The following is a 72,089-nucleotide window of genomic DNA, read 5'->3' on the forward strand; positions in this document are numbered from 1 at the left end:
TTTTTAAATACTGCACAAGGAGAGATGAAAAATTTACAACGGGAACTTACCATTATTTTTAATGGTACACGATATACAAGGGAGATTGCAATAATGGAGATCACAATGATGGAGAATAACATCAATTTAGGGATTGAAATATGTGGTATTGGGTCCGTGTTGGAGGCATAAATTGGGGTGACTTGAGCCACTGATATGGGAACATGAGCTGGCTGAATCTTTACAGCATCGTCATAATTTCTTTGTATCTTGGTTTTAAGTCAATTTTAGTAAATATGCTACATCTAGGGGTGCACATCGGTCGATCCGACATAGTGTCGGTTTTCAAAAATCGAAACCGACCGATCGAATAGACAATGCCATCACCGATCGAGTTTCTGTCGATTCGGTCGGTCGATTTCGACAAACCGATCATTTTTTTCCCAATAAATGACAAGAACTGTGGAGGTGGGACACTGGGTTATGATGGCATGGGTAGCGACTGGTCGGCGTGTTGAGTAGTGAATGACTGGATCGCGACGATAATCAAACGGTGGGGGTTGGGTGCAGCGAAAATCGATGGTGGAGGGTTGGGTGTTGCGAGATGGTGCTCGACAACGAGTGGCTAGCGGCGAGATTGGGCTCGATGACGACATGACTGGCAACGGAAAGACAGAGGAGAGAAGGAGTGGGAGGGTAGGGGAGATGAGAGTGAGAAGATGGGGGAAATGAAACCCTAATCTAAAAGTTGAAGGGAGGGAGAAAATCACGTGAATCAATGAGGCATTAAAGAAAAAAAAATGAAAAAAAGAGAGAAAGGAGAGAGAACGGCACGTAAATCAAAGTGTAATTATAGAAAGAAATGAAAGGGTAGTAAGTGAGGAGAGAGACATGATGAGTAATTAATTACAAAAATTCAAAAAAAGAGGGAGCAATCTGGAAATTTTTTTTTTTTTTTTTTTTACATATATTGATAGGTTAGTCGGTTTGGACAGATTTACAATAACCAACCGATCGATTGGTTTTGTATTGATAGGTTAGTCGGTTTGGACAGATTTACAATAACCAACCGACTGATCGGTTTTGTTTTGTATATACAAAACCAATCGATCGTTAAATATGAGTAAAACTGACTGAACCATGTCGGTTCGGTCGACTTCAGTCGATCGGACCGGTTTGTGGACTACATATGTACACCTCTAGCTACATCCATACATTTTTTTTTTTATATCATTCCTACAATTTATAAAGCATATTATCTAACCTACAACTATATTTTGCTTGATTGTAATCTTATTTATAGTCCTACAATCACATAAATTCTTCATGAACCATCCTTTAAAATAAGGATACCGCAAGAACTAACTTTATGTAACATAACCTTTGGACAAGAAATTCATCTACTTTGCATTTGGATCTCCTTGGTGATTATAGACTTGTCCTTGAATATCTGGGTTGGTGTTGGATATTGATGCTCCCAAGATGAAATTTATCTTGTGCTCCTTGATGATGGTAGCTCTTTGGCAACGTTTTAAGAAAGAGACATCTTTGAATTCTTGTTAAAAAGTCTCAAAAGCAATAAAAAGAAATAAGAGTTAGTTTCCTAAAAAATAACTACAAGTATGCCCTTGAAAATAATTCTTTTCTAACCTCAAGAGATTGTCTAGCACAAGCTACTCTTTTGCTTTTCTCAACTCTCTTTCTTTTTCAAATTCTCTTTTTTCTTTAAATTCTTCTTTTTACTTATTTTCGTGGCCTCTACTCTTATTTCTTCAACTTCATTTGATCAAAACACGTACATCTTTAATGTATAGGAGAAGAAGTGTAATTTTCTAACAAGATGCGTAAAAATGTAATGGGGAAGAAAACCATTGAACGTCCTATCAAATTATCATGGTCTCTCAAGTAGGATGTCTCTGATATGCATTGGTACTACATCACATACTATCTCATCTTTGAACCTTTCTATAATAAAATGATGGTTTGGAGAGAAATCAAGGAATGCCATGTGGACCTAGGTCACCGACTTGCGTAGCTCGACTACCCAAACTTAACCAAGTAGCAAGAAGGCCCGCAACTCGGTAAGCCCGAGCTCCGGGCCAGAGCATTAAAGGGAGTTAATAACCGTCCGGGTCACGCCGCGATCCCGCCGTGCAATGGGAACCATCATTCAAATCTCTGTAAACACATCCTCATTTCACTCAAGCAAGTATGCAAATTCTGTTTGAAACCGACCTAGAGATTCGAACTTAAATCCAATTTGAGCATCAGAGCTCCTTTTCTTTGCTTGCAAATCTCCTTGCTAAGCACGCCTCTGTCAGTTAATTCAACTTAGCTTGCTCGATCTCACTTCACAATTTTCAGCTCAATTTTCTCAAACAAGAACTAAGACAGACTTGTTTCCCTTGAGTTCTCAGCAATCATCAAGTCATATTGCCGTTCGTAAGATTGTAAATGGAACGTCGTGTTAAGTTCAACCACAAGACCTATGAACTAGCAATCACCAAGTCATATTGCCGTTCGTAAGATTGTAAATGGAACGTCGTGTTAAGTTCAACCACAAGACCTATGAACTAGCAATCACCAAGTCATATTGCCGTTCATAAGATTGTAAATGGAACGTCGTGTTAAGTTCAACCACAAGACCTATGAACTTACCACATTTGTACCGCTCTCACTATCCTATCTATCACAATATGATATGTTTTCTCGATTATCCTCCTCCTTTGCATACTAAGAGCTCTCCCAATGACCAAGAATAAACAGTAGTACACTTCCATTTAATTATATGAATTCATATATAATATTTACTTTTAAATTGAAATATTAATGGTAGTTTAAAGATTTACTAAAATTCATTTTTACACCAACGATAGTTTGTCCATTATCCGAAGTTTTATACTTACATATATGGTATAGACTAAAAGCAGATTTTCTTTAGTCTTCTTGAGAGATTTTTCAAATCAATCAAAAAATTCATTTTAGCCTTGCAGTCTGTGACGTTCACATGAGAAAATTATAAAGATTCTATGTTCTTTTTTATAAACAGTTCATCCATAAAACAGTAGGAAGAAAATCATCTTCCTCACTCTAAATCTTTCTAGTTTATCTTGTATATGCACGATTTGGGACTAGATCGTTAGAAACTCGGTTTATATTACACCAAGAGAATATGTATACCCTTTCTTTTTCTATATACTTGCCACTAGCATTGGGGATGTCACACTTGTTCCATGTTTACTGTGAAAATATGATATTCATACCAACTCGTCCTGGTCTTCGAGAGATCGTTTACGAGCTTTGAGGTTCAACTCGAGGCTCTGAGGCAAAGGGGGTGTCCTCCCTCTCCGAAACAGGACAGCAAGGGCCCTCATCTTCTTGCAGAGATCGAACACCTGAACCAATATAGATACACATGAGAAACGGAGTTAGCATCGAGTAAAATGAAAGAATACACAAGTGCATCAATAAATATTAGATAATACATATATAGAGTTGGTAGACAAATAAATTTGGTGAAAAGGATTGCATGTTAGATGAATTCAAGAGTGATCAACGCTTACCGATGAGGCTTCAATCTCGAATACACCTTCACAACCTCGGCCTCCACCTTGCAATAAGTCGCAATATCTCGCAGCTTCGTTTTCATCTTCAAACACCTGTAAAAAGAATAAATAGTCTTGTTGACTAAAACATCGCTATTTAACAATACTGGCTAAAGTTTACGATTTGGGACATCATATTACTGAATGTTGTTACCAAAAACCATTCAGCTGACAACTAAAATCAATATAATGGGAACAAGCAGGCACTTACAAGTACTCCCTCCCTAATATCTTCCACAAGCATCTGAAATTTGATTCCTGTCTTTGACTGTTTTTTCTGATTCTCAGACCTCAATTTTCCACCTTTAGAAAACAATAATCCAAGCTCTCTTTCCACTTCACTGATGAGCAAACAAAACCATGAATTGAGTAATAAGTAATAATGTTTTAGAAGACCAGAAAAACAAAATCAATTCTATACCTCCTATTTCTCCGAGTTTTCATTGTGCATATTTGATTCTCATTGTGTGTAAGTACGTATACGGGTTTTGAACTTTCCCTCCACGGATTGGCTTCCAGAACTGAGTAAAATGATGGAAGGATAGGAAACTAAGGTTAAACTATAGAAGACTCTATACGAAGAACACAACAAAAATAATAAAGATTTGAACATATTACATATTATCAAATTATTAGCAGAGCAGTTTCCAAGTGAAGAGAACTGATAATTACTATCTAAGATGTACCCTTCATCGCAAAGTTCTCTTTCTTCAAGGAAAGAACTATACGCATTTGCAGTCCAGAAACAATTCTGTTGTTTTTTAATCCTCTACACAATGGATGATTTAGGAAAAATGTTACCTGGGTGCTACAAATACTATCAATATTATCCCCTTTTGTGGGTAAGAAAAAAGTTTACCATGCTCTGTTGTCAAATTATTTCTCGAGTAATATTTACATTCAATTGAAAACAATACATCCAGGGAAGCTATGCAATCTTTTCCAATGGCATAGATGTGCAGCCTAAATGTGTCAATCAATTTATAGAAGCCAAACTAAACAGTTTTGATGATCCTCAACAACTCATTAGTAAATATAATTGGTTAAATTACAAATTTAGTCCTGTACTTTGATATTTGTCTATTTAATCCCGAAAGTTTAAGAAGTTTCAATTACATTATTGAGCTTCCATTTTCCTTTTTAGAACGTCCTGAACATTGACGAGGCATGTTGATTGGACTAATGAGTGAATTTACTGTGACTTAGTACAAGAGAGTATGCTAGTTTATCTAAGGCAACTACCCTACTTTTTTGTGTTCCGTCGTGTCAAATCATTACTTGTTAAGTTAGTCCAATCAACATGCTACATCAAATTCAAGGACTTGTTAGAACAAAAATTGAAAACTCGAGAACGAAACTAGAACTGTTTAGACATCAAGACTAAATAGACATTGATCATCACTAAGTTTGTAATTTTGCATACCTCCAGCAGAGACCATCCGGTTGGATTCTGAATGATCTTACGTCAAATTGAAATAGTATACAGTAAAGAAACAGCAAAAATCGATAACATGTTTTCAGATCTCGATTTAAGAAGAAAGCTAAAAGCCGCTTTTCACGAATCCATACCAATTACTTGTTCATCTAGAATCAAATCTTCTCCAAACTAAAATAGAAAACAGAGCAAAATGCTGGATTCAAATAAAAAATGAACAGGAAAGGCGCATGCAAAATCAAATCAACAAGGACACCAATCGAATGCAACTAATTTGAATTTGTATAAATACCATCATAACTGCTGCTATCAAACGTCTGGTGGAGATGCCTCCTCATATCATAAGCACGGGACGAGACCCGCTTCAGGAACTCATTAGAAGTAACAGGAATAGTTCCATCTAAGCTAAGCGCCCTCTCCATATCCACATCCTCGCTTCCTTCTTCGCCATCGCCGTCTCCTCTCGCTGTACAGGAAATTTCTCGCAGCCTTCTTGACGGAGGACCGAACAAGGTGGGCGCAGGAGGGAGAGGGTAGCGGAGGCGCCCAAACGAGAGAGCGATGCGGCGGCGCCGTGAGCAGGAGCGGAGGGGGTTTCTGGAAGGAAGAACTAAGGAAGGCGAGACGGATGAGAGGGAATCCATGGAAGGGCCGGATTTGAAGCTCGAGTTGCGAGTGTTGATTTCTTCAGAATTGGGTGAAATTTTGGAATATGAATCGAAGAATGGGTAGCGTGATTGAAGGGAAATTTGGGATGAATTTTGTGTGTGCGTGGAAGGGTGTCCAACTGAACCAGAGAAGTTGGGGGGAAGCGGAAGAAGAGAAGGAGAAGTTGGTTTCGTGAAGAGAATGAGGAAGATATTTTTTCAAAACGAAGCCTATGGTGGGACCTGCTGGATGTGAATTGTGAATTGTGAATTTAATGGTTTTTTCACATTTTTAAGAAATATTATTGTTTTAATGAATTTTTTTTTTTAGATATTGTTTTAATGAAATTGTTGGCATATATTGTAACTTGAGAATTTCTTTTTGTAAGATATAGTGGTTTAGACTAAAAGGAGTGTTCATCCAAGCATGAATGAGTAGATAAAGTACTCATTTTTAGATGAATTGTATCAATATCCAAATCATATTACATATGTAAATGATAAAAAAAAAAAAAAAAAGTAAGTCTGGTTCGAAAAGACTCATATACAAAACGTCTCGAAATAATACCAAGAGTGGAGATTCAATTAATCGAGATTCAGAAGCTAAAATTTCACCTTGGTCATCAATAGGTTTAGTCAAGGTGTCGCTTGCTGCATACTCTGACCCACTATTGCCAATAGCATTTCTTGCTGCGGTTTGAGTGTCAAATGATGTCTCTGTTCTTGCACCTTTGAATCCACAAGTATCGATGGAGCAACAAGAATCTAATAATTATTCTATGTTTCATAAATTTTAACTCTCGAAATAATACTAGGAGTCGGAGATTCAATTAACCAAGATTCAAAACTCTGAAAAAAAATTTCTGTATTTTGAACCCATTTTCATAAAAGAACTCAAAAAAATGAAAAAGTTGAAAAAAAAAGCTTTATATAATTCAAAAGTTGAACTAAAAACGAAAAATTAGATAAAAATGAATTTAGTTTACCTCAACTTTTGAATATATTTCAATTAATGCCTTTAAACCTACAAAAGTTTTGTTTTTATCCTTAACCTTTAAAATTGTAAATAACCATTTTGGCAACTTTTCTATTACTAGGCAATAAGTTGTAAAAAGTGAGGTATGTGTCCATGTAAGTGGCAAGTTCTAATTATCCCCTCAACTTTTATGTAGGTTTCATTTATGCCCTTTCGTTTCACAATTTCATTTTCGATCTTAACTTTTGAAATTATTTCAAGACAACTATTTTGTTAGCTCCTGCATTACAATGCAGATGAGAATGTGACATGGTGGTGGTGAGTTGTAAATAACAATCGAAAGTCTTAGTATAATTCGAAATAACGTTATTTTATTTGATTTCACAATCTGTTGGAAAAATGAATGGAGCCAAAACAAATACTAATCAAAAAGAATGAATTGGGTCTAAATATACATTAAAGCCCAATTTACTTCACTTGTCTTTAGGTTTTGTTTTATAACAAAACTTTTTTTGTTGCTAGGCCGTTGGAATTGAAGGTTTTGTGTTGGTGCACAAACGTGGCAGTGGCGGCAAGTAGAGTTGGCGGAGAACAAACTTGATCTATAGTACATTGTCAGCAGCCCATTCTCGTGAGGTTAGTGAGGTTTTCATTCTATATTTCTAAATATCTATTGTCGTAGTGTTTAGAAGTTAGGTGACCATTGCTGTGGCATCTAGAGAGAGTTTTGTAGAGTGTTTGTGAGACTCGTTGTATTTATCCCAAAATCATAGTAGAACCCGTTGTTGCGGAAGATTGGATGTAGTCAATAGTTGGGGTGAACCAGTATAATATTATTGGTGAGTAATTTTTCCCAACACAATCAAAAGATGAATAGACAGAATTAAGGACATGAACGAAGAAGAGAGATAATAGAAATTAAAGATGATGCGTGACTAGTATTAGATAAATGGACAAAAATCCAGGTCAGAACATGAACAAAGAAGACAAACAAACAAAGAAATGTAACACAATCAAATCTAAGAACCACTGTTGCTAACTATCTTCCTTCATAAGTCGATCTTTTAATTTATTGTTCCCCGAAGCTTCCATGAATCCACATTTTCCACCGACTCTAATCTTCCAACGTATTTTCCCATGGACGACCCCGCTCACGCCTTCGCTTTTACTTGTGTTTGCCTTTCAGTTATTTGATTTATTGTGCACGATTTTTTCTCATAATGTGTAGCTTTCCAACTAAATCTAACCCTCAAATATGCTTCCTTCTCCGATCGCCACATTTTCTGTTCGAATATGACTAAAAGTAAAACCACTCGGTTGATTTTCTTACCACTCATTTTCATATGTAACCTCCAATATTAGAAACAATTTTCAAAGTTACCACTAAAACAAAATTTACGAAACGATTGAAGCATAATTGAAATTTTTCTCAAAGTTTAGAGGCATGACTGAAATTTACCACACATGTACCACTATTATTACAACTCACCGTCATGACACATTTTCATCTTCATTTCAATGAAAAAGTTGACGAAGTAGTTGTCTTGAAACAATTTTGAAGTTTAAAAGGAAAAAAATGAAGTTGAATAGTATAATTTTAATATAATTTGACTATTTATTATTATTATTTCCAATAAAATTGAACAAGATTAGTCTCTCGATCGAAGGAATGATTTTAGGTTAAAACACCTTTTTGAAAGAGAGTTTTTCTTTAAATAAAAGTTGAAAGTGCACAAATAAACATCTTCCTCCACCAAATATGTAGTCAGTGCAAATGAACAAGTACCTTGAAGATGAAATCTGTACCAATTTCCAGAAGAATGGGAAAATGAGACAAGGTACAGAGTGGTCTAATTTCATTTAACTTTTAAGAATGAGCCTGAAACCGTCTTTCTCCAAACACACCTGACCACTAAAACTTGAAACTAAAGTGCTCTTAAATCACAACACAAAAGTTCATTAGGAATCATTCAATAGTCAAGCAAAATAACCATAAAAATAAGGCAGTCCCATACCAAGGCCAGCAAAGTGCAAAACAGCAGCAGCTCGCTCAAAGCGGGTCGATCAGACGCCAATAACCTTAGGCCATTATCTTTGCTGACCTAACATAGAGGCTATCCACAACCTTGCCAATGTTGGAGATGGTCTCCAGTGTGGCTGGATATATGGCGTCGGTCTTCGGGTCATCAAAAATGATAAGGCATCCAGCACCTTGGTCTAAAGTCCCTGCAAACTTCTTGTCCAGAATCATCTGAGACAACTTCTTTTCCACATGATCCACAGGCAGTTCGATCAGGTCGGCGATATGAGCAATCTCAACTCTTGAGAATGGTTCAATCAACCTGCAGAGATTTTGCTCCAACAAAGTGTCATAGAGAGAAGAGAGATGCCTGTGGACAATGGGGTCTTCTTCTAGTTGAGCCTTAAAATCTCTAAGTGCTGTCTCGAAAAGCTTTAACGAACGCTTGGAATGTGCATCAGCTACAGCTTTCATCGCATCCAGCTCGATTCCCACGTATTGCAGACCTGCTTTTGATGATATTATTCCTGCCACATCATCAGCCTGGTTAACCATTATTTTGCACAGCAACATATACTTTAGGCTAAATACAGCACGGGGATCTTCAAGAGCATTGAAAGCTTCAAAAGCTTCAAAGAAATAACTGTAAGCAGTTTTGTAATCCTTCTCTTCGGCATGGAGGATGCCACTCTGCAAGTCGATAGTGCCCTGTTGTGCTGGAGGCACGTATATGGCGTTAGCGGCTGTTCTTGCAGCAGTCAGTGCAGCTTTAGCTTTAGGGAGGTTCCTCAGAGAAAAATGGAGCTTGCTCTCCAACAGATCTATGTCTACAAGGAGAAGCTTATCATCCAGTCTTCTTACTTCCTTGATTAATCCAGTCAGGAGATTTAAGGCTTCAGGGTACTCCTTATTTTCCATCAAAAGAGCAGCAAGCCTGGCCTCAACCCGTTGCCGAAGGAAAGTTCGCTTCTCAGCACGTGTCCACTGCACCATTTCCTTGCATAGGGAAATCTGCAACTCAGATGTGTCTGGGATTTTAGCCACAGCATCAATGATTCCTCGGACAATTTTTGCTGTTTTTGCCTTTGGTATTAAGTTAAAGAAAGGCCTAAGTTGAGTCAAAAGGTTACGAAGATCCTCCGCACGATTCTCTTGTCTGAGAAGATCTGAGAGATTTGTTATTGCCTGTTCCTTTATCCGTAGAGCCTCAGGGAAAGATGAAGGGTTTTCCAGAATACGGTAGAGGATCGAGATAGACTCTGATGAATTCTTAGCTTCTAAAGCCTCAGCAATCGAATCAGTTGTGGCAGGAAGGTAAGATGTTGACATAGTTACAGAGTTGATACCAAGTTCTGCAAAAGTAGATCATTGAACAACGTGAAAATTTTATCTAAACAGAAAAAACAAGACAAATGAAAGTCCTCCCTTATCAAATAACTAAAGTCCTGCATCAGACTATCACATTCTACCCAGCTTATATCAATATTTCTTTCGAATGTGGAGAAAACAATTAGAAATCACACGAACACGGAGCTTCCAAGTCCCTCTCTAACAAGATCTTGGTTCCCTATCTCAATTCTGCACTTGCCACATTCTATCCACTTCCCACTTTACTCTCATAATATTTTGAAAGAGACCCAGCGGGGCCAAAGGCAGCGGTTTAATAGAGAAGAATTACAATTTGGGAATCTCACTTAGAAACTAGTAAAGTAAACTTCGTAACCTGAACGACAAGAGACTCGCAGATAAAAAAAAGAAAAAAAAGTAACAAAAATTAGAAAAATTAATTAGAGACTGGGCTACACTACAGATACAATAATGCTTCTACATCAGATTTTAACCCTAGAAAAAGGCTTTAAGAGCTCAGATAGCGTCAATTTCTAAAGCTCTATGCTCAAAAACAGGTTTTTCATCTTCGGGTACACTACTACGAATCGTCGGGACTCTAGTCGAAGTTCCAATGAGAAAAAAAATTACGTGTTAGACTTGGAGATTTCGAATCACAACTCGAAGTACCGAATATAGCTGGAAATTGGAGTTGAAAAACAAAATTAATAACTATGGTGGAACTAAGTATCGTAGTAGAGCGGATAGGAAATCGAAAACGATAAATGTGAAGAAGAAAACGGAAAGCGGAGAGGGAAGCATACCTTGAGTATGGTGGAAAGTAGAGGTGATGAAGCCCCAGAGATAATCGAAGACGCAGAACCGAGATCCGGGTGGGAAATTGCGAAACTGGTGAAAGGAAAGGGGAAGAAATAGGGTTCGTTTATGTTCTTTCTTGGGGATGGGGCAAAGTGTATTTGTTAATGCTGCTTGGAAACTTTTTTTTTTTCTTTTTTGCCTTTTTGCCTGTTTTCATTTTTAGTTCAATAAATTTGGAGATAAAAAGAAATTTTAGCCTCAAATGAAAAAATAGATGTCACTTGCTTCCTATGCTTAGAAATTTTTTATAGTAATTTGCACAAATCACCTGACATGTGTTTATTTTAGAGTAATTTGCACAAAATCACCTGACATATGTACAAACACACCATTTCTCGATCTAAGATAGGTCTCTAAACTAGTTGAGTTATATTCAAATTAGTCACTTTAAACCTTTAATCACTCAATATACCAATTTTCTATAATCAAATCCTTTGGTTAATTATGCTAATAGTTTCATCCGTGAAAAAAATCGTTATTTTTAATAAAAGAAAAAATAAAAATAATGATTTTTTTCCACTAATAAAGTTGTTAACATAATTAACTAAGCGCCCGTTTGTTTCGTGGGAATCCAAGATTCCCGTGACACGGGCATTTGCATTCTCATGTTTGTTTTGCGGTAATGTAGGATACTCGGGTATCTCGAGATGCCTATATGGAAGGCATCTGAGTCGATTTGGATGCCTTTTAAACCTAGGTTTCCATGATTCCTGTGTCGAGGACATCCTATATTGACATTTTTGCTCCATTATTTTTTTATATATTTTCTTTTATCAGATTTATTTAGTTTAATTTTCTAATTTAAATAAATTAATGTACTGTTGACTAATAAACAATTAAGTATATTTATGTATTACACGTACATATTAAAATAAACTTCAATTAAATTATATAATCTCTCCATTTACTTTTAATATTTTGAAAGACTTATATGAATAATATCTATTATCATAAGTACATAATTTTAAAACAACAATTTTTTAACGATAAGTCACCTTAGATATTCTTCTTCTTAAAAGAATATAACTTAATAATGTAATAAATGAATTTCACCAAATATAACATCAATTATATAATTTTATTTTTCTTTTAAATATTAAAGTTGGAAATGAAATTTAAATAGTAATTACTTTTAAAAAAGTCTTATATTAATATGAATTCTACTAATATACAAAAATTAATACGCAATTAATATAAAAATCTAAAATATTAAATTAATTTTAAGAAAACCTATTATATAAATGCAAATTATATTAGATTAATGTCATAAGGGCATTTTTGAAACATTATATAAATTTATAACATTCCTATGAATAAATCTTACAAAAAAAAAAGGTGACTATCCAAATATTCTCAAACATCCTTATATATTTTCCTAGGAAACAAACGTGATCATCTAAAGATGTCGGACATCTATAATTTCGGACATCTAAAATTCCAGGCATCTGAAGATGTCGGCATCTACATCTAAATTCCCAAAAAACAACGACTTTAAGTGTCGTTTGTTTTATGGAAATCCAAGATTCCTGTTATACTGACATCTTGATTTCCACGTTTGTTTTGCATGAATATAGAATACCCGAGAATATTGAGATGTCCAGGCATGTGATACCCATACGGGAGACATCTTACGAGTTTTGGATGCTCTTTTGAAACATGGGGCATCCACTTTTTACATTTTTGCCCTTCATTTTTTCTCCATATATTTTCTTTCATCAATTTTTTTTAATTTTTAAATTTATAATTTAAATAAATTAAAGTACTCATCTTCTAATAAAAAACTTTATGCAATTAAGTATATTTGTACATTAGATTTACATGTCAAATAAACTGCAATTAAATTAATATAATATGTAAATTTATTTTTAATATTTTGAAGAAATTATATTATTAATAATATTAATTATCATAAATATATAATTTTAAAACAACATTTTTTTACTACCAATATATTTGTGATATTTTTCTTCTTAAAAAAAATAGAATGTGATGAAAAGATAGATAAATTGATTGTCTTTCTTAAAAAAATAAATTAAAGCTAAAAATGAAATTTATATTAAATTAATATGAATTAATTTGTTATACAAAATACCATATAAAAAAATAAATATTAAATTAATTAAAAAATCTATTATATTAAATAAATTTATAAATTATATGTATATACGTAAGGGTATTTTTGGTATAAATTTAACACATTCCCAAAAATAAATACTGTAAAACAAACGTGGCTATCAAACAAATTCCAAATATTCTTATAAATTTTCCTACGAAACAAATGTGACTATCTGAAAATACTAGACATTTAAAATTTCGGGCATTTGAAATTCTAGGCATATGTAGATGTCAAGCATCTACATTCCCGAAAAACAAACGGCCCACGAGAGTTTGATATTTTAATGTGGTAGTTACAAAAATCATCATACTTCATGGTGGTTTGTGCAATATTGCTCTTTTTTAAAATTTCGATGATTTTTAAGGAAAAACAAATACCATGGGATTTTGTGACAATGAGGGCAGCTGGAGAGGGCACCCAGTACACGCAGGAACACTGAGTAACCACACGGAACGCCTTGAGGCTCCGGCCCTTGAAATCAGAAAGGCGGTCCCACAAGGTCGAGAGAAGGCCACTCGAAGTCAGATCAACCTGATCGTGTGGAGGACAAACTAGCAATGATGCGAGTGAAACTGGGACAGTGTAGGGTAGAATTGGAAACCGTAGTGCATCTGCTCGCAGAAATGGCAACACTGACCAAGTTGAGGCCCAACAACCTGCCGCCACCACCAAGAGAAGAAGGGTCAATGTTTCGGATCCAAAGCTGAAGGCTTGATAAGACTTGATTAAAGGCTAAAAATAGTAGTTTTACATGCTTAGTTGGGAGTTAATTATGATGAAAAATGTATGTTCAAGCATATAATTTAGGAAAAATGTGCAAAATTTGTGATTAGGGACTTTAGAATTCAGTTATAGGTAAATGAAGGCTAATTTGTGTAAATATGCTTATTTTGTAAGGAAAAGTGAAGATTGATGATCAAAATGCGTCAGGCATATTGCAGGACCAGAATTTCTAGCTTACTAGAGGAATGAGCCAGCCAAGTTGCTTTGAAAGTTCCAGTTTCACAATGCTTCAGCCACATTCGATGCCTAGATTGTCAAAACGGGAATAACAACTTTTGACCAAGTAATTGGTCCAAGATTTGTTATTAGTTCCTAAAATCTCTACAACCTCATTTGGTTCCAACCTCCCATGCATTTCTCAACATCTTGTTACCTCCATGGCCTATAAAAAGAGCTCTCAAGCATCACTTCAAGACATCTCATTTTCCATGCTTTTGTTTTCCTTTCTACTTTAGTTTTATAGTTTTTATTTAAGTTTTGTTTTCAATTATTTTTCTACAATTACTCCTGTTTATTTTATTGCAATTCAATTTGTTCCATTTTGTACTTTCTTTCCAATTCTAATTAAAATGCTTTCTTTTGTTATCTTCTCTTGTGTTTTAATTTCTTTCAATTCCATGAGTAGGTAAATTATTTCTTCAACCCTCCTACGAGTTTAGTTCATCTATTTAAATTACATCTATCAGTGAGCACGACGTATTACGCTCTCTTTTGCTTATCTTGATTGATCTAATTTATCCAATTGATTTTCTTGTTGGCCACTTGTTTAAATCACATTAGTTTGAATTTAATTCTGAAAAGGTTAGAGTCAAACGGATCTCATCAAGGTAAAACGAGAAGTTACTTAGAAATAAGAACTAAAACAAGATCCTAGACATAGGCTCTCTTACCCGTTAAACGTAAGTTGACACTTGATTTATTTAGGATTCTAGAGTTGCATAGACATATGTAAACACTAGCCTAAACTTCTAAACAAACCAAAAGCGATATGGAATAGGAGTTGAACCAGTTTGCATAAATTGAGTTTAATTACGGGCATATTTGATAGATGTAATTCATCTTTTAGAACTAAATCTTAGTAGGGTGGTTGGCCTTTTAATTTCCGTGTTTCTAATTCGTGTTCCTAACAATTCCACCAATTTTTATTCCCAAACTCGATTGCTCATTCAAGAAGTTTACAAAATCAATTTTAAAAGAAAACTAGTCCCTGTGGAGACGAACTTGGAATATTTCCAGATTATTATTTGTGACAGTGTGCACTTGCACTTATCCTCTAGCTATTAAGTACAGGTGCAACAAGGCTCCAAGGAAAATCCTCACGACTGAATAACAAATCCTTTGATTCAACGAGATCCAGCATAAGGGAAAGTACCAGCTTTCAATGACTGATCGCGGAAGGAGGTGGAGACTAGTATGCGACAGGATGGAATCCGATTAGGACCACTCAGCGAGCACCACAAACGAAGGGTCACGATTGATGATCTGCAAGTCTACTGCCAACGAGACTTGCACGACCACCTAAGTGCAGCAATGTCATTAGCCCAACAACCGGTTGTGGATCTACATCAAATGTTAGACGAATGGGTGCAATGGCGAAGTTGTTTCGTCGAATAGATTCTGATAACTCGGGTGGAGGAGGCATCGCCATTTCTCCCACGAATGCCCTACCACTACCTTCGACTTTGAATCGACCGGCAATGTTGGATCTGACAAAGTTCTCCTAGAAAAGCTATAAAGCGACTTCGAGAACTTTATGCACAATAGTAGACTGGGCGAATTAGCTACGAAAAAGGAGTACAAATGGGAGGATCCCTCATTCATGGCCGAAGTAATGGCACTCGAAATACCCAACAAGTTTAGAAAGCCAAACATGAAGTCCTACAATGGGACTAAAGGATCTCGTAAAGCACGTCGAGCTCAATGAAGGGCTGATGGAACTTTGTGGCAAGAATGATGAAACGAAATGTAGAGCCTTCTCCATTACTCTAGCGGGAAATACCCACACGTCAAATTCGATTTCTACCTGGATCCAACTAAGGCAGTTGTTCATTAGTCAATACTCTGCCCAACCTGATGCCAAAAAGTCAGAGATGTATTTGCTCACCCTTTATCAACGCACAGGGGAATCTCTATACAGCTACTTGAGCAAGTTCCTTGTGGAGAAAATCAAGGTGAATGATTGTATTGATGCATTTGAAAGGTCGACTTTCATTAGGGGTCTCGCTGACTCAGACCTAATGAAGGAATTTGGGCGATTTCTAGCCAAAACCTATAATAAAGCCCTCATACGGGCCAGACAATTCATAGATGGGGAAGATCTCATTAAAGCCAAGCAATTCCTCCGTGAATGTGGTTCCCAGCCTATGAGTGGCAGGAAGGGACCAGATGATAAGTCTCATTGGAGGCCACTAGAGGTCCATAAGAGAGATAATTGCCTTAAGTCGTGTAAGTTCTCCTAATATACACCAGTTAATGTCCCGCTATCAGAGCTATTATCCAACATAGAAGATAGTATTTAAGGAACCAGCTTGATCACCCAGAACGAATAAAGCGAGATGCGAAGAAGCATAATCTCAACAAATATTGTTGGTTCCACCAGCACCATTGTCATGACAATTCCGATTGTTATGACTTGAAGGACAGGGCACCAAAAAGAAGGAAGACTAAGAGGATCGGGATCAATCGCTCAATTTGAAGAAGAAAGACTACCCGATGGTGATCAACACAATCTACGGTTGGCGTAGTGGAAGCCAATCCAGAAACAAGCGTAAGGTATTGGTGTGGGATTCTAAGCATGAAGTCAACACCTCGAGCATGCGAAGTTCTCTACCTATCACCTTCACCGATCAAAACCTTAAGGGGGTTCATAAGCCAACGACGCAGTAGTCATAACTCCTTTAATTTACCACATTAAGGTCTATAAGGTTCTAGTCAACTCCTACTCCACCTATACAACTCTTGGGTGGGAGAAATCTTAGTTGAAACGCTGCTCCACACTGTTGATCGACTTTGTAGGGAAGAGCGTAACCCCAAAGGGTGCATTGAGCTACCACTCACAGTCGTGGAGGGGGATACGCAGGTGACCAAGATTGTCAAGTTCGTGGTGGTCGATGGGGCTTTTGTGTACAACGCCATTCTTGGTTGACCTCTATTACACATATTGCAGGCGATCCCATCGACATATACCACCAGATGATGATGTACCTGACTCTGTGAGGAGTAGGTCACGTATAGGGAGAGCATACCGCATCACAGGAATGATACGCGATGACACTCAAAGGTACTTCCATTTGTGCTGTGGAAGAGACACGACGACTGGAGCAATGGAAGAGGTAGCCCTGATTGGGGCCACTAAGGTCTCTGCAAATCCTCCAATTTTTGACAGTAGAACGTCAGTAAAAGAACTCGAGCTGATACCCCTACTTGGGCCAGACTAACATGTAAGCATCGGCACAAAGCTGGGGGTTGGAACTAGAACATCCATTATAGACTTCCTACGTGCAAAATCCGATGTGTTTGTGTGGTCTCACGAAGACATATCAAGTATTGACTTGAAGTTCATAGCTTATAGGCTGAATATTGATTTGTCATTTAAACGTGTAAAGTAGAAGCACCGACCTGTAGATATTATGCGTAATAATGTAATTATTGAGGAAGTTGACAAACTCCTCAGAGCTAAATTTATAAAGAAAGTTCACTCCCTGTAGTGACTATCTAATGTAGTCTTGGTGAGAAAAGACAACAGAAATTGGTGATTGTGTGTAGACTTCACCAACCTGAAAAAAACATGTCCAAAATATAGCAATCCACTCCCCAGAATAGATCAGCTGGTCGATGCCACTACGGGCCACGAGCTCTTAATGTTCATGGACTCCTACTCTGGATACAATCAGATCAGGATGTACACTCTCGATCAAGAACAAACTTCTTTCATAACTGACCTTTATTGTTACAAGGTAATGCCTTCAGTCTAAATAATGATGGAGCTACGTATTAATGGATGGTCAACGTGATGTTCTCAAAACAGATCGACATAAACATGGAATTCTATGTCGACGACATGTGTTAGGGTTGACTTTTTACTGCAGAAACACATGTCGGTAGCCCTGTTTACCATGTTTTGTGACCCATTTTCCATTATTATTTGCCAAAAAGGACCACATATTCTTAGAGTAGAACATACATAGATTATTTCCGCATAAAAGTCAAACTATGGTACTTTAGGAAAAATATGAGATAAATGCGGTCAAAGTTGGAAGAAAATAACAGAATTCTATTTTTTGCATAATTGCGCCCGGCGCATTTTTGGAGGGCAATTTGTCAAAACACACGTTTTGATTAATGAAGGGCAAGAAGGACATTTCCCACATGTTCAAAACCGTGAGTCCAAGTCTAAGTGAGGTGGTTAGGTGAATCTCAACCCTTTTCCACCTAAAATGGAGGGGAGTTTCAACCAACCTATGGTGCTATAAAAGGAAGCCATACATCCCTAAGCAAATCATCCCTCCCAAGCTTCATTTCATCTTCTTTAAGATGCTCTCTAGTTGTAGAACACGTTTTTAGGGTTTATGTTCATGTGCTAGTTCTTCATTTCTTCGTTTTTCACGCTTTTACCTTTCGTATTGCCTTTAATTCAAGTTCTTACTTAGTTCTTTGTTCATCATGTTATTTTAAAGTTCTTTAGCGAGTTTCAACTCCCCTAACTCTTGAGAGAGAAGATGGTCAAGCTAGAACTCCTTGTATGGCTTATTTATTAATTTAAATTCAATGAAAAATACTTTCTTTATGTTTTCGTGCATTTACTTTCATTTAACTATGTTCTAAATTAGTTATCAACCTCTTTGTGGAATGTCTTAGTCAAATGATTTGATTTTCAACACGCTCGGGATTTTGGCCAGATTGCGCCTTGCACTTTTTTGGGTTGGTTTCCAAAAACTTCTCTTTACATATTTTTTCCATTTGGCCAGTGGGAACTTGATTTATACACCAAAGCCCAACCTTGGGAAATGTGAGTTTGGTAAAATAATAGGAAACCAATATGGGATGTGACTTAGGAATAAGCGCACAAAACATGGTCTTAGGCATAGGCCTTCTAACCCATAATGCAAATGAGTTGGTAGATATTCTCTAGGATTGTAATCACACATAGGAATATGATTGTAGGTTACCCTAGCCTCTGCAGCAACCAAAAACGGTAGTGAAAGAGTAGAACTCAAATCCCAAGAAAAACTAAGAATTGCGCATGGTGCTTTTTCCCAACATAGTGTGTTTTCCATGTTTTGCATCAAAACCAAGGTAGGAGACAAGGAGGTTGGGTTTCATTAAATTGCTTGTTAGTTAAAACCCCAAACGACAACATTTCATCACATTTTTCTTCCTAAATCACAATTGCATATTTGAACCATTTTACTGCATTACTTGATTTTGAAAAGCAACAAGTCCCTGAGGATTCGACCTTGGATTACTTCCGAGTATTATTTGTGACCGTGTGCGCTTGCACGAGTTTCTAATCTTTATAAAGGTAAAGAAAGTCCCAACACGTTTTTGGCACCGTTGCCGGAGACTTAAGTTTTCAAATCATAATCTTTTCAAGTGAATTGTTTCATCGTGTGATTGTTGCATACCTCTGTTATTGGACTTAATTGTTATATCTAACATTTAAGGGAGTTGTGTATGAGCACGGGTCTGGTTGGTTGACCTTTGATCCAGAGATTGAAAGAACCCTTAAGAGAATAAGGCGTGAGTAGAGGTTGAGAAAAGAGAAAGAAAATAAAAAGAGAAAGAAGTATAATTCGAAGAAGAGACCATCGAGATGAATAGAAATCCACAAGATCCTCCACCGCCACAAAATCCACCTGTGAATGGAGATATGGCAGGTGAAGGAGCAGCAAACCGAGTAGGATAAATTCCTAATCTGATCCTTCTAGCAGATAATCGAGATGTAGCCATGTGGAATTATGTCACTCATGCATTCCACAACCTAAATTCAGGGATAAATAATCCTTTACCCCAAGCCGCACAGTTCGAGCTCAAGCCAGTCATGTTCCAGATGTTACAGACGATGGGCCAATTCGGAGGATTGACTAACGAAGATCCTTACTCCCATCTCAAATCTTTTATTGAAATAACTAATGCATTTCAACTTCCTGGTGTCTCTGATGATGCATTAAGATTAAAAATGTTTCCTTTTTCTCTCAGGGATGGTGCAAAGACTTGGCTAAATGCGTTAGAACCAAATTCTATCAACACATGGGCGGAAGTGACGGGAAAATTTTTGGCAAAGTACCACACTTTGACCAGGAATGCAGACCTTCGAGAGGACATTTTGTCTTTTAGACAGAAGAAAAATGAAGCAGTTCAAGAAGCTTGGGAGCGTTTTAAAGAATTACTAAGAAATGTCCGAGCCATGGATTGCCCGCATGTGTGTAGATTGAACAATTCTACAGAGGATTGGATCGTTCATCAAGGATGATGTTGAACACCACAGCCAATGGCTCTTTGTTAGAGAAGTTGGTAAATGAGATCGTTAATATCTTGAATAAGATGACGGACATTAATGACCAAGGCGAAATAGGAAGGTCATTACCAAAGAAGCAAGTATCAGCCGGAGTTTTTGAGTTAGACACAGTAGCTTCAATGCAAGCTCAAATGGCGGCCATGAACCAGACGTTAAAGCAGTTGACAATGAAGAAGGAAACAAAACCCGTCGTTTCGGCGATACCTAAACCCTCTCCTATTTTACAAATTTCGGATATAGCTTATGTCTATTGTGGTGATAACCAATTGTATGAGAACTGTCCAGCTAATCCAGCGTCTATTTTCTATGTAGGTCAAGGTGCCCAAAATGAAATTTAAATCCGTATTCAAATACTTACAACCCTGGATGGAGGCACCATCCAAACTTTTCCTAGAGTAACCAAGGAGTAGCTAGTAGCAGTGTGCAAGCACCCGCTCAACAATACAAGCAAAACTACACTCCTCCTGGTTTTTCAACTCAACCAGCGTCGCAGCCTCAACAATACAATCAGCAAAGAGGTCAAAATACTACTCAGCAAAGTGGTAGCAACGCAAGTTTGGAGGCCATGATGAAAGAGTTCATGACAAGAACTGATGCTGCGATAAGAGGCTTGGAGATGCAAGTGAGGCAGATAACTAATGACCAGAAATCTAGACCCCAAGGTACATTGCCTGGACACACAGAAAACCTGAAGCGAGATCGTGAAGGAAAGGAGCACTGTAAGGCGGTTATCACAAGAAGCGAACTAAGTTATGATGGACCGTCACTTCCAGACGAAGGAATTGATGTAGTTACACCTGTTCCTGCATCCACCTCCAATCCATAACAAGAAGAGAAAGCAAAACCTGTAAGTTCAGAAGAAAAAGGTAAAAAGGCGGATAAAGGTAAGCAAGTAGTGCCCAGCACTACTTCACATGTAGGTAATATTAAGATTCCTCCACCTTTCCCCCAAATGCTAGTTAAAAAGAATCAGGACAGTCATTTTAAGAAGTTCTTTGAGATTCTAAAACAGTTGCATATAAATATACCTCTCATAGATGCTTTAGAACAAATGGCTAACTACACTAAGTTTTTAAAAGACATCATATCTAGGCGTAAGAAGTTAGGTGAGTATGAGACAGTAGCTTTAACAAAATGTAGTAGTGATGCTCTAGGGAATCCATTGCCTGTTAAATGTAAGGACCCAGGTAGTTTCACTATTCCTTGCTCAATAAGAGGTAAGAACCTAGGAAGAGCATTGTTTGACTTAGGAGCAAGCATTAATCTTATGCCTCTTTCTATCTTTAAAGAGTTAAATATAGGAGAAGCTCGTCCCACTACTGTCATTTTACAACTAGCTGATAGATCCATGAAGAAACAGGAAAGAAAAATAGAAAATGTGTTTGTTAAAGTTGATAAGTTTATTTTTTCCCACTGATTTCATAATTTTGGACTGTGAAGCAGATCTTGAGGTGCCGATCATTCTTGGGAGGCCATTTTTAGCAACTGGAGATACGGTTTTCAATGTTAGCAAAGGAGAGATTATGATGCAGGTCAATGATGAGCAGGTAACCTTCAATGTCCTCGATGCAATGCGTCTCCTGGATGAAGTCGAGGACTGCTCTACAATAGGGGCAATCATGGAGGAGCTCTAGTAAATGATGGTGGAAGACTTAGAAGCAGATTTGGAGGCCGCAGAAAAAGAATCCAAATTTGCGCCTGGCGCAATTTTGCCCTAATTTGAGCGTTTTGAGTTTTTGTAGCCGATAATAGCGGATTTCAAGACCTTGCAACCTTCCATCATTGAACCTGCAGAATTGGAAAAGAAACCCCTACCTTCTCATTTAAAATATGTTTATTTGGGTTTAAACGATACTTTGCCCGTTATCATTTCTTCATATTTGTCTAATGAACATGAATCTTTGCTTTTGTAGGTTTTATCAAAGTACAAGAGGGCTATTGGATGGACCATAGCAGGCATAAGAGGAATCAGCCCTACGTTTTGCATGCACAAAATCATCCTGGAGGAAGGGGCCACCAATTCTATCGAGTGCCAAAGGAGGCTTAACCCGAAAATGAAAGAGGTGGTCAAAAAGGAAATCATAAAATGGTTAGATGCTGGAGTGATCTACCCTATCTCGGATAGCAGCTAGGTTAGCCCGGTTCAATGCGTTCCTAAGAAGAGTGGTATGACGATGATTACAAACAACGACGACGAGTTGATCCCAACTAGAACGGTGACTAGTTGGAGAGTGTGTATGGACTACCATCAGTTAAACAAGGTAACTCGAAAAGACCATTTTCCATTACCCTTTATTGACCAAATGCTTGACCGTATTGCAAGGAAAGAATGCTATTCTTTCCTCGATGGGTATTCTGGTTACAACCAGATTACTATAGCTCCGGAGGACCAAGAAAAGTCCACGTTCACGTGTCCCTATAGGACATTTGCATTCCGGAGGATGTCGTTCAATCTTTGCAACGCTCCCGCTACCTTCTAGAGATACATGACAGCTATTTTTTTAGACATGATAGAAAGCACGGTATAGATTTTCATAGATGATTTTTCTGTGTTTGGTGAGTCGTTTGATGTTTGTGTAGAGAACTTAGAGAATGTTTTAAAAAGGTGTGAAGAGACTAACCTTGTGCTTAATTGGGAGAAGTGCCATTTTATGGTACGTGAAGGTATAGTTTTCGGTCACATAATTTCAGAAAAAGGAATTGAGGTCGATAGGGCTAAAATAGATGTGATTGCTAAACTACCCCCTCCTACAACTGTAAAAGGCGTTAGAAGTTTCTTAGGACACGCAGGTTTCTACCGCCGTTGAAAATTTCTAAACCTTTGTGTCAGTTGTTGGAAGTGGATCGACCCTTTGTTTTTTTTGAACATTTTTTGAAAGCTTTTGAGACACTTAAGAATGCACTTAGCTCTGCACCTATCATAATTGAACCAGATTGGAACTTGCCATTTGAACTAATGTGTGATGCAAGTGATTTTGCTGTAGGTGTGATGTTGGGTCAACGAAAAGGTAAAGTTCTTCATCCTGTTTATTATGCAAGTAAAACTTTGAATAATAGTCAGTTGAATTATACTCTGACTGAAAAAGAACTTTTGGCTGTTGTTTTCGCATTTGATAAGTTTCGTTCATATTTGATTGAGACTAAAGTGATAGTGTTTACCGATCATTCTGCACTTAAATACTTGTTTGCTAAAAAAGAAGCTAAGTCTAGGTTGATTAGATGAATCTTGTTGCTACAAGAGTTTGACTTAGAGATAAAAGATAGAAAAGGAACAGAAAACCAAGTAGCGGATCATCTATCTAGGCTAGAGTCTTCTTTGCAGCATGATGTTGTAAGATTAAAGAGCATTTTGTGGATGAGTATCTTTTAGCTATTTCTGAAATCCCTTGGTATGCTGACTATGCGAACTACCTGGTGAGTAAAATAGTTCCTAATGATTTAAGTAAGCACCAGATAAAGAAGCTCTTTCATGATGTTAGGTTTTATAAATGGGATGAACCTTTCTTGTTTAAACTAGGACATGGCAATATTCTTCGTAGGTGTGTTGCTGAGCACGAACAGAAGGAGATTCTAGAGGCATGCCATAAATCACCATATGGTGGGCATTTTGCTGGATGTAAGACTGCAGTAAAGGTCTTCCAAAATGGTTTCTTTTGGCCATCTCTATTTCGAGATGCTTATATATTCACTCAAGTATGTGATCGCTGTCAAAGATCAGGTAACATGACAAGGAAGCATGAGATGCCCTTAAACCCAATATTGGAAGTTGAACTTTTCGATGTTTGGGGCACCAACTTCATGGGTCCGTTCCCACTTTCATTCGGTAAGAATTACATTCTCTTGGCTGTTGATTATGTCTCGAAATGGGTTGAGGCTTTTGCCACCCCTACTAACGATGCCAAGGTAGTTTCTCTCTTCTTGCAAAAGTTTATTTTCACTAAATATGGTACACCTAAATGCTTGATTAGTGATGAAGGTACACACTTTTTGAATAGGGCAGTAAGTAATTTGCTTAAAAGTATAACATTCACCATAAGATTGCTACTGCATATCACCCTCAAACTAATGGACTAGCGGAGGTATCAAATAGGGCAATAAAGTCTATTTTAGAGAAGTCCGTGAATGTAAGTCGGAAGGACTGGGCTATTAAACTTCATGATGCTTTGTGGGTGTATAGAAATGCTTATAAAACTCAGTTAGGCATGTCCCCATATCGCATTGTTTTTGGTAAAGCATGTCATCTTCTGTTATAATTAGAACATAGAGCATATTGGGCTACGCGGAAACTAAATTTTGATTATGTGACTGCAGGTGAAGCGAGATTGCTCCAGTTACATGAGTTGGATGAATTTCGTCAGTTTTCTTATGAGAATGCCAAGATGTACAAAGAACAAACTAAGAAGTGGCGTGATAAAAAGATAATGGACAAAAATTTAGAACCTGGAAACTTAGTTTTTCTTTTTAACTCTAGATTAAAGTTGTTTCGAGGTAAGCTTAAGTCTAGATGGTCGGGCCCATTCGTAGTTGAACATGTTTATCCACATGGAGTGGTGGATTTAAAGGGTTCCAAAGGTAATATCTTAAAGTTACATGGGCATCGAGTCAAGAAATATTATGGTGAGTATATTGACAGAGGTAAAACTTCTGTAATACTGAAAGACCCATGAGAAAACAGTGGTAATAGTCCCTCAGACAATTTGGGGGGCGTTTTTATGTAAAATATTTTTTTGTCTTCTTTTTGCGAATTTTTTACATTTTCTTTAAGGCTTTTTTGTGTAGATTCCAAATGTTTTTACATTTGAATTTTGTAGGATCAAGATCCGACCCTCGTCAAAATTGCGCCAGGTGCAATTTAAGAGACAAAATCGATTTTTTTTTTAGTTATGGTTAGGGCTTTCGTGGGCTTTATGTGGGTTATGTTTAAATGGTCTTTGGGTTGTTTTTCAATCAAAAGGAGACCCAATTTTAAACCCAATTTTGTTTTTAATATGTTTTAAAACATAAAATAAAAAGTCCAAGGATTTGAAAACACCCCATTCACGATTTTTACCAAAATTTTCTCACTTGTTTTCAAATCTTCTCTCAAGAAATCTCAAAGAATCTCAAAGTCTCTCTCATCTCTCTTTTTTTCGGCACCTTTAGGGTTTATTGGAGGGATTTTCGTTGTCGATCGTGAAGCAAACTCAAGAACCATGGAAGGTTCATCTTCCTCCAAGCCACACGACAAAGAGAAGGAGAAGAAGAGAGTGTTGTTGCCTCCACCAACTAAGCCGGGTATGATTTCTCTTGAACCTCCTAGGATTTCTCATGAAGAATTAGTTTTTGATCCTAGGGAACAAAGAAGAAAATATGAGGAAGCTATAAGAATGAACCCTAGGAGAAATTTATCCATAGGTAGTACAAATTTTGAAGAAATCAATATGGAATCTCATGATGCTAGGGTTAATAAAGAAGGTTCTAGTGAGAAGAAATTAGGAGGTGTTATTAAAGTAAATCTTTGAAAAAATCAATCTTTAGAGGAAAAAGGTGTTGTTTTAGATGAAGAAATAGCTAGACTTCAAGAGAGAGCGTAGGTGTTAAGTAAAAATAACGAAATTAGGGACAAAGAGAATGAGAGGGTTTATGCGAAAATTGAGGAATTAAACATAGGCAAGAATTCATGGAAAACTCAAAGAAAGTGAGTGAGGAGAGTCAACTTGAGTTAAATAGCATGAGTATATGTCGTAGGATGAATCTTTCTTAAGATAATCCCGTTTCCAAGTCTTTAGAACTATGTATCCCTCCCCCTCTTTCCACTACTGTTGCTGTGGATGTTGAAGGTCAAGAACAGGTTAGTGGAGACTCAGAACACGACACGGAGCCCTTGGAGCATTCAGATTCAGCCATGGTCTAAATTCAATGCCAAATTGCGCCTGGCGCAATTATGGATGGGACTCCACCGGCCACTCTACAAGGTATTTTGTCTCCATCTTTTCCAGATCCTATCTGGACTAAAAAGCCCCTAGTTTTTTATAATTTAGAACAGGAAAGGACAACGCTGAAAATTGTCGAAATTTTGGTGGCGTTGAATGAAGCAAGGGGAGAAGATCCATTGAAGGATGATGGAAACAGTGGGGTAGCACAAGAACAATTGAATGTTGATGGAGACGATAAAGATCTTGGAGAATTACCCCAAGAAATGCATGGAGATGAGTTTGAGGACGAAGAAGAAAATGACGATATCTCTCAATATGAAATGAGAGTACGAACTCCGGTGTACAAATCTCAGCAAGATGATGAGGAGCCCCCTGTACAAGAGCAAGAAGGATCATCCAGTCCTGTGGATGTCCCTAAGACTTCAGATGAGGAGGTTGAGCTTGACTTTAGTGGTGAAGAAAACACAAAAGAAGAAAAAAGTGGTAGAAATTGCGCCTGGAGAAAATGAGGAATCGTGAGAAGTGGGTATTAATCGGTTCTTCACCACATACATCCAAACTGTTGCTTTCTTCAGGAACATGTGTCGGTAGCTCTGTTTGACCACATTTTGACCCATTTCCCATTATTATTTGCCAGAAAGGACCACATATTCTTAAAGTAGAACATACATAGATTATTTCTGCATAAAAGTCAAACTTTGGTACTTTAGGAAAAATATGAGATAAATGCGGTCAAAGTTGGAAGAAAATAACATAATTCTGTTTTTTGCATAACTGCGCCCGACGCATTTTTGGAGGGTAATTTGTCAAATCGCACGTTTTGATTAATGAAGGGCAAGGAAGACATTTCCCACATGTTCAAAACCGTGAGTCCAAGTCCAAGTGAGGTGGTTAGGTGAATCTCAACCCTTTTCCACCTAAAATGGAGGGGAGTTTCAACCAACTTATGGTGCTATAAAAGGAAGCCATCTATCCCTCAGCAAATCATCCCTTCCAAGCTTCATTTCATCTTCTTTTCGATGCTTTCTAGTTGTAGAACATGTTTTTAGGGTTTATGTTCATGTTCTAGTTCTTCATTTCTTCGTTTTCACACTTTTACCTTTCGTATTGCCTTTAATTCAAGTTCTTACTTCCGTTCTTTGTTCATCATGTTATTTTAAAGTTCTTTAGCGAGTTTCAACTTCCCTCACGCTCGAGAGAGAAAAGGGTCAAGCTAGAACTCCTTGTATGGCTTATTTATTCATTTAAATTCAATGAAAAATACTTTCTTTTTGTTTTCGTGCATTTACTTTCATTTAACTATGTTCTAAATTAGTTATCAACCTCCTTGTGGAATGCCTTAGTCAAATGATTTGATTTTCAACACGCTCGGAATTTTGGCCAGATTGTGCCTGACACTTTTTTTTGGTTAGTTTCTAAAAACTTCTCTTTACGTCTCTTTTCCATTTGGCCAGTGGGAACTTGATTTATACACCAAAGCCCAACCTTGGGAAAGGTGAGTTAGGTAAAATAATAGGAAACCAATATGAGATGTGACTTAGGAATAAGCGCATAAAACATGGTCCTAGGTATAGGCCTTCTGACCCATAATGCAAATGAGTTGGTAGATATTCTCTAGGATTGTAATCACACATAGGAATATGATTTTAGGTTACCTTAGCCTCTGCAGCAACCAAAAACGGTAGTGAAAGAGTAGAAATCAAATCCCAAGAAAAACCAGGAATTGTGCATGGTGCTTTTTCCCAACATAGTGTGTTTTCCATGTTTTGCATCAAAACCAAGGTAGGAGACAAGGAGGTTGGGATTCATTAAATTGCTTGTTAGTTAAAACCGCAAACGACAACATTATATCACATTTTTCTTCCTAAATCACAATTGCATATTTGAACCATTTCACTGCATTACTTGATTTTGAAAAGCAACAAGTCCCTGAGGATTCGACCTTAGATTACTTCCGAGTATTACTTGTGACCGTGTGTGCTTGCACGAGTTTTTAATCTTTTTTAAGGTAGAGAAAGTCCCAACAAGTTTTTGGCGCCGTTGTCGGTGACTTAAGTTTTCAAATCATAATCTTTTCAAGTTCGCATACCTCTGTTATTGGACTTAATTGTTATATCTAACATTTAAGGGAGTTGTGTATAAGCACGGGTCTGGTTGGTTGACCTTTGATCCAGAGATTGAAAGAACCCTTAAGAGGATAAGGCGTGAGTAGAGGTTGAGAAAAGAGAAAGAAAATCAAAAAGAGAAAGAAGTAGAAATTGAAGAAGAGACCATCGAGATGAATAGAAATCCACAAGATCCTCCATTGCCACAAAATCCACCTTTGAATGGAGATATGGCAGGTGAAGGAGCAGCAAACCGAGCAGGAGAAATTCCTAATCCGATCCTTCTAGCAGATAATCGAGATGTAGCCATGCAGAATTATGTCACTCATGCGTTCCACAACCTAAATTCAGGGATAAATTCGATCTGATCCATTCGTTCGTCGAGCTATTTACTCGATCATAGAAATTTCTGGCGCCATTTCCTTATTAGCATTTAGACAATCTCCGATTCTTACCTACATTATAGGGGTCAAGAGATTCTTATTAGTTAAAAAATAGCCTCCAAAGAAAAATCTCGAAAGAAAAGGAATGAAGTAGGGAAGTTTTGGTAAAGGTAGAGAAAACAATTGTGCCACTATGTGGATAAGATATATTTATGTACATATCTTATTATAATTTATAATAATTAAATACACTTTACCTGCATCGCTTTCTTCTCCCACGATAAGAGCTCGTTCGACAAGTCCAAACTCCTACTTTCCCGTTAATGACGGCTGGTGCCCCTGTTTTTTCAGAGTAAGAAGAAGTAGAGAAAATACCTCGAGCCAACGTTGAAATACCAAGCGCTACGGCGCTGAAGTAACCCATGCCATACTCAAGGCCAACAAAGAACTAAGGTATGGACCAAAAAGGTAAAGAGAATACTTTTTTTTCCAATTGTTCATTTTTTCATTAAAGAAAAGGAAGAAGCAAATAAAGTAAGACCTCCTTTTTCCGTCCTAACTAAACTTATTGATGGTCGAGGTGAAATTTGAGCTTCTGAATCTCGATAAATTGAATCTCACGCTCCTGGTATTATTTTGAGACATTCCTATATGAACCTCTTCAAATAGGCTTATTGTTATTGATTCAATGATTCCTATCGGACAACGTGGTCAGAGAGACCTTTCTTTCCCTATGAATAGGCAAATAAAAAATTTCACTTCAAATTCTCAACTGTTAAAAGGTAAAAAAATGGATCGATGTCGTGACATTTATTTCTTTTTTTAACCAGTACGCTACTGGTGTATTTTTACATTAGAGTCAAGACATTGTCAGCTAAATTTTTTGCCCTTAGTCAAAATAATATTGTTTCGAAATTGTCAAGTTGAAAATATTTAATTACCCAGATTTGATTATGAGTTCTTCCCCCTTCGTTTTTATAGATATATATTCAGGTTTGTATGGTAACTCTAATTTGAGTATAGAATGAACTTTGTTTGTTAAGTGGAGTTACGATAGCTCTATCAACTCAGCTATACACCAAAAAAAAAAAGTAAAATAGCTGGTGGATGAGGATTGATGCAGAAAAGAAAATAAGGCTACCCCTCTTCTTCTCATCATATTAAAGGGGCACGACCATATTCACCAGGCCAAGAGCACCCTTTTGAGTAAAGCTTCAATGACTGGTTGACCAAAATGAGGACCCAAATTGCATGAGCATACCTGGGACTTGAATTAATTATATTATAGAAACTTTTTTATAATAAAAAATGTCATGCTGCCACTTGGACTCGAACGAGATGCTCTAGCACTGCATCCTAAGAGAGAAGCATCTATGGGGTAAAGCACCAAATCCATATAATTGTTTTCCACCTATGCTCCACCATCCATTGATACTTTAGAACCCAAAACAAACACGCTCCAAGCTGCGCCACATCCCTTTCAATTGGCTATACTTCTTCGGAGCCTGATTGAGTTACCATTGTCCCGATGGATCAAAATCCAATAAAAAAGTACATAAATTCATCTATCAATTTTATGTGAAAAGGAGTACAAATAGCTAATTTTAGCTAGTTTGTTTCGGTACATTTCTCATTTAAAGATTCATCCATAGATTTGGTATTGGTATTTTCATGTTGTCAAAGAGTTGAACAATGCTTTTCATGTTGTTGAAGAGTTCAATGATGAAAATAGATGGCAAGTTGTTGCGTCCACACAACTGTGTTGACAACACGTGCTAGTATACACGAATCTCCGGTTGTAGTACGTAACGAGGTCGTATCCACAGGGATTTTTGGTTGTATTTTAACGATAAAAGCATAAACCAAAACTTAAAAATATACAAAGCTTGGATATGGATATTATCTAGAAAAAGAAATAAAATAAAGTAATAACAAGATGATAGACTTTGCAAAAGACGATGGTATTGAAGCTATCAACACAAGAAAGCAGTAGCACAGAAAGCGATAACGCGGGAATAACAGATATGGAGAAGGCGGGGGAGATTTAACATGCTTTCACAAGTTATCAACCTACCCTCTAGCGTAACTAACATTTATTAGTGTCCAGTTCGACTCGGTTCCCTTCCGAGATACCCAAAACATGAGTAAATACAACTCCCGTTGCTAGTTACCCAAATAATAACCCTAAACTATAAGCATGTAGGGCTGATCATCGGTCGGTCGGGGTCGGTTTTTGGCAGACCCCGACGCTGAAACCGACCACGTCGGTTTCGCTCTGCAGTTTGGCGCCGACTGACAAACCGATCGGTTCGATCGGTCAGTTTGTCGGTTTAACCGACAAATTTTTTTTTGGTCGGTTTAACTAAACATTCTGTCATGATTGGGTTGGGGTTGTTGGGACGGCGAGGGCGACTGATGAGTGTGCTATTATTATCGTTGAGAAATAAGAATTAAGAAAACTTCGAAAGATTGCATTGTCGGTTAGAAATAAAAGAAAAGAAGACATGGTAAAGAAAAAAGATCTAAAATGATAATGGAAGAAGAAAGGAAGAAGATGGAGAAGAAAGACAAATGAAAAGGTAAGAAAGACAAATCGTGAATAGTGAAAATAGTGAGAGAGAAGATTTTGAGAGATAAGAGGAAAAAGAGAGTAATAAATGAAAAGGTAAATAATGAGTGATTTGGGGAAATGGGAGATGAGAGAGGAAAGATAAACAATTAAAATAATATAAAAAATGGGTAGTTTCTAGAAAATCGTGAGCACCCATGATTTTTCTTAAAAACCACCTTGAAAAACGGGCATTTTTCCAATCTAACCCATAAATCGGTCGGTCGGTCGGTCGGTTTTTCTTATTTGGAACCACTGACTGATCGACTGGTCGATTTTACAAATTGTAAAACCGACCCCGACCGATCTGTAGCTGAAACCGACCGAACCGAGTCGGTTCGGTTGGTAGGGGCGATTTTTCGGGGATAATACTCACCCCTATCGCCATGATTAGGGGACCCCATTCCTGAGTATCCCTGTAGCTATAGAAAAGCGCTAACCACAAGCAAAACAAATCAACATCTACAAGCCCTCCCGGGTCAATACATAAGCTAACAACACAAAACAGCAGCCAACAGTAGTGTGAAGATTAAGAAATAAACTTTACAACATGTAAAAAACCCCCCCCCCCCCCCCCCCCCCCCCCCCCAAAAAAAAATGGGGTTCAACTCATAATGGGTAAAGAAAACAAAATGGAAGAAGATACCTAAATGACAGAGAAGAAGAAGCAGTCAGCTCGTTCCAACAGGCGAGCTTCCCCTTTCTGGCATCAGCTCTCCTCCAGAAAATGGGTTTATTTCGTTCCCTTGTCTTTTTAGCTCTCAAAAGTGTATCTCCATTGGGATCTGTGTGTGGTGGGTAGGGCAACATGCCCTTTTTATATCGGGGTTCGTTTTTAGGGTGTCCAGCTAAAAATTGTACGGACATAAGTGAATCTCGTGTTTTTGGAATGAACTGTACGGTCACTCCATACTCTGGCATCGCTATGCTCCAGCTTTTATATGCTATGTCTTGAAAATGCTTTGACTACTCTTCTCTAGTTCAACATTTCCTTCTCTTCTTAGCTTTTCTTTAAAAATCTGTGCAAATGAACCATAAATACGAGAGTTTATGCTCTTTTTGGCCAAAGTTCTCAAGACTAAGGATATTTAGATAAGAATTTACATTTTAACACTATTCATGCTAATTATGACCTAAAACTGACACACTTTGACATTTTAATGCATATTTTCACCCAAAAAATCACCAGAATAAATCTCTTTTGGAGAGTTATCACAAGTGCCTAATCGATACTCTAATAGAATATCTGCAGTTGACTAAGGGCAAAAATTACTCCAACCTGCATTTTGTTGCGTCCACACAACCGTGTTGACAACACGTGCAACTATACACGAAATGTCAATTGCAGTACGTAACAAGGTCGAATCTACAGGGACTTTGGATGATATTTTAAACAGTGTTTACGGATACCAAAAGCGTAAAATAAAGAAGTATAGATGTTGTTTCGTGACTTGAACAAATAAACATAAAATAAATAAGCAGTAAACAGATCACTGTAGCAGGCACACTTCGTAAAGCTGATAACAAGCAGAAGAACCAGCACAGAATACAAAAATAGGGAGAATACAGATATGGAAAAATGGAGGAGGCTCACATGCATTCATAAACCTATCAACCTACCCTCTAACTAACAAACATCCGTTAATGTCTAGCTCGACTTGGTTCCCTTCCGAGACACCCGAACATGAAAACCCACAACTCCCGTTGCTAAGTTCCAAGCAGTAAAAACAAGCTCTAGGCAAGATTAGGGAACCCCATTCCCGAGAATCCACAAGATACTATAGAAAAGTACTAATCCCAAATGAAACAAGTCAGCAACCATAATCCCTCCCGAGTCAATATAGAAGCTAGCAAACAGAACAAAGTAGCCAACAATGCTCAATAAGATATCAGAAATTAATACAGCTTCATTTAAAAATGAATATAGTAGTTAGAGGTTGAGTTTACAGCAGTTACAACATGGAAATCTCCCCCAAAATGGGGTTTAGCTTATAAATGAAGAAGAAAAGAAAATGGGTAGAAGAAAAAGACAACCCATCTTAGGGAGACAGTAGAAAACCGAAGAAGAAGAAGTTGTCAACTCGAAATTGCAGAGGAATATCTTCTTATGTTGTCAGCTTTCTCCCTCAAAATAGAGAGAATCGTTCTTTTTGTCTTTTCAGCTCTAAAAAACGTGCTTCTCTAGGGATCTGTATGTGGTGGCTAGGGCAACATTCCTTTTTTATATCGGGTTCCAAATTTAGGGCACCCAACTGAAAATTGTATGGACACCGTAAATCCCGTGTCTGGGCTGTTAGAGCACAGTGAATCCATGCTCCAGCTCTGCTTCGCTCCAACATTTATCTGCTCTGCCTCGAAATTATCTTGCCCACTCTTCTCTGGATTTTTTCACTTCCTTTATGCTTAGTCTTTTGCTTCCAAACCTGTGCATTTACACCAGAAATACGAGCAATTAGTACAATATTTAGCTAAAGCATTTAAGACCTAGGGTTTTTAGCTTGGATCTCACTTTTTAATCTCAACTAGGCTAATTAAGAACCAAAAACCGACACACTTTAACAATTCTTTGCATGAAATCACCCAAATAAACACTAGAATAACTCTCTTTTGGAGAGTTATCACAATTGCACTCTTCTCACTATAGAATATTTCTGTGTCCACAGATATCGACCATTAACGGCAAGTCAATCCTTCATGAGTGTTCGTAACTACAAATGGGTCAAATTATCGTTTTACCCATGTGTTACATTTTATACCTTAAGTACCGCTGATCCTCTAATGAACAACCTGATCATAGTCCGACCAATAACTGGAAGTCCCTCTCAGGCCAGTGAGAGGGTGGGGCCCCTTGTTCAAGTCCTGAAGTCAGCATTAAAGGGAACACTCATCTACTCCCCTAAAGTCGGGGAGGAGTGAATTCCATCTTGTAAAGTTATGTTCCCAGCTCCCCGCTCGGTTTCGTCCCCAAGCCACTCTCACCCATATATGTTCCCAGCTAAAGTTATGTTGAGTCGGTGACTCAAGCCACTCTCACACATATAGATCAAAGAACGAGCCCTCGGGCAGGAATCTACAACTCATTCAGGACTGAGAATGAGTTGCCTGATCATCCTATTAAATAACAATCTATTAGTCAACAATTGGCTATTTCGCAATCCGATCTTATACTAACTCATTGTACAGGATACCCCTACTCGCATGTCTCTACATGAACGACCTGGATTAGGTCGTTTGTAACATTTACAAAGTGAGTTGTATCCATAGTATTGTCAAGATAAGGTACCAAACCTTATCCATATACTATAGACACTTTAGGTTATTCCCGAGACATTAACCACTTTTATATCAAGGGTATATCAAATATATGCCCAGTATATATAATATCCCAGTTACATGATAATAACCTTAGATGTTTAGTTTATTGGATCTGGACAATACATATGATGTAAATTCAACAATAAATTGATTGAAGAAGAAAAACAAAAAGTTTATTGAATATAAATATGTTTTTACATAATTACAAACTACGAGTTTAGGGTAACACACCCAACAATCGTTCCTGTCGGTGGCCTCCAACTTGATGTTAATGCTCACTTGTCGTTAAGGGGTGAGCAATGGGACAAGCTCGAGCTTTTCAGTTGCTGTTCATTTGTTGATGGAGATCATCTCCGTCTAGCTCGAACTTCTCAAAATTGGCCGCGCATGTGGACGAACCTTTGAGGGCGGGGACATATCACTCCCTCAAGGACTTCTATTCTCCTTGAACTTTTCCAACCCTCTTGGAGGTCAGATACTTCATGACTTGGTGGATAGTTGAAGGGATGGCTAGCAAAGCATGAAAAATTGGTCGGCCAAAGATGGCATTGTAGGCCGACCTGTAGTTGATGACCACAAACTCTGCGACCTGGATAACCCGAGCATCACCTTTGTCGAGCATGATGGGGAGGTCAATGCAACCTTTAAAGGTGACTCTCTCTCTTGTGAATCCAACCAGAGGGTCAAGCTTTTCTTTAAATGAGCTCTACCCCACCCGAGAGTTGTTAGGTTAATAGAGAAAGTACGTTGGCAGAGGCTTCGCCGTCGACTATAACATGTCCAACAACATGGTCAATATGTGGAGCTATGACCAAAGCGTCACTGTGAGGGTGGTGGGCACCCTAGAGGTCGACATCCGAGAAGGTGATGGGACAGGATTTTAGCATTGCTTACAAGGTGCAAATCTCATACCGAGCTTCACGAGCGAGCTACTTTAGCTTGTGGCTAGATTGGCACTCACTTGGTCCTCCATGGATCGTGTTGATTACGGAAAGTCATTCATCGTGCTTTGGAACGGTCCTTGAACTCTCCCTTTTCCTCCATTTTCTCCTCTTGCTTGATTTCAGAACCTTTCAAGCTGCTACCTCAGTCTTTCTTGCCCACAACTTCTTAAAGTGGCTTCGCTAGATAAGGTCTTCCATCTGCTCTTTTAGGTCGTAGCAGTCCGAGGTGTGGTGATCGTGGACTTAGGGGAAACGATAGTACTTTGACCTATCACGTTTGTCTAGATCATGGCGTAGTGGGTTTGGATCCTTCAATAGGTCGAGCTTGAAGTCTTAGATATTTGCCAAGATCTCGACAATCGGGACATTGAGATGTGTGAACTTGTTGTACCTCTCAGGTCGCTCTGATCTCTACTCATTGTGTAGATTGTTCTCTAGTCGATGAGACGAGCTAAACCTATTGTCCTTTCTATCTTTGTCCTTTCTATCCTTGTCCTTCGACTTCGACGACGAGTTACGTCGGTAGGACATTATCATCAGACTAGATGATATCTTCTGCCTTGATAAATTTTCTAGCTTGGTCAAGGCAGCCTTTCAAAGTGCGCTCAAGCTTCTTTGCTAAGGACTAGCTCAGTTTCTCATAGGTTACCCCTTTACAAATGTTGTTTGGGCAAAAAAGCTAGTGCAATTTTCCACCTTGATCTTCTTGACAAGGAATCTTTTAATGTCATTCCGCAGGGATTCCTGGGACTTCTACTTAATGGAGAGGAAGTAGGTGTCTGAATATTTGGTGTCTCCTTATGAGCTACGAACTGAGATATGAATGCTTTTCGTAGCTGTTACCATGTAAAGATTGAGTAAGGCGTAAGTAGCCTGTACCACTTTCTCGTGGATCCTTGCAGGGTGATGGAGAAAGCCTTGCATTTCATTGCATCGTAGTATGCTTGGAAGTCTATGATGGACTTGAAGGCCTCCGCCTGATCTATTGGGTCGGTGGAGCCATAATACTTGTCAAAGGTTGGCAAGCATCTCCTTTGCAGGATCAACAAGTCAAGAATAACCTGAACGAAGGGTGGCTCTTTAAGTTCGTCATCATTCGAAGTAGGTTTATCTTTTATCTTCTTCAAGTCGCCCTTGACCTCGCTGACCAGCTCTTTCTACAGTTGGTCGAACTCCATTGGTAGACTCAGATTGCCTATAGATTCCTCAGGATGTTGCTTCTCGAGCTTATTCTATCTCTAAGCTCAGTTTTGGATGATTGTGTCTTGTAAATATTCATCCCCTCCCTGGGAAGGTCGGACAGATAGAACTGACTGGAGATCCTTCTTGGGCCATGATCTATCATTACCGCCGAGAACCAACTTTTTGACTGGTCGGTGGGCACCTTACTTGGTCAGATGGTCACCCACCTTCTGCTTGCCTTTCCTGGAATCGTGAGGGATCTCAAGCTCAGACAACTCTAGGAGTGGCATCCCAACATTCGGTAAGGCTTGCGGCAAGACATTCCACCCATGCTTGCATTAAAGGGATCGAATCTCACAGTAGAAGCGCGTGAACACTTGTGCTTTGATCTTGTTTTAGAAATACAAGAAAGGAAACATATAAGCATTGTAAAAGGGAAGTAGAGAAACCTACTTTTGAAGATACTTCTTCAAAAAACGACGATGTCGAATCCGAATGCTACCAAAAAGCCTTCCCCGCTATTCTCTTGGCAAGGGACGATTTGTGGGAACTGACTTTTGAAAGTGAGAGAATTTTTGGATTTGAGAAAGAGAGCTAGTTTTAGAGAGAAGTGTGGTTTCGCTTTTCAACAAAAAATCACCCCCAAAAACTCATCAACCCCACCAAAATGCAATCCATTGCAAACTTCCCCACTCATAAACTTCCCACTTCCTTGTAAAATACAATGAACTAGGTTATTTAATTAAATTAAATCAAAATATAATATAATTTAATTTAATTAAATAATAATTAATTAATTAATCAATTTATCAAATTAATTAATTAACTTTGATTAAATATCAAGTATTTAATTAATACTTTATTTGAATCATATTGAAATACATGTATCTCTCTTATAACCTATAGTTTTAATGTGAATCTCATACATATTAATATTAACCTATAGTTTTAATATGAATCGAATTCATGTTGATCATTGTTTGAATCTTATTCAAATATAATTCTTGTATTATGAAGTTTAATTTTGAATCTCATTCAAAATTTACTTTAGATTACAATATATCCATATACATTATAAAGGTACCCACACACATTATATTAATTGTATCTTATACAATTAACCTACATTCCCTCGTATAAATTGAATAATTCAAACTCTTTAAAAAAATTTTGATAATTTTTTTACCTGTTGTGAGCTAGTGAGAGACCTAATGGACCTACAAAGCTCCAATGATCTGACATTAATTAATTAAACTCATTAATTAAATTAATCAACATTCATTAACTATGAGACATTCCACTAAAGACCCGTAGCTGCACTCTTATGCACTGTAGAACATGTTGTGTCAATAGATATTGACCATTAACAGTAAGTCAATCTTTCATACGTGTTTGTAACTTCAGCTAGGTCAAATTACCATTTTACCCCTAAGTTACCTCTTTTCTCCTTAAGTATCACTGATCCTCTAATGAACAACTTGTTTATGGTCTAATCATTAAACAGAAGTCCCTCTCGGGCCAGTGAGAGGGTGGGGCCCCTTGTTTATGTCCTAGAATTAGCACTTAAGAGAACACTCGTCTACTTATCCTAGTTGGAAAAAAGTGAATTCCATATTGTGTATTTATGTTCCCAGCTTCCCGCTTGGTCTCGTCCCCAAAATTGTAGGAATATTGAGTCCGCAACTAAGGCCACTCTCACCCATACAAATCAAAGAACGATCTCTTATAACCAGAAGTCCGTAACTCACTCAAGATTGAGATTGAATCACCTGGTTTTCCTATGAAATAATAATCTATTAGTTAATGGTGTTATAGCTAAAGATTAATTATTTCGCAGTCCGGTCTTATACAAACTCATTACATATGATACCTCCCCTCACATGTCTCCACATGAACAATTTGGATTAAGTCATTTGTAACTCTTACAAAGTGAGTTTTATCCATAGTGTTACCAAGATAAGGTACCCAACCTTACCCATATACTATAGACCCTTTAGGTTATTACTCGAACATTATCCACTAGTATATCAAATATATACCATGTATATCAACTATATACTGTATATCAGTTATATACTGTTCCAGTTACATGACATAACCTTGGATGTTAGTTTATTGGATTTGGGTTAATGCAATTCTAAAAGGAACTTCAATAACAGCTTTATTGAATATTTTACATTTACAAACCACGAGTTTAGGGCATAAAAACCCAACATGCATTTGAGCGATCTATGTTCGAAGGTCAAAGGATGAGACTTCTTCTACCAAAGTAGATTTAGTTTTTCTAGCTCAGCTCGAGTTCTCGACTTAATGGCTTTGGGAGGTTTGGGGGCCTCTTTCTCCTATCTGCCATTATTCAGCAGATTAAGGTATTCATTGTGGTTGCTTGAACCTTAGGAGCCATAAGCTTTTTCTAAATGACAAAAGCTTTATTTACGTAGGTTACCACAGACGGTGCAAAATGTTGATGCTGAATTTTACTACATGAGCTGGATATATCGACTTGCGTTGAACCGGAGCAAGCTGCGCGAGGAGTGACCTGCATAAAGGGAACAAACACACTAAAGCTCAAGTCAGTAGAGGTTTGAGCTACTATAGGTTGTAGTCGGATAAAGTAGCATGCCCGAATGATGTGAATGAGTGTTCCTTTTATAGGCGATAGGAGGGGGGGTGAACATTGGAACCGCTTCGACATATGGTTGCGAGTTGTTGGGCTTAAGGCTGGTTGAAGAGTGCTTGGTTGATCTCTTGTAGGTTTGGTTATCAGCTCAGCTCAGACAGTAGGTTGGACTTCTCTCTTAGGCTTGTTGGACATATTTGAACTTGTCGAACTGATTTGATTGGTTCACGTGTGATGTTGTATTTTTCCCTCTAACATAAGTTATGAATTTTTAGACACAAGTGAACAAGTATGATACAAAATTTAGAATTAAGATCTATCATCATAACTTGCGCTTTAGATACCAAAGTATTAAAGCACCTATTTCTGATTAAAAAAAATGGTGAGTTCAAATCTACATCCTCGTTGTACTGAGAAAGAACTTGCATATATATATATATTTTTTAGTACAAAGAACTTGAAATTTAAACAATATAGATTATTATAATATAAAAATTCAGAAAAACCCTAACATATGGCGGCAATCTTTATGATATAAAATTTAAGCTCCCTCTATTAGAATTCGTTCCCTTCCTTACAATGAAACTCGGGACTTTATCGGAGTAGGGATCTGTGAGAAATGCCCATGCCCCTCGTTTCTACTAGAATTCTCCCATATGAACATGGCGTCCTTAGAATCAGGTTTCCCATGTAAGAATCAGAGACGCGGTTGATTACTGAATCCTATTCCAGTGAATGGGCTGGAGGAGAGCTGCTTCTGTTTTCCTGAGCCGCATATCTCTACATTCTAAATCTCCAATTCGGGTCCCTTTTGGCGATTCCAGACGTCATCCTCATCTGTTGCGGTTTTCAAATCCTGTGTTTAATTTTCAATGTCCAAGCTCATTTTCTGCCGTTGCATCTCCGATTTCGTTTGCTGGCTGCCAATTTGAATCCGAGTTTTCAGCTTCCGATCAAACCTATGATTCCGAGGGGCAAGAAGAGGACGAAACTGGGAAAATTCCCATCAAAGCTTACTTTCTTTGCACCAGGTTTGCCACTGAATCACGTTTGAATTAATCTATTTGTCGCTGATTATCTTGGTGGGTCTACTTCTCTTGTGTATACTTGTATCTTACACTACTGGCTCCTGGAACTTCTTAAAATTAGACGCAATTCTTGCCGACTTCCTGCTGCGTGTCTGTTTCTTTTACTTTTTCCTGGTCATCGGTGATTTGTGTTTCTCAGATTCATGATTTTGGCAGTATAAATTTGAAGAATATGCAGTCTGAGAATTTAAGCAACGTTGTCCCTCCTACCTCCCGCTCATCGAATTATATCGCCCTGAGATACAGTGATTTCCCTCCAGAAACCTCTGTAAGAAGTCCAAACATATGTATATTTTCTTTATTCATTCATCATGCTTGGAAATCATGCTTTGTCCAAGTTATTGGTCAATGGTCATCCTAATCATTCCACGTAATGGTGATTTGTGTTGTTTTGTTTTTCTTTTCCGCATCATTATCCTCCGTCATATACTAAAGCAATACGATCACATGAAAACTAAATAAAACTTCCAAAAACAACAAGAAAATTCGACGAAAAATAGTAGTTGCTGAAAACTAAGATTTCAACGGGTAGGCCCCCAATTGTAAACGATAGAACAGGTACAGTATTCTTAAGCTTTTAGCAGCCGAAGTACAAAATGAAGAATTAAAGTTCACCATGCTTCAAACTTTTTCCAACATATGGCTGACTATATCCTAATCCTAATATGTGGCACATATCCATCTTCTAAACACTGTAAACCATTCCACGTTAATGTGTCAAATTAACATTGGAATATTGCATATATTATCCAGCCTTTTTAACATCCCTCCTTTAAATCAAAAGTTAAAAACCTTATTTTAAGGCTAGGGAGTGGCTTGGACTTAAGGTTCAGAGTCTTATGCGGATGGATACTTTGAGTTAGTAATCAAGACACCAGCAAACGTACAAGAAAATGGGCTCTTAGTCAAGAGGAGGAACCTTGTCTTACGCATAACAAATCCAAAAGAGACTCTTGAAAAGAAAAGAGGTTGAGGAAAAAGTAGCACTACTAAACACTTAATGAGAGATTCAAAGAAAGCTTCCTTAGTGGTCCTTTTTCCCTTGGTGTGCAGCCTCTGCTAAAAAGATGAGGAAAGTTTAGACCGCCCTTTATTTGATGTCCGATGGCTACCAATTTTTGGATTGCTTTGTCTAACGTTTTTGGCTTAGTTTTGTGCATGCCCAATTCAGCTGATGATCGGCTGTTAGAGGCTTTACAGGGGTGGCATCTAAAAACAAATCTAAGATCCTCTGGAGCTACGCAGTTGGAGGAATTTTTTGGGGGTTGTGGGGAGAAAGAAACCAGAGGGTCTTCAACAACTTCTCTCTTCCTTTTGATTCTTTTTGGATTAATGTTCTTCTTCCATGTGGTGCCTAAACTCCAAAAAATTCTTTTGTAGTTATAGCCTATGATACTCATGCAAGATTGGAAAGCGGGTTTGTTTTAGTCTCTTGGGAGGGGACTTCCTCATCCCTGCCCATAGGCTGTCTTCTTCCTTTGTGTTTAATACATACAAGTTTCTTATCAAAAAAAAAAAAAAAAGTAGAACTGCGATTGGTTGACTCATGGTTGCATAGTTGAAGATTGTGAGACCCTGACACCTAATGCCTGCGAGTGACTTAAAACACATTGGTATGGGTTTTGGGAGCACTACTTAATTGGTGAGGAGTTTGCTCACTACTTATTTCTACTCTGGCCAAAGCATTAAAAAAACTCTGAAATCATTTGCAGTCATCTCCCAGCCGACATAATTAAAAGAAAATCTCATGCCAAAGTCACTCTCACATGCATGCATCGCATTATGGGTCACAATGATTTTATGCCCTGTAAAAATAAAAGAAAATCTCATGCCAAAGTCACTCTCACATGCATGCATCGCATTATGGGTCACAATGATTTTATGCCCTGTAAAACTAAAAGAAAATCTCATGCCAAAGTCACTCTCACATGCATGCATCGCATTATGGGTCACAATGATTTTATGCCCTGTAAAACTAGTTCTTTTTCTATTAGCAATGCATTGATACGTGTGCCATCAATTGCACTAATATAATTCTGTATAATAATGGAACTGTTAAATTTTTGTTATTAACCATGAATAATCCAAGCCAATATAAAATAGTAACTGCCATTAACTCAACCATAATAACATAAACATAAAATTTCTCATACCTAACAGATCAGAGGTGACAAGCGAGTTCATATATTCTAGCAATCCATGGAATAAAAATGTGTTCATATATTCAAGCGATCCGTGGCATAAAAAAAAAGTGTTCGTTAGAGTACTGGCCTCAATTTTATTGTTTAAGACTCAAGTTTTTTTGTATCTGGAACTCATGTTTTAGGATGTTCGAGTTAAAGGGCACTCAAGTTGCTGCAGATACATGGTTGTATTCCAATATGGTTCTGCTGTTCTCTTTAACATTGAGGATCACGAAGTTGAAAGTTATCTAGATTTGGTCAGAAGACATGCTTCTGGTTTGCTTCCAGAAATAAAGAAGGATGGTAATTTCATTTTGAATGTCCAAATTTTTTATGCTTTTTCTCTGGGACCTCGCAAATGACATTCCTATATCTGATGTACCACTGTAATAGTGCATTTGATCATTCTTTCAAGAGTATATGTATCATGGATTAGGGTACTTAGAATATACTGAGTAGACGTGAATTGTACTTGCATTGCATGCATATTTATATGATGTTTATACACAATTGCTAAGTTACCATTTTTCTCCCTGCCTGCTCATTCTTGACTGATGTGATAGTGGTAGATCATAGGCAAACATGGTTAATCGTGGATACATAAGTATTGCTTGTCCTCTTTCGGATTTTGCATCACCCTGCTGTGATGATTATTTATCAAATCTTGTATACTACTTATAAAAACGTTTATTTTAAACACAGATTCATTAGCTACTTGGAGCCACTGCCCACAAACTCCATATGATTGAGATAGATGTTGAATGGAATTTCTAGTTTTCAGCCTATGATACGTGGTTTCAGCATTTACTACATTTATTTGAGAATGATTTATAAAACTTGTATGTGTGTGTTGATATTTTTCTCGCATTCTTTTGACTAGTAGGTTTTTCAGTTAATATAATTCTTTTTTCTACTAACTTTGTGATAGATTATGCTGTGAAAGAGAAGCCATATTTGGTCGAGGATATGCAGGGAGGTCCTGATTACATTGTTCTCAAAAGTTTAGACACTGATGGTGTCCGGATTATTGGAAGTGTGCTTGGCCAAAGCATTGCCTTGGACTACTTTGTATCACAGGTAATTTGGCGTGCATACATATTCAATACACACATTCAAACATGGACCTCCCAGAGAAGTTTCAAGGGAACTAGTTTCCATTAGCACAAATCTGGAGTAAGTCCAATCAAATTTTGGAATTTGATAGCCTGGTGTCTCTCCAAGAGCTAACTGCTCTTCTGTACTTCTTTGAACGTCCTTACTTCTAGCTCTCTCACATTCTTTATGCTCTCCTATAGTCCTATCCTCCCATGGTTACAGCAGCTTTCCTTATTTGAAATTGAAAATCATTGTGAATCTATCACATTGTTCTAACTTACTCCTCTCTAACTCCGTCAAGCATATTACTTATGGTTCTCCTCCAAGAACAGGATTGGCAGCTTAGATTTCCATCAAGTTTTCCTTTCACGTTTGACATTATTTGTAGCTATTTTGGAAGAATGGAGGTTATGATGCTTGCTCATGAAATTTCTAAATCTAAAATCTCTGGGTCTGGGTTTGGCCTTACAATCGTAAACACCAATTTTTAGTGCTTGTATATGTTCTCAAAACATGCTTTCTTGTGGTACATGTAACATTATCTCCTTTCCTTTTCAGGTTGATAGTTTGGTTGAAGAGTTTGCAGATATAAATCGTAAAATGGAGAAAACAGGAACATTCACTATGGATAAGAAGAAGCTCCTTCAACTTGTTGGAAAGGCCAATTCAAATCTAGCAGATGTAATTCTCAAAGTTGGTCTTTTCGAAAGGTAACACCAGGATAATTGATATTAGCATATATGTTTCCTACGTTGCCTAATTTTTATATTATAGTTAAAATTAGTGTTTAATTTAGTACGATGGTGCTTGATAGATTATGGAATGACAATAATAAAAGGTTTCTTGCGTAGATTTCTTACATGTAGTATGGTCCCAATTTTTATTTTTGGTGGAATATCGTAAGTAATATTAAAACTTTTCACGTGGTTGAACTAGTAAGAATTCAACCTCTCCATCAAAATATTCAGCAAAAGACAAAAAAAAAGAAAAAAAAAAATCATAAAAAAGAAGGAACTCATCCTCCATACTCTTTGGCATTGTTTAATCACCTTCACTACAAAAAAATTAACAAAATTAAAAACACATTCCTCTCCTATAATTCTTTGACCTTGTTTGTTGTTGGAGGCCTTCGAAATACCCATCTAAAACTAACAAAGAAGTGTGATATGATGGAGGAGGTTCTGTGGCATGCATGTTTTTTTTTTATTTTTTTTTTTACTATTTTATGGAGTGCTTCGCTTGAGAGGAATGGTAGAATCCTTAGAGGGGTGGAGAGGTGTTGGAGAGAGGTATTGGATATGGTTCGTTCAACTCTTCCGTTTGGGCATCCGTCTCTAAACTGTTTTGTAATTGCCTTATTATTTTGGATTGGTGTCCTCTTCTGCATGGTTAGTTTCAAGAACTCCATTATATGGGTGTGGTTTTTTTGTATGCCGTATTTTCTTTCAAAGTTTGGTTTTCCATTAAGGGAAAAAAAAAAGGAAACAAATAAGTCTTTGTGCATAGTTGACCAAGTATGAGGTTTGTCTTGTACAAAATTTCCTACCTTAGTAATTAGGTCACAAAGTCACTTTTATCCTTGTACTTGAATTTTCATGAGTTTCTAAAGTTTTTTAGCTGGTTCTTGAAAAACAGCTTCTTCCACCAATTTACCATTATATTATTATTATGATTTTTTATTTTATTATGATTTTTTTTAATAATTGGGAATCGGAGCTTTGCTCCCCTATAACCAGGCCCGCCCCAACCAATTTACCATTAGAGGCCTGTTCGAAATACTTTCTTGTACATAGAACCTCTGAATTTGTGCAAATTTACGTTGGTCACATGGACCAGGTAAATTCGACGTGAAGAATGTTGCATGGAAGGAGTGAGAATGTTTCCAGAATAAACACCAGGGACATACGTTTTATCTTAAAATGGTCAAGATACATCATAACCAACTTATCAACTTTCTAAATAAATTAACGTCCTATCACCAAAAGAAAACTTAAGTCAGTAATATTTATGCATTTACACGTCTTTCACAACACATGTACTGGTGTTGGAATGTTCGTCGAACACGTATCCGGAATTTAAGTTTTTCCATGCTTCATAGTTTCCAAGTTGTTTCTTTATCCATGCACTCAATTGCTATCAATTACCATTATCAATTTTGCTTGGGATTTATCTTCCATAAAGGTTCTTGGACTCTTGTAGTCTGGTTTTGTTTTCTGAAGAATGAGTCATAATCCTTCAAGTGGAATTTTGAAGCCTGCCTTAATTTATTCTATTGGGAGTTAGAAGGTTGTTGGTCTTGGACTTAAATTTTCTCACAATCATATAAAATTGGTTTAGTCCACTCTATTTTTGGGTCATAGCTTGGATATTTGTGAGAAAGACTGCCACATGCCTTCTAAGTCTACAAATTAATGGGGTTTGAATCTTTTTGTTGAATTCCAAAAGTAGTTTTTTTTTTTTTGGAAGCCACTTCTGGATGCTGGAATGGGTTTAACATCGGGAGTCTAATGGGAATGCCTCTTTTTTTTTCACCAACTTTCCTTTTGCTTTCTTGCAGTCAATTTTATATAAGTGTTTCTGTGTAGTTGTTCAAAGGCTGTCCGATCTTTGTTATTTGGTTGTGTAATTCTTCCAAACAAACTATGAAGAGAATGGTGTAGATTGAACACAACGATTAAAACCTTGTTTTTTTTTGGATAAGAAACACTTTCATAAGAAGAACAGTAGAACAGGAACAGCCTAAAGGACGGGGGCCAAGACAGCCCTTCCAAAAAAGAAACTAATCACAAAAAAACTCTCCAATTTTGTAAAATCAGAGAGAGGCTGTAATTACAGAAGAATTTCGAATTTCTAATGCACCACGAAGAAGCTAAAACCTACACACTATTACAAAAAGAATCCCAAGACTTAGCTTTGTCTTCGAAGGAGCGTTCGTTCCTTTCCATCCAAACATTCCAAAGAAAAGCTCTGAAAGTGCATCTCCACAAAACTCTAGCCTTTCCATTGAAATGCCAACCGTGAAAACATTCTAATAACCAGCTCTCCACGTCTTTAGGCATACATAATTGGTTGTCAAAACATTGAAATAGAAGCTGCCAACCTTTTAAAACAAAAGGGCAGTGAAGAAACAAATGATCCAAAGTCTCTGCACCTTTCCAGCAAAGACAGCAAACTGATGGAGACAAAGACCATTTCGGGCATTTTCTTTGAAGTTTCTCATGAGTGTTCAGTGCTCGGTGAGCCAAAGACCATAGGAAAACCTTTACTTTCTTCGGGATAGGGTCCTTCCAAATGAAAGTTATCAGGGAGGACTTTAATTTGGGAGGGGTTTCTCTTAATTTCATATAGGCTGAATTCGTGGTGAAACGACCATTCTGTTCCAGCGGCCAGATAACAGCATCTGATTCTTCTTCTAACACGAAAACCTCCAAACGTTGAACCATTCTCGTCCAGCATTCCAATTCTCTATCAAATAAACCTCTTCGAAAGCCTAGATCCCAAGTTTTATACACATTACTCCAGCAATCTGCCACCACTGCTTCTTTTTTAAGGGAAATGGCATACAAGTCTGGGAAATCTTCTGCTAAGGTTGCCTCCCCATTCCATTTATCAAGCCAAAATCTGATCCAGCTACCTTTCCGTAGTTTGAAGGCCAACTGATTAATAAAGAAAGGGGAAGTTTTAGCAATGTCAAACCAAGGTCTACCTCTCGATTTACCTTTGGGATCTTTAGGCAACCACCCATGACGATTAAAACCTTGTTGGAGTCGAAACCTTTTGTTCCTATCACTTAAATATGATAGAACCTCCACATTTATTGAAGTATAAAAGATAAACGAACTACAATCGCTACCAAGTATTAGAGGTACTTGGAAGTTGTTAGGGAGAATATTATAAATAGAGTGAGGGTGTAAGAATGAAGATATCCGATTAGTGAGTATGCTTTAGGCTTGAGTGATATCTCAAGCGGGGAGGGTCCAAGTACCTCTAATACTTGGTAGAGATTGTAGTTCATTTATCTTTTATACTTTGTTAGAGTATAGATATTAGTATATTTTATATTCTTGTATTAATATTAATTTGTCTTTTACCTTATCCTTATAGGATTAGGTCAACCTTGTATATTTGTGTATATTTGTCTATATATATAGACTTTAATAATGAGAATACATCACATTGGATTCTCTCCAACCTTAGTCTCTACATACTTCAATATATTTGGAGGTTCTATCAAAATATTGCTTGCTGCTTGCTTTCTTGGTTGAAGCTTTTTTTCAAAAGAAAAATTAGAAATAGAACCATCTGTTTTTTTTTTAAAAAAGATACGAACTTTTCATTGATAGATGAAAATGAACAAAATTGTTCAAAGTTAAACTCCATGAGGAGTGAAAAAGAGAAATAAAATAAGACAAATAACAAGACAACATAATCGAAGACAAAGCAAAGTTAACTAGGAGTTATGAATGCCTCCCAATTCATACAAATCATACTAGGTGAGTAATTAGATAATAAATCGGAAAGAGCACACCATTGTGAGGCTTTGAACTTGGCAATGTTGAAACAATCCGAATGCGATCTTCTTTATCCTTCAAAAACCCTTTGGTTTCTTTCAAACCATAATTCTGAAATGTGAGCTTTGATGCCATTTACCCAAAGAAGGTGAGCTTGGGGATTGAGCTCAACTCCACTAAGCAATTGCTGGATGTTGGAAGGAACCCGATTGTCCCAAACTCATAATAACCAAAAGAGCTGGAGGAATTTAATCCAACAAGAAGTGGCCAATGGACAAAAGAAGAATACATGAATCTGATTTTCCCCAGAAATGAATCAAAATAGTGAAAAGTTACGAAGTACAATACCCCTTCCTGAGTATGATAGTGTGGTACAGAAATGAATCAAAATCCCAAGAGGTTACAAATAACCTTTCATAATACAATGAAGATGTTAAATAGTGTTGCAATACCCAGTGAGCTTATCAGTCGAGAATTGCACCGAGAAGCACCTACGAAAGGCTAAAACAGATTCTTTTACATCTGCTTCAACTCGAGATTCTTTTATCTTCCCTCTCTAAAGGCTTCACCAAGGCTAGCATATACCGCCTAACCCATTCCTCTGTTTCATTATCTGTGAGATTCCTTCTAGTTCTTAAGTGTTTCAAGATTGATGCTCATCGGACCATATTTGCCATTTTCTTTTCTTTAAAGAAAGAAAAAAAGAGCCGAGCTGCACAGTTCCAAATAATGGAAGACCACCCCTCCCAGGTCTGAGCTTTGGGGATTGCGTGTGTGCCCTCAAGTATAGGGGAGTAAGGCTCCGACTCCTGGTTATAAAAAAAAAGGTAATGAAAGACAAGCCTCCAGCGCAAAGGAAAATACAAAAATATATGATCCAATAGTTTCTTCGATAATGCTAAAACAGAAGTATGGAAGACACCATGAAGCCACAAAAATGTTAGATGAAAACAGATCTGTCCTGCCAAAGAATTCATTAGGCCTTTTAAAGATCAAAGGGAACTTTCTGATGCAATTGTGACATCCAGCACCAAGGATTGGATTATAACTGTGCATCTGTTTGTCTAGATCCTCTTTAAAGCTTCTGTTATAACTTAAGGCATTTAGTCATTGCTATGTACTTGGCCCTAGGAAACATTATTTTTCATAATTCTATTTGACAACATAACAGAACCAAGATCGTGGCATAGCAAATTCTACCTATCAAGCTTGGTATAAGTAAACAAAACGGGACACTTCTTATCTTCTTATTCTCCTCACTTCTTACCACGTCTTTCTTTTGTTATGCATTTAGTTCATATAATGATGTACTATTCAATCATAATTTTTCTTTAGTGGGGTGTTGACATGAGTAATAGTTCGGAAAATTACTCATCCTAACTTTCCCTTTCATCTGTCCTTTCTTTTGCCACTCAGATCAGAAATTGCATGGAGGGATGCAAAGTATGCTCAAATACATGAGTACCTTAGGGAAGAGTATGAAGTCACCCAGCGCTTCGGAAATCTTGATTTCAAATTAAAGTTTGTGGAGGTAATGTTGATTCTATTTCATTTTTTTATAAAAGCCTGGACAATATCGAAGATGAAAGAAATATTATCCTTTTCCATTATATGCGAAGGCAAATGTGTTGAGGAGACATGATCCATATGGTGATATGAAAACTTTTCTATTTTATTTATTTAATACTCCTTTTATTGTGCGCGTGATTCATTGATTTAACAGAATTACAAAAAAACAAGGTGACTTGTATATGGAAGAAAAATTTTACAAATAAATGCTACCTACTAAAGAGAAAATGAAAAGTGGAGTTGTTAAAATCCTCCACATCTTTTCACAAATTAGAATGTAAAATCGTTATTCATGATTGATATAATTCTGTGTTAGGAGTACGATCTGTTATTTATTGTTATTGAGCTCAAAGGGAGTGAATGCACCTTATAGATGAAAGTCAGTGCCAATTTGAGAGAGCTAGCTTCTCATATTTCTTGGAGTGAAGTTTAATGCTCTAGCGTGAGCTTTTCGGAGCTGTATATAAATTATTTTAGAATGTGATAGGATTCTCTCTAGTCTCTGAAGAACAACCTTAAAATTCACAACACAAATCAACCAGTGGATGGCCTATTCGAGAGGGCCATCTAACTCTCCACACTTAAGAAATACACAGAAGATATCCCCCATACAAAAGCAACATATAAAAGAAACACCAACAAAAACCATAAAACTACTTTAGGAAGTTATAACTTCTCTAAGAAACTGCAATAGTTACCAAAAAAAAAAAAGTCTCCTAAACGTATCTGCCATCAACTTTTTACGTTTTGCACTGAAAGAAAGCATTTTTAGTTTGCTGGAGATAATATTTGGTGAGGTAGAAAATGTTTAATTCTTCTCTCATAAATTTGCTTGTTGGTTGCAGCATAACATTCATTTTCTTCAAGAAGTCCTCCAGAATAGAAAGTCAGATTTGTTGGAATGGTGCATCATTGGCCTTTTGAGTATTGAAAACGTGATCTCATTATACGAGATTGTTCGAGATTCAACTCATGTGCATCTTTGATTTGTTAAGGCAGAGGAAGGAAATTTTGGTGTGGAGATGAACAAGTTTTAGTTTGTTCATTGAACTAATTATATTCTTTTCACAGAATAATCTGATTTTGTTACATTATTATATTATGAAAAAGGCTTAGGAAAAACGATGCCCAAAACACATCAAAGAATAGAGTGACCTGAAGAAAACAAGCTTCAGGTGGCAAAAAAGCAATGGTTGGTGAGATGTCTTATGTGAATAAATATTTGAGACCTATTGATTCTGTACACAACTGTGGAAAAGTCATATGAAAGTAAATTTATATTTGGCAAGAAGCCAAAAACAATCTGAAAAGTCTTTAGTTTTAGAAAATTGACCTGAATATTGAAAAATAAGTTTTTCTAGCTTGGAGATGTAAGCTACATGATCTTTTCACATTTTTGTAGAATCCAAATAATTTTCCTAATATATTTTTCTTTATTTTTTTCTTTTGAAAAATGCATCATATTTTCGTGTGTTGTAGTGGTCAATAAAGAGATTACTACGATGTGTCCACAATTTTGCATCGAAAGATTCTATATTTGTGATTGGGAATGATGGAACCTTAATTTTTGCTTGAAGTGTGTAGATGCCCCCAATTGCTTTTGTACATATGAATTGTGCCGAAGGAAGTGCATGGTAGTGAGAGTAACCAAGTATATACCATCTTTTCACACTCTCTAGATCAAATAATACCATAGTTTGTATACTAGGGCTTGATCTTCACTTGGTATTTGGTGAAGTGTTTCCTTCCTTACCTTTCCTCATATATTGAGTTCATCAATGTTTGCACGAACTTGACCTCCCCTCTTTCAAGCTTCTTGACCTGAGATTCTGTGATTGGTCAGTGAGGTTGAGTTAACACTCCCATGATCATATGGTTAAGGCTAAGCCAAAAGTCTATTTTACTCGTGTAATTACATCTTATACCTTAAATACTATTGATTTTCTACTAAACATCCAACCATAAGTTGAGTCTCTCTCGAACTAGTGCATTGGTGAGCCTTATTGTTCAAGTCTCGAATTCTGTACTGAAGGGACTTATTCATACACTTTTCCTATAGGGGAAAAGGATATCGTTTAGTGCGATTATATTTCTAGCCCTGTCCTAGTATAGTGTAAGCTCATTGGTTTAAAGTCATGCAAGAATGAATATATTGGAGATATTGATCCATATATCACTGATATATCAAAAGTTTCGTTGGTCCAATATTGATAGAGGAAATTAACAATATGGTATTTGTATGTGCATGAAATATTCGCACAAACGATTACTCGATCCCTTTGTAGACTAGAGTACCTGCAAGATAGGATGAAGGCTCTGATCCCTCTAAGTGTATCCCTCTAAGTGTATTCACTTCTTAGCAAGGATTCGAACGTACCTTGGAATTGGCTCTACACTTGGGATTTATAGGGCGTGGTCATTTAGGAAAGTCGTTAATGCTGACTAATTCTTCCTTGGATCATAGGTCGTCTCGAGAATTGTTGTCGTATTTAATAGTCTTTACCACTACTTGTATGCATTCTAGAGATCATGGAGGGACGGCGGCCCAGCGGGAACTAGAGTTTTGCATTGTGGGCTCGTTCGACCTTCGGCTCATGGCTTTTACGACCAAAGGTTCGATGTTCGCTCGTCTCTCTACCACACATGGCTGTTGAGTTCCCCCTCCGCAATAGTATCAGTGATATATTAGATTAAAAAAGGTGATGGAAACTACTGCGTGTTGGCCATTAATAAGTTCTCACCAATCAGAACCTAAGCATTTTCCTTATTATTCCCCTCCCTCCCTGTAATATTTGTTTTCTCGCTTGTGGATTACTATATAACTAGGGCTCGTTGTCCGACGGAGCAACACAGTGACCAGCATAGGACTTGAACACAAGACTTCATAGTAGGTGATACCACAAGGGTTTAAATCTTTGTCATTACGCCATCCCAGGGTAGTAATCTCTATGTAATTCTTTACTGTAGAAGACAAATGCTAAGAAGAATGATTAAGTTGGCCTAAAACATCTAAAGGCCTTTGTATAATAAATAGTTCAAGGGGAAATTGAGATTTATAACCCCTTCCATATTTGACTTTGGATCTTTGACCTCTTCTTGAAAAATCCTTATTTGTGACCCCACCCCTCCTTATTTTTGACCCCTTTCAAAATTTCTAAAAGTGAAATTATCGTAGTACTCTCCTATTTCAAAAACCACAAGTCCTCCCTCCCTATTCTCGAATCTTTCCTGGCAGTCTCCCCTTCATTCCCATACTAAAACAACCCTAAACCCATCTTGTATCTCACAATGCCAACCCGAACGATATTTGGGACTTTCACACCCACCTATCCACAATCATCAATCTCTTCCATCTCTTCCATCGTTTCGCACCCACCATCGCCAACATCATCATTGTCTTGATCTTGGAGGTAGTGAGATTAGTGGGCTTGAATCTAACGAAAATTTTCATTATTTGTTGTTAGGGTTTTTATTTTCCATGCTATCTGAAGCAACCAAGTAGTTTTAGGTTAAATTTTAGGTTGTGTAGGTATCAGATTTAAAAATTTAATGAAGGATTCTACCCAAATGCATTTTCGGATTCAATCCCGGTGAATTTCGTTCCGGGGTTGATGAATATATCATCCGGGATAACATTTCTTTCATTGAGGATCAAGTTTGTCCTTCTACCTTCCATCTAGGACCTTATCCCAGACCGTCGTGGACCGGGACGAAAGGCAGAAGAACAGCCTTCCTTCTACCTTTCATCCTGGTCCATATCCCTTTGGTACCAAGATGAATGGTAAAAAGTTTAATTTATCAACACTGAAGACATTTAAAAAATTTTTTTTTTCTTAATTGAAGTAGCATTTATCTAATTTTCTTATTTTAACTTTCTTTTAAAGATACGACAGATCTGAGACTTAAGATGAACCGTAATGACTGGTTTCCGGCCTCATTAACAAACGTTGCCCATATAGAAAAAACCACTACTAGGGTTAAGGGCCGGTTAACCCCAACCAAATCAGACATGTTTAAGCAAACATGTTTTGGTCCTATTTTGGACATGGACGTTGTATTTAATGGTCTATTGATCAATCACCTGTTGTTGAGAGAGGTTGAAGAGCCTAGGCAGGATGTCATTAGCTTTGACCTGTTGGGGAATAAGGTGTCTTTTAGTAAGCAAGAGTTTGACCTAATCACCGGGCTTAACATAGGATGAATAGATTAGATGACGAAGCCGAAGACTTAGAGTACAGTATTTTAAGGACAACGTGAGGGTTAAGTGTTCGAAGTTGGAGACTACTTTTATGGAGCATAGTTTTGACAACGACGAGGATGTTGACAGGATTGGAATGGTTTAGTTCATAGAGCTTGCCATGATGGGTAAGGAGAGGAAGCAGTACATGGATATGAATCTGTTAGGGATTGTAGATTGGTGAGAGATGTTCTGCAACTATGATTGGAGTACACTGTTTTTTTAAAGGGCATTTTGGACCTGAAGAACGCTCTATAGGATAAACTAGCGGCGTACCAACAGAAGGCGACAAAAGACCCTGCACACGTTGAGACTTATAGTCTATGAGTTTCCATATGTGTTTTTCAAATTTGTGAGGTTTAAGTCAACTGTATCATTAAATTGATTATTTAACTACATCATTAATTTGATTTTATGAGATTCCAGGTATGGGCGTACGAGACTATCTCGACATTGAGTATACGGGTAACAATGAGGTTGAACGACAACACCATTCTTTGAATTCTCAGATGATCGTGCATTTATTCTCGAGGGTTTCGTGTGTTGGCGAGTGGTGTATTCGAGAACACGTGGGTAAGTAATGCGTAGTGCTAGTATGCTTAATATTTGTTTTTCATTTGGATCGAATGATAGGTTTTATGCTGTCCATGATTGAGGTATATTTGGAGTCGAGAGATGTTGAGCAACATCACGTGGACTGTATAATGCATCCATCGGAAGCCTGATTATGTCCCCTCCAAGACACGACATTGACGCAAGAGCTGATCCTCCTGATATTCAAATGTCTCCCGCTGTGGAAAAGGGAAACCATGAAAGAGAAGGAAGGGACAAGGGGAAGAAGATTGTAAAGGATCCGATAGAAAACGAAGTTCAAGAAGAGGCCCCTCCAATGGACGATGTCGTGGTCGATGAAGAAGGAAATGGCGGGCAAGTTCCAGACAAGCGAACGAAGAAGAAGAATTTCAATAGGATCAGTAGACGGTCGATGAGGCTCAGTGATCGTGTTGGTGCTATTGAGGCTACCCTGACAAGTCTTTATAATTGAGTGGGTGGCATTGAAGTAGCCCTTGAAATGTATTCGAAGGTACCTTAAGAAAATGTCGAAGGTACGATTTTTTTTATTATATAAACTTAATTCACTTTAGTGTTGAATGTTTCATTGCAATAACTCTTATGGGTCGAATTTTTTGTACAGGGTAAGTTCCATGATCCGAGTAAATATTTTTGTAGAGGAGGTGGGCCCGATAGAGATGGTCCCTCGGATCAAAGACCTGATGAGGACCAAAGGCCTGATGAGGTTCCGAAGACGGATGAGGAATCGAAAAATATAGACGAGGATTCAAAGAGTACGGATCAGGGTACGGAGAATATGGACGAGGATCCGAAGAGTACAAATCATGATACGAAGAATATGGACGAGAAGTGTACGAATTAGGGTACGAAGAATATGGACGATATTCGAAAATGGATGGGGATTCGAAGACGAATGAAGACAACGCAGCAGTGGAGGCTTCCTCTAATCATCAAGTCGGTGTAATCGAGGTAACTCCTACTTATTACATGCTAACTTAACCGTATGCTCACAATGTTCTGAAACTTGTCTTAGTTCCTATTCTTTAACCTCAGGACCTTACGATCGGTAGGCAGCCTGATGACTTTGTAGTGGATTAGTCAGGTGATCATGAATCTCAAGTGGGTGAAATTGAAGTAACCATGACTCTAGCGTGATAATAAACTTTCATGATAGAAGATTAATCTGATGCCCTTTTTGTATCTCAGGATCTTACTATCGGTAGACAACCTGATTGTCAATAAGATAGGCGTCAATATGCTGTACAAATGTGAGTGCATCGTCCATTTTTCTGATAATATATATGTTTTAGTTCAGTTTTAGTATTTTATACTATCCACGAGCTTCAAACGTAGCATAAGCTAGGTAAAATACATCTACAGAAGGACATAACAATAATAATAATAATAAACATAAGGTTACCAAGCATGCATGGTTGCTTGCTTGAGCTGCAAGTTACATTTTACACTGTATTTAGGGGTCGAGACACGTTTTGCAATTGTGTCTCGATGTACCACATCGACCGTACATATGTGTTTGGCGCACATCGCCTGTCAAAGGAATTATAACTGTAGGTCGCCTGCCAACTATAGGAACCGTCTTTGGTGGTTCCACCTGTATGTTGACAAAATCCAGCGAACTTTTCTATGTTGAGACGTGTCCGACGGGAAAGATTGATTCTGCATAAGCTAATATCCAAGAGTTCATTGTGTACGCTTCGTTGTACAGAGTGTATGGATTTATGTTGCGTACTGTAGTCTCGACAATGACATGAGAGCATGGAATTCTAAAATAATCAAACTCCCGACAACTATGTGTCCTCGAGTTCAAATCGACAATCCTGTCAAGATTGTCGTTGCGTACCTGGAAATGAAACTGATTGATGTTGACTACAACATGTCTCATGGCATTATCCGAGTATTCAGCGATCATCTTTTTTGCGTAGTCAGACAATGTGGTTGATCGGGAAAAGCAAGCATTCGCTGTTCGTAGAATTAGCTCTGTAACACACCTCTGATGTGGTCAAGTAAAGCAGTCACCGACAACTTACGCACGTGCCTAAATTTGGCATTCATGGACTCTGCGATATTAGTGGTCATCTGTGTGTACCTCAAGTCACTTTGGAAACAACTAACCCAACATTCCTTGCCAATGTCGTCTAGGTATTCCCTCACACTTGGGTACGCACCAAGTTGGGCCAAGATTGAGTTAAAATAAGACTCGCGATACGCCTTCGCATCCTTCAAAAATAGCTCCTCGATCGCATCGCGTCTTTAAATTTTGCCATCAAGTTCATCTTAATATGATGTATATAGAAACAATGAAATGCAGTCGGAAATACCTTCTTAATTGCCATACAAATGGTCACATATCGATGAGAAATGAAAACCAGATTATTCAGAACAGCAAGGGCACTTTTTATTTGAGTCATAAATCATATTGATGATGCTATGGTCTCACCGTCGATAATCGAAAATGCAACTGGGTAAATCTTGTTATTCGCATCCACAAAAGAAGCTGTTAACAATACCCCTTTGAACTTCTCCTTTAAGTGGGCCCCATCAACAATCAATACTAGTGGAATACAACCCAGAAAACCTCTAATCGATTGACCAAGAGCCATAAAAACATATTTGAAATATTTCGCATCTACTAGTTCCAATTCGAAAATAGTATCTGGATTCATGATTTTCAATGCTTCCTAATAAGCTGGTAATAATATGATGATGATGGCCGAATACCCTCTAATAATTCAGAGTGCTTCTTAATTGGACCGTTATGCTTTATCATAACTTAAATTGACACCGTAATCCTTCCTCATGTCTTGTATTTTTTAATCTTTAACAAATTGCATTCCCTCATCTTTGTAGCTCGAAGTTTTCAAGTGCAGCTAGTGTCAATGCACCGAAGTATATATAGTTTTGGGGTCGATTTTTTTTACTTGAAATTGGAAATTCATCCCCATTGCAACTAAATGCATTTCCAAAATCAACTCTTTCTTTGAATTAAATACTTCATACTCCTTAACATCGTTAATCCCAGAAGACTAGACAATGACTTGCAATTCCTCAGCATCAAGGTTTCCGATGAGACCATTGTATACCATTTGCCTACTAATCTCAGTGTTTACCTGTTGCACATCAGGTTCTTCATCAAGTGCATCGTCACCGTCAACCCGATTCCTATATTCTGCTTCATCGTCTCCTTGAGCTATGGAAGGGTCGTAAAGCTAGTTTACGTCAGTTGTGCATTTGTGGATGCCCGACACACATGCTCATGACTAACCCAAAGAAACTGGAACCATGTTAAAAAGTATGCCTATTCGTAGGTTACCCTAAAGAGACGAGAGATGGTATTTTCTTTGATCCACAAGAAAATAGAGTATTTGTGTAACGCCCCAGAACGTCCCACACGCTTCTAGGTCACGTTAACTACCCACCTGTCTAACATTAACTCCAAACACGAGATAACAACTCCCTGTGAAATAATTATATAAAATAACACTTCAACTCCCAGCAAGTTACCAACGCATCAACCTTATAGAATATCAATCAAACATCATCCGTGGACAACCCCATGAGGCAAATTCATTATTCCAACTAGGCAAACTCAATGAATGGAAGAAAACTAAAATAAACACCTATCCCGAAATAAAGTAGACAACGAGTGGGAACCTCCCAATTATTCAAATAAGAACAAGTAGTTTATTGACCAAAACATAAAGTCTTAACCATCTAAACCTAAGCTAAGCAAAAGTAACTAAACAGCCTATGATCCTCACTCGTCATGTCTCCCCCGCTTCATCACCATGGTCGCCAACGAATCCTCCGCCTGAAACAATAATTGTAGAGGGGGGTGAGTATACAAAATATACTCCGTAAGTAGCCCTCACCAACAACACACAAACATCATGCTCAAGCAAAAATCATAAAACATTCATAGTCATGCTCTTCATCACATTATGCAATCAAACATAGACACGCTCTATAAGATCCGGCGATAACCACAACCATGAACAATTTAACTACCAACCTCGAGGCTCCCCAACATCTCAAGCACCTCTACGCTTATCACAGCTATCCTAGCTTTCCAAAGTTAACTCTTTCGAGTAGAGTCGGCCCCTGACCATTTTTACCCAGAGCCCCGACACTGCCGCATCGACCCTTAACCATTTTTACCCAAGGCCCCGATGACTTCATCATTTATCGGCCCTTGACCATTTTTACCCAAGGCCTCAATAGTTTTCCTTCCAAAGACTCCTCGCATCGACCCTCGACCATTTTGACCCCAGGCCTCGACACTCATCTTTATCCAACGTTGGTGTGTTGACCCTCGACCGTTTTTACCCGAGGCCTCGATACTCAATTAGTGACGTATCAGCCCTCGACCATTTATACTCGAGGCCCTGACACTCACCCATTCACTTTCCCCAAGAATCCAACGTTCCTTATCACAACCAACTCCACAACAACCCTATCCTGCGAACAGGGTCCGAAAACATGCTTCTATTACACCCCCATCTCGTAAGAAAGTAATATGACTCGGACCAGCACGCTCGCATTATAAAGAACGTTTATATATATATTCAACCAGCACGCTCACATCTTAAAGAAACGTTTATATATACTCAACCAGCACGCTCACATCATAAAGAAACGTTTATATATAATCTGTACTAGCACGCTCACATCATAAGAAAACATAATCGCAATAATTCCATTTTAACGGGCATCCTTTGTAAACACACATCATTCCACAACAATTCTCAGCAGTTTAACAATACAAATTCCACCATTATCACCGGCGAATATTCAACACTACACCAAACATATAGATTAACACAAACGAGAGCTACCTAGCACAATAGCGTATCAAAATCAGTATTAAACATCACAAAACAGCACAATGGAAACCAACTAATGCACATTAACACACGCACACGCCCCTTGTCTACTTACCCACAGCCACGCCCCTAAGTTTTGCGTCGATCTCACACCTAGGCACTAAAAACAGAAAAAAAAACAGCAAGTTATATATATACGATTCAGCCTCTGAAATCAATTCTAAGAGTTCAATGGGCTCGTTACTGCATAATCGACTTTGTTTCGGTGTCGGTAACTTAGATCCAACTTAAAAATGTATCAGTAGCACGTAAGTGGGTGATCGCCAAACACCAAAAACTATGCTGTTTTGCATTTTTACAGTAGCAACAATGCACAGAAAACGCCCCAACAACTGTTGTTGTTGCCACAAGGGTATGGGTCTCTCAAACTAAGTTGCTATGATTGCTGGTTGACACCGTAATACCGAGATATTTCCCAAAATGTAGAAAACTGACGCACCCAGTTTGAACCACCGTGAACAGGAACAAAAACGTCGCTGCGCCGCTGTGGGAAGAAGAGAACTACCGCAAACCGTCACTAATCGAAGGTCACACCGACGCGGGTTCACTGGATTCAACGCGAAACTCGTCGGGTCTTGATCTTGGAGTGTCGTATGCTGCTGGGGTACACCGGAGAAGGGAGGAGGTGTCGTGGGTGTTCAAAAAGCCGTCGGTTCGAAGGAAAATGCCATCAGAGAACAGGCCGCGCTGCTGTGTGGGTGTTATCGGGTTCGTGAGTGGCGTGTTGCAGGTGTCGTCGCTACCGATTTGAGGAACGCCGCCACCGTGCACCGTTGGTGTCGCCGGAGAAGGAAGGTAGGTTGGAGGGGGGGGGGGCTGCTACAAAAGGGAAGGGGAAAGATGAAGCTTAGGGTTTTTTTTTTTGTTTTTTTCTCTTTTTATTAATTTTCTTTTCCTTTGTTTTAAAACCAAACCAACCCACTAAATGTCCAACATAAACAAGCCCAAAAGAAAAAAAACCCGTCCCAACCTAAGATAAAACCAATCACGCGAAACACGATATACATAAATTTAATTAAAGTTTAATTTAAAATTAAATGAAAATGTCCTAATTCGAGACTGACTAACCTGAGGGACTCGGGGCGTTACAATTTGTATCGACAAACGTCTCCTTCTTGGAAGAAGACAACGTTTGAGATCATAAACCACGTAGTAAGGTAGTGATAAACGAGATTTCCGAAGAGGCTACAAATGCGTCAACAAGAGTTGTTGATCAAACTGACACTTCAACAAGAGTTGTTAATGAAGCCAGCACATCTCGTCAGTCACATCCAACTCAAGAATTGGTGGTGCCTCGACGTAGTGGGAGGATTGTATCACAACCTGACTGCGACGTGGGTTTAACTAAAACCCAAGTTGTCATACCTGATAACGGCGTTGAGGATCCATTGACCTACAAACAGGCAATGGAAAATGTCGACAATGACAAATGGGTCAAAGCCATGGACTTAGAAATAGAGTCTTCAATTCCGTTTGGGAACTTGTAGACCAACTTGACGAGGTAAGACCCAAAGGGTGCAAATAGATCTACAAGAGAAAACGAGACGCCGAAGGAAAGGTACAGACCTACAAGGCGAGGCTTGTGGCGAAAGCCTACACCCAAAGGGAATGGGTGGAATATGAAGAAACCTTCTCCCCTATAGCCATGCTCAAGTCCATAAGAATACTTTTGTCCATTGCCACATATTATGACTATGAGATTTGGCAAATGGACGTCAAGACTGCCTTTCTTAATGGCAATCTTGAAGAAAGTATTTATATGTCTCAACCCGAGAGATCCATAGCTCAAGGTCAAGAGCAAAATGTTTGCAAGCTTAAATGGTCCATAAACGGATTGAAACAAGCATCTCGATCTTGGAACATAAGGTTTGATACTGCGATAAAATCTTATTGTTTTGACAAAAATGTTGATGAGCCTTGTGTATACAAGAAGATCGTTAATAACACTGTAGCATTCTTAGTATTGTATGTGGATGATATCCTACTCATTGAGAATGATGTAGGATACCTCAATGACATAAAGAAATGGTTAGCTACTGAGTTCCAAATGAAGGATTTGGGAGAAGCTCAGTATGTTCTTGACATCCAAATTTTAAGGGATCGCACGAATAAAATGCTAGTCCTGTCTCAAGCAACTTAATCGACAAGATGCTTGTTCGATATTCGATGCAGAATTTCAAGAAAGGCTTATTGCCCTTCAGGCATGGAATTCATCTGTCTAAGGACAAATGTCCTCAGACACCTCAAGAAGTTGAAGATATGAGACGTATACCCTATGCTACAACAGTGGGCAGCCTGATGTACGCTATGCTGTGCACTAGGCTTGACATTTGCTATGCAGTAGAGATGGTCAGTAGGTATCAATCCAACCCAGGATATGATCACTGGATTGCTGTTAAGGGAATCCTCAAGTATCTAAATAGAACGAGGGACTACAAGCTCGTGTATGGCACTTAGGATTTGATCCTTACAGGATTCACTGACTCTGACTTCCAAACAGACAAGGATTCTAGGAAATCCACGTCGAGGTCAGTTTTCACTCTTAATGAAGTAGCTGTAGTTTGGCGAAGCATCAAACAAGGATGCATCGCAGACTCCACGATGGAGGCTGAGTACGTTGCACCTTGTGATGCAGCAAAAGAAGCGCTTTGGCTTAGGAAGTTCTTGACCGATTTGGAAGTCGTTCCAGATATGAACTTGCCCATCACGCTTTATTGTGATAAGCGTGGTGCTGTGGCAAATTCCAAAGAACATTGCTGATCCTTTTACGAAGGCACCACGGCTAAAGTGTTTGAGGGCCATCTAAAAAGTTTAGGTTTACGAGCATTGTACAGTTAGTCTTGGGCAAGTGGGAGAAATGTAACAGGTATAATGTATGCCCTAGTTTATTGTATTTTCCCTTTGCTTTATGATTATACACCCCACTAGAGTTTAGTTCAAGTGGTAGTTTGTTGGGTGTGTTGCCCTAAACTCGTATAGTTTGTATTTATGTAAAAACAAATGTATATTCAATAAAGTTTTATTCAATCAATTTTTTGTTGAATTCATAGCATTGCATTGTCCAAAATCCAATAAACTAAACATCCAGGATTATTATCATGTAACCGGGATAGTATATCTATTCGGTGTATATTTGATATACCCCTGATATACAAGTGGATACTGTTCCGGGAATATGGATAGTATATGGATAAGGCTGGGTACCTTATCCTGGCAACACTATAGATACGGCCCACTTTGTAAATGTTACAGACGACTTGATCCAGGTCGTTCGTCTGGAGATATGCGAGTGGGGTATCCTATACAATGAGTTTGTATAAGACCGGACCGCGAAATAGCCAATCTTTAGATGTAACATCGTTAACTATCAGATTGCTACTTCTTAGGATGACCAGGCAACTCATTCTCAATCTTGAGTGAGTTATGGACTCCTGGACTCCTGCCCGTGAGGGCTCGTCCTTTGATCTGTATGGGTGAGAGTGACCCGAGTCGCCGACTCAACATTCCTACCATTTTGGGGACGAGACTGAGTCGGGAGCTGGAAACATAACTTCACAAGATGGAATTCACTCCTCCCCGACCTTAGGGGAGTAGATGAGTGTTCTCTTAAATACTGACTCCGGTACTTGAACAAGGGGCCCCACCCTCTCATTGGCCCGAGAGGGACTTCCGGTTATTGGTCGGACCATAACCAGGTTGTTCATTAGAGGGGCAGTGGTATTTAAGGAGCAAGATATAACTCAAGGGTAAAATGGTAATTTGACCCAACTTGAGTTACAAGCACTCGTGAAGAATTGACTTGCCATTAATGGTTGTATATCCGTGGACACGAAAATATTCTGCAGTGAGAAGAGTGCAACTGTGGGTCTTTAGTGGAGTGACCCGTAGTTAACGAATGTTGATTAACTCGGTCAATGAGTTTGACCGATTAATCTCGTATTGTTGGAGATTCTGATCTGTAGGTCCATTAGGTCTCCTTGCTAGCTCATAACGGGTAAAACAAGGATCAAGTTTTTGGAAGAATTTGAACGGTTCAAATTGCTCAAGGGAATATATGTATATTGATACATTATAATATATAGTTAATTCTAAATTAAAACTATATATTATGAGAGATATTATTTGAATGAGATTCAAATAAAAATAATATGAATAAGATTCATGTTAAAACTATAGGTTAAAAATAATGTGCATAAGATGTACATTACGACTATAAGTTATACGAGAGAAATGCTATAGAATATGATTCTATTTTTGTAATAAATAATTAAGTGTTAATTATTTATTTGATTTATATATATATATATATATTTAATTAATTAATTGTTAATTAGATTAATAATTAATAATTATTTATTAATTAATATGATTTATTAATTAAATATATATATTAACTATTATTATTATTATTAATATTAATATATATTAATTATAATTAATGTTTAACTCCCCTGCATTGGTTGGTTTTCTTCTACAAAAGAGTTCTGCTGAAAAAACAACAGAACTAGAAAAGAACTCCCAAACAATTCTCTCAAGCTCTCTCTTCACCATTCCCTATAGATCCATATCAAACGCTCCCACAAGCGAGTTCTCGGTACCGAGAGGATAGCACAAAAGGTCTATTAGTGGTGTTCGTTGGTTTAATCCATTGAAGAAGTGTTCTTCAAAGGTAAGGGAAACATTTCTTTTCCCCTGTATTTACTTTTGCACATTGGGTTTTGTTTCTCAAAATTAATGAACGAAGATCATCGTTTTCGCTGCGGGAATCACATCCCATCAATCATATGATTAATCACTTTCATCATCCACCTCTTTGTTATCATTCCACACTCTCGGCGCATCCCAGTCGCATACTTTGTCATTTCCTGATTACATGGAACAATATCTTAATCAAATGGTGTAGAGATGCTATATCATGTTCTAATGCCTGTACGACGGGTGTGGGGGTTGGGAAGAAGAGGGATTCGATGATGAGGAAGGAAATGAGAGTATAGGAAATGTGGATCTCTGAAATGAGTGAATACAAGTTGTGGGCACAGGAATGGAGGACACGTGGGTGCCTATATAATATGAGAAAGAAGGCATGTACGTTTCATTCTCATGTACGTGCTTTGGCACGGTAGATATGTATACATGCAATTTAGATACATCTTCACGAGTAAAAAAAACTCAGGTCATTGTCATAAGTTATCTCCATTACACAAACTTTGGTTTTAAAATGATATAGATGTCTAATTATAATATCAAACTGTAGAGGGTTTATATTACTCAACGTATACACGTAACCTAGAAATTCTTCGTATGTTGTTGTAATATCCACTATGTATCATCTCGTATGACCACTGACATAATCATTTTTACTATCATTCCATTCTCCACTAAATGTTATAAAAATACGAGGCATCTTGCAAATAGAATAAAACTAGGTGAGATAAGAGGAAATAAAAAAATACGAAAGGTGTTCGGCAACCTTGAAAATCGAACAAAGAAGAAGGATAAAATAAAAAAATAATATTTAAAAAAATAGGCTTCATCCCAGACCGTACTGGAAAGCTTGGTTCGGGATCAATCCGAGACATGTCCCGAGTTATGTTCCGATCCAAAATTGCATCGAGATTGAAGAGTATTCAATCCCAGTGCAATTTTCATGCAATCCCAAACCAGGTGTAGATCTGGGACAATGACTGAACTTGGGATTTTTTTTCCCTCAAACCGGTCATTCCGACAAAAGATTGAATAAATACAAATATGTCAAAAAAGGGAAATGTATCAAATAAATTTAGCAAATTTAAAGTAAAAAGGTGGTAGGTTGTAACATATACCTAACTTTTCAAAAGTGAAAATGTGGGGACAATGATATTGGATAATGTGGGAGCAGTGATCAAATACGTGGAAAACAATATTTGTTTCGGAGGATTTAAAAAACGTCAACTGTGTTTCGGAGTTCAAAACATACGTAATATGCTTATTTATTAACCATTAGGGGCAAATTTGTCTTTTCACAAGGTTAAAAAATGGAAGGGGGTAAAAAAAGGATGAGCGAGGTCACAATTAAGGGTTATCCAAAAGGGGGTTAAAAATCCCAAATCAAATATGGGAGGGGTTATAAATCCCAATTTCTCTAGTTCAAGGAGGTTTGGCTCCAAAGACAAGTTACGTTGGATTTTACTCTTTCTAGTACTATTTTAATTCAAGCTTAAAGATTGCAGGAGTATATTGCAATTGGTTAAAGTATATATCTCCAATTAAAAAGTCGTAAGTTTCAATCTCCGCCCCACATGTTGATGTAATAAAAAAAATACTCAAGCTTGAGACTCGTCTCTCTTTCTATAGAAATAGCTATTTCTGTTCAGGAACCATCATAGTACCCTTGTATCAAATTTTAAGGTCTTCCTATCATTTTGTACTCATCGATGTGCATTAGTACCACATCAGATATAGTATACCTCTCATATAATTTTGTATCTCCGTATGACAAAAGGGACTAGTACCTGTTTATCCAGTTTTAGGTTACGACGATATCTAAGCCGTTGGAATTGATAAGGTCTCGATCTCGGGTGGGCTTCGTTGCGAGCTCAAATGTGTGACCAAGCTACAACTCACCATATTAAAAACAACTTCTAACCATCTATCAGAACACTATGTGGTTGGTTTTGCACTACTCGGGGAATGTGAATTAGAATTGGTGGCCCTCTTTAATGATCTTCAATGCTGTCATAAGTAAACTCGACGTTTAGGATTATATTAAGCCTAGATGGTTGATGGAACTTAATTGTAGCTTGAGGAGGGATCTCTTGATTCATGTTTACCTTTCCTTCAACAAACAACTAACTCAAGCTAAGTAACTCTCATAGTCTAACTACTTTATTTTCTCTATTTCTTCTCATTTTGTTCTAACTTGACCTATGAAGTCTTACGACGATCACGCCACATCAGTGATTACCCAACCCCAAAATTCTCATAGTTTTAGTAGTTATTTTACATATATATATATATATATATATATATTTTGAAAGTGTTGCGTGAGCCTAGTTGTATTATTATTGTTCTACTTCATAATCTTTGTCGTATTGAAATTGCGATGTATCACAATTCAAATTAGTATAAATATTTCTGATGTATTTATTTTCATTCTTTCATTATTATCATTGGTCACACATGCATTTTGGAAAGATCCCCTTAAAATTTCTCAAACGCACAATCGCGATGGAAACAATGTAAAATGAATCATATGTTGAGAGGAAGAATCTAACTCCTATTACACAAAGTACATAAAAGATGTATTTGTGCTATAAATATTCTTTTAATTTTAGTATTGCAATTCCTATTAGTCGCCTTTAAAGAAACAGTTTATGATAACTTTGAAAGGGGATTTTTCTTTAAACAGTTTATGATAACTTTGAAAGGGGATTTTTTGAAATTTTGTGGGTAAATTTAAAATAAATGAGAAAAAACGGATGTATGCTTAAAAATTTGGATTTTAGGGTGTTGCGTCGGTAAAAAAGAAGCAAGTGGGTGGGTTTGAGATATGAATTTTTTTCAATGGTCAAATTCCCAAGTGTGATTAAAGATTTCTAACTTTTTCATTTTGCAAAAATCATCTTTCCACAAGCACTACAATCTAACTAACTTCGCCAATACAAATACAAAATCAAACCATATGATGATCATCTTTTTGCAAGAACAACTTAGCCTTCCTATAAGCTTTCTTCAAATATTTTCTAAACCTTACCAAATCCAACCTAACATCTTGCTCCTTCAAGTACACATCCATTATCTCCTTAGACCATTTGTTACCAATAAAACCAACAGGATCCTTCACAACCATCTCATCCTCCCCATACTTCTCTATCAAACTACTCTCATTTGCCCTAATCTTATACTCCATATACTCCATCCCCATCATCTCCCTGGCCGGCCTCCCGAAGCACACCTCCGACGCCCACTCTGCCCCGAGCGGCACCACCTGCACCACCACTGCCCCTGGCCGCATAAACACCACATGCGTCAGCCCCGCCCCATGCACCCCCACCATCGCCTCGCTCCCCCTCACCACCCCATACGCTTCCTGCAGCGGCATCGTCGCCTTCAACACCACCACCTCAAACCCTACCCTCTCGGCCTCCGCCCTCACTTCGTCCTGGTTCAACAGGCGCCGCCCCACGCCGTGGGCCGACCTCCCCACTAACACCAACCGTGGCGCCCCAAGTTTGACCCGAGACCGGGGCGGGGTCTGGGCGCCGTAGGCCTTGGCAAGAAAAGCTCGAAAATTAGTGAATGTTACATTAAGGGCCGGGGCCGGGTTTATGGCCATGAAGCCGTGGGATATGAGGCCCACGCTGGCGGCTGGAAAACAATGGGTGGAAGTTTCGTTGTCGAGGTTTATGATGGGGTGTTTGCTAAAGGTACGGAGAATCTGTCTGTATTTGGTGACCCACCAATCGCGTGCCTTGGAGATGACAAGGACGATGTCTTGGTCGGGGAAGAGGGAGTTTGAGGTTATGAAGAGGGGAATGAAGCCGTCGTTGAAGTCGTGGAAGAAGTTGCCGGTGTGGCCGCCGGCGCTGAACACCAGCGCGGGGGCGCCGTGGCGGATCTGGCAATGAGGGGGATGTGCGGTGGAGAGGAGGGTTAGCTCTTTGATCCGGGCCATGATGGCGTTCTCCCATTTTCTCGGGTACGGCCGGATCTTTTGTTGCTCCGCCGCCGTGTGAGGCGGAGAGGGGTTGACAAGGAAGAAGGTCGATGTGGTGGGGTCCATCACGGTGGGGCCGGTGATCGTGCAGAGATCGTAGGATCTGTGTGAGCGGTCGCAGCTAATCATCCGGGGATTGGATGGATCTGGAATCCACGGAAGCGATGGCGGAGGATATGGAAATGGGAGCTTCCCTTCTGCTTCTGCATGTTGTTTATTTTATTATATGTTTGTTTAGGGGAAAAAAAAAATTTATGGGCACTAAAATATGGGAAATACAATGATGTTAATTAATTGTTTGGACCAAATTTTGTCCTCGTCACCGTTTAAAAATTGATGACTCTTTATTTAAAAAAAAAAGATTAATCCTTACCGTTGGGAGCAAAATATTTTCCTAAAATATTAAGGTACAGTGAGCATTTATCTTCTACTCACCTTATTAAAAATTCGAAAATACTTGAAAAACGATGAGGAGCAAATCTTATCTTCAAAATAATTAAAAAATTGACAACTCATTAATTTTTATAAAAATATGTTAGTTTTGTAAATTTCTCTCTTAATTGTGAAACATATTTGAAATGATGACAATTTGAAATGAGAGAGTAATATAAAAATATATATATTTTTAATAATGAGGTGCTCAAACAGTCAAACCTAAGTATTTTCCTTGCCACCAATGCTTTGCTAACCCTAAAATTAAAAAATTGTTAAATTTGTGTGTGCGGTCAACATGAAAATTAGTGCTCACAAGCAAGCATATAAATATTCTTCTTAAAAGAAAATAAATTGAGTAAAAGATCAAAGTCAGAAAAGAATTCTAGTTTCCACATAATTGATGTTTGATTTTACCTTTTATGAACAATTTCATTTTTCATTTTAATTTTTTGTGTGTGAGAATTATGCTTGATTCTTCGCCATTTATTTAATATATTTTCACATATATTTAGAAAATAAAAAATTGAATTCTAAGCTAAATTTAAAAATTAAAAAGAAGTTCTTACAAAAATATTTTAATTGGATTTAAACATTTAACTTAGATTTTAAAAGTATTACAAAATAAATAAATATCTATAAACTTAATTTTCAGAAACTAAAAATAAACACTAAAGTATTTACCAAATGGGTCTCGTAGCGTTTTTCTGTATGCAACACAGTCCTTCTATCCGAACATTAGTTTTGTATAGGAAAAAAAAACTTCGAAAATAATATAAAATAGCATAATTCAAATCAAAGTAAAATAAATAGAAAATATATTAGAAAGACAGTAATTCAAAACCTTTTATTTTCTTCCTTGAAAACAAAATCCTTTAATTCGTGAGGTTGCGAACCTTGATTTGGAATAACTGTGGAGGGACTGGGATTTGTCCGTTGGAGAGATGAAAAACTGAAGAATTGCATTACTGACAAAGCTAGGAAGACGAGGAAGCAGAGGAACAGAATCGCCGCCGCTGCCGCCTTTGGATCTCTCTTCTTCACCGTCGCCGCCATGCTTCGCCGGAAGAACACCAAACTTTTTAAAGAGAGAAAATTCTGATGAGAGAGAGAGAGAGTCAACTTTTTGATTATCGTCGGGGTTTTACTTTTATATGGAAACTTGTTAAAGAGGAGAAAATATAATTTTGGTTCTCATCTCAGCTGGAAATGGTGGCGTGGCGTAGAGCGAAATACAAAATCCATGTGCTGGAAAGCCCAGACGTGGCATGCATATTCATATAAATTTATTTAACCATATAAATGTGCGTTCATGGGTTGGCCTGCTTGGGTTGGGTTAAAATACTTTCTAGACTCAACTAAATGTTGGGATTGTAAATTTATTTAACCAAAAATTAATGTGAAATATTTGGTTTGGCTTGAGTTATTGGGTCTCTTAATTCAAGATATTGTATAACAAAATAATAATAATAATAATAATATCCTAAACATTTATTTACATATTTTTTAACCTTGAATCAAGATCCATAAGTTAATGTTTATTCATACGGTGAAAAAAAAATTAAGCTAAAAAAGTTTTAAAAGTTATTTCAAAAAGTTGTTGGATAATCCGTTAAGAATTATGGATAGTAAATAATCCATTAATAATTATTGAATAAAGTATAATTAAAATAAATATAACATATAGTAAGTACAAGAAATAATTTTAAAATTAATAATAAGTTTTGAGTTGGTTTGGTTCGAGTTTAGTTCAAGTTTAAGTGAAATCTTGAACCAACCTTATCCATAGAGCTTTTATTTATTTAAACTCAACTCAATCCAAACAAATTTACCAACTCAAATCATATGGGTTGGGTTGAGTTGGGTTGGTCAGTTTTCTCGAGTCCGGATTTTTTGAACACCTCTTATTCCTACACTTTTTCCCTCCCTCTAATTACAGACTTAATTTCATATTAAGAAAGTTAAGGATATAGGTGCCGACTTGACTAGTTGAGCTATTGTACTCATGACAGTGCCGTTGTACTTTAAAATATTTCAAATAGGTCTTTAAGATTTCAAAATTATATAGGTCTATTTTACTCTTATACTTTATTTTATATTTTAATAACTTTTCAAACTTTTAATCTTGCTCACTAAATAATGTTTTACATAAAACATTTAATGTGTCACCAAAAGCATTAAATGAAGGGAGTTAATAACAAAATACCTAATTTGACACAAAATTTTAAGTTTATCAATATAATTAGGAATTCAACTTAAAAAAAAGCTACGGAAAGATAAAATTGTCTTACATCGATAAATATAATCAAGCATATAGAGGTGGCCAACATGAACATAGCTCGTCAGTTAAGACATCTTCCTCCTCTATAAGTTGAAGGTTGAAAGAGAATGAATAGAGTGAAAATGTCAAGGATAAACTTGAAACGTACAGTTTCGTTAATCACAACAACACCACCTTGTTCACTACAGAATCTTCCTTCAACAAATTTACTGAGTAATCTACAGAATCTTCCTTCAACAAATTTACTGAGCAATGGTTGCTATCCGTTTAGTTGTTGCCATGCATAGTATTTGTCTGTGTTATAGATACTTTTATCATCATGATTCAAAGGGATTTTGTTGTATAAATATAGACCACTGCTCTTATAATCAAACACAGAAAAATCAAAGTTAGAAAATAGCTTTTCTTTATTTACTATTGTTTCCTCATTTGGTATCAGAGCTACCATGGCCAACGCCTCGTCGTCCAACAATGCGTTCTCTAGAAATCAAACTTTCAGCACTTCTACCCTCAATCAATTGATCAACTAGATAACCACCATAAAGTTGGATCGAAGCAACTATCTTCTGTAGAAAAATTTTGCATTACCCATTCTACGCAGCTATAAGTTGGAGGAACACTTATGTAGTGAAAAACCATGCCCTCCTAAGTTCCTTGAACAGGCAACAAATATGCTTAATTACCTCCGCTGGAATGGTGATTGCAGCGTCAAGCTCAGAAGCGTCACACTATATGTTAGACATCCAATATATAAATTAAATTTACCCAACCCATCAACTTAAGCTTTTGGGTTGAATGGTGGTTTATTCTTCCTTAACATGGTATTAGAGCGGGAGGTACTGTGTTTACCCAATCCATCAACTTAAGCTTTTAAGTTGATTTAGAATTCTTCTCATATGTTGATCAAATATATCAGTGACCTATTTATATATTGATACGTTATATAATTAATTTTGAATAAGGATTCGAAATTAATACTATATTGTTATGAGGAGAATTATTTAAATAATATTCAAATAAAATTTAATATGAATTGGATTCATATTAAAACTATAGTGCATGAGATACACATCAAAATTATAGGTTACCAGAGAGGTGTGCATTTGAATAAAATTCTAATTAAAAATAGGATATTGAATTAAAACAAAAAAATAATTAATTAAATAATT

The 72,089-nt window shown here is 37.6% G+C and overlaps 4 protein-coding genes, 1 long non-coding RNA gene and 1 other non-coding gene across 6 annotated transcripts; 2 read left to right on the forward strand and 4 right to left on the reverse strand.

The window, feature by feature from the left end:
* Positions 1–2,995: 2,995 nt before the first annotated feature.
* LOC111024094 (plant/protein) lies at positions 2,996–5,874 on the reverse strand. Its single transcript, XM_022301691.2, has 5 exons — positions 5,312–5,874; positions 4,006–4,105; positions 3,796–3,925; positions 3,543–3,638; positions 2,996–3,374 (listed from the first exon to the last, which is right to left on the reverse strand). Exons 1-5 carry the CDS (start codon positions 5,661–5,663, stop codon positions 3,237–3,239), a joined length of 816 nt encoding a protein of 271 aa, XP_022157383.1. The 5' UTR covers positions 5,664–5,874; the 3' UTR covers positions 2,996–3,236.
* A 2,555-nt stretch (positions 5,875–8,429) lies between these two features.
* On the reverse strand, positions 8,430–10,980 carry LOC111024097 (26S proteasome non-ATPase regulatory subunit 11 homolog). The gene is made up of 2 exons (XM_022301696.2): positions 10,813–10,980; positions 8,430–10,014 (listed from the first exon to the last, which is right to left on the reverse strand). The coding sequence occupies exon 2, from the start codon at positions 9,989–9,991 to the stop codon at positions 8,723–8,725; it is 1,269 nt and encodes a 422-aa protein (XP_022157388.1). The 5' UTR covers positions 9,992–10,014; positions 10,813–10,980; the 3' UTR covers positions 8,430–8,722.
* Positions 10,981–20,073: 9,093 nt separating this feature from the next.
* Positions 20,074–20,179, reverse strand: LOC148209746 (small nucleolar RNA R71). The gene has a single exon (XR_015793373.1). It is a non-coding gene; the product is annotated as a small nucleolar RNA R71 (small nucleolar RNA).
* Positions 20,180–39,889: 19,710 nt separating this feature from the next.
* On the forward strand, positions 39,890–51,103 carry RRG (sporulation protein (DUF155)). Its single transcript, XM_022301697.2, has 7 exons — positions 39,890–40,386; positions 40,600–40,711; positions 42,770–42,929; positions 43,555–43,703; positions 44,280–44,431; positions 49,649–49,763; positions 50,647–51,103. The coding sequence occupies exons 1-7, from the start codon at positions 40,091–40,093 to the stop codon at positions 50,785–50,787; spliced, it is 1,125 nt and encodes a 374-aa protein (XP_022157389.1). The 5' UTR covers positions 39,890–40,090; the 3' UTR covers positions 50,788–51,103.
* A 2,800-nt stretch (positions 51,104–53,903) lies between these two features.
* LOC148209747 (uncharacterized) lies at positions 53,904–55,986 on the forward strand. Its single transcript, XR_015793108.1, has 3 exons — positions 53,904–55,144; positions 55,234–55,580; positions 55,665–55,986. It is a non-coding gene; the product is annotated as an uncharacterized LOC148209747 (long non-coding RNA).
* An 11,136-nt stretch (positions 55,987–67,122) lies between these two features.
* LOC148209748 (xylan glycosyltransferase MUCI21-like) lies at positions 67,123–69,730 on the reverse strand. Its single transcript, XM_088128075.1, has 2 exons — positions 69,536–69,730; positions 67,123–68,410 (listed from the first exon to the last, which is right to left on the reverse strand). The coding sequence occupies exons 1-2, from the start codon at positions 69,693–69,695 to the stop codon at positions 67,164–67,166; spliced, it is 1,407 nt and encodes a 468-aa protein (XP_087984201.1). The 5' UTR covers positions 69,696–69,730; the 3' UTR covers positions 67,123–67,163.
* Positions 69,731–72,089: the final 2,359 nt, after the last annotated feature.

The sequence above is a fragment of the Momordica charantia genome (genome assembly GCF_013281855.1).
Source record: "Momordica charantia cultivar OHB3-1 chromosome 8 unlocalized genomic scaffold, Mcharantia_2.0 BLBB01000008.1, whole genome shotgun sequence".
Taxonomy (NCBI): domain Eukaryota; kingdom Viridiplantae; phylum Streptophyta; class Magnoliopsida; order Cucurbitales; family Cucurbitaceae; genus Momordica; species Momordica charantia.

Excerpts from the sequence above, each read along its gene's own strand:
- RRG (XM_022301697.2), top strand. The coding sequence starts at position 40,091 with ATGGGCTGGAGGAGAGCTGCTTCTGTTTTCCTGAGCCGCATATCTCTA. Across the intron at positions 43,704-44,279 it reads TGGACTACTTTGTATCACAG|GTTGATAGTTTGGTTGAAGA; the intron begins GTAATTTGGCGT and ends TTTCCTTTTCAG. Across the intron at positions 49,764-50,646 it reads TCAAATTAAAGTTTGTGGAG|CATAACATTCATTTTCTTCA; the intron begins GTAATGTTGATT and ends TGTTGGTTGCAG.
- LOC111024094 (XM_022301691.2), bottom strand. The coding sequence starts at position 5,663 with ATGGATTCCCTCTCATCCGTCTCGCCTTCCTTAGTTCTTCCTTCCAGA. Across the intron at positions 4,106-5,311 it reads TGATAGCAGCAGTTATGATG|TTCTGGAAGCCAATCCGTGG; the intron begins GTATTTATACAA and ends CATTTTACTCAG. Across the intron at positions 3,375-3,542 it reads TCGAGATTGAAGCCTCATCG|GTGTTCGATCTCTGCAAGAA; the intron begins GTAAGCGTTGAT and ends ATATTGGTTCAG.
- LOC111024097 (XM_022301696.2), bottom strand. The coding sequence starts at position 9,991 with ATGTCAACATCTTACCTTCCTGCCACAACTGATTCGATTGCTGAGGCT.
- LOC148209748 (XM_088128075.1), bottom strand. The coding sequence starts at position 69,695 with ATGGCGGCGACGGTGAAGAAGAGAGATCCAAAGGCGGCAGCGGCGGCG. Across the intron at positions 68,411-69,535 it reads CACAGTTATTCCAAATCAAG|AAGCAGAAGGGAAGCTCCCA; the intron begins GTTCGCAACCTC and ends AACAACATGCAG.